The 72,089-nt window shown below is 40.4% G+C and overlaps 3 protein-coding genes across 5 annotated transcripts; 1 reads left to right on the forward strand and 2 right to left on the reverse strand.

The window, feature by feature from the left end:
- Positions 1-10,284: 10,284 nt before the first annotated feature.
- On the reverse strand, positions 10,285-14,718 carry lgals2a (lectin, galactoside-binding, soluble, 2a). Its single transcript, XM_018672300.2, has 4 exons — positions 14,555-14,718; positions 12,079-12,158; positions 11,346-11,517; positions 10,285-10,971 (listed from the first exon to the last, which is right to left on the reverse strand). Exons 1-4 carry the CDS (start codon positions 14,687-14,689, stop codon positions 10,825-10,827), a joined length of 534 nt encoding a protein of 177 aa, XP_018527816.2. The 5' UTR covers positions 14,690-14,718; the 3' UTR covers positions 10,285-10,824.
- Positions 14,719-17,813: 3,095 nt separating this feature from the next.
- gtpbp1 (GTP binding protein 1) lies at positions 17,814-25,487 on the forward strand. Of its 2 annotated transcripts, XM_018672276.2 has the most exons (14): positions 17,814-18,261; positions 19,855-19,966; positions 20,136-20,316; positions 20,705-20,888; positions 21,534-21,698; positions 21,787-21,910; positions 22,034-22,148; positions 22,252-22,396; positions 22,519-22,701; positions 22,856-22,991; positions 23,364-23,542; positions 23,668-23,829; positions 24,142-24,192; positions 24,376-25,487. In XM_018672276.2, exons 1-14 carry the CDS (start codon positions 18,067-18,069, stop codon positions 24,493-24,495), a joined length of 2,052 nt encoding a protein of 683 aa, XP_018527792.1. In that variant the 5' UTR covers positions 17,814-18,066; the 3' UTR covers positions 24,496-25,487. The 2 variants fall into 2 exon arrangements, with proteins under 2 accessions (XP_018527792.1, XP_018527802.1); XM_018672286.2 differs by lacking the exon at positions 24,142-24,192 and having other exon boundaries at positions 17,822-18,261.
- On the reverse strand, positions 25,144-38,677 carry sgsm3 (small G protein signaling modulator 3). Of its 2 annotated transcripts, none has more exons than XM_018672246.2 (21): positions 38,481-38,677; positions 34,064-34,153; positions 33,656-33,741; positions 33,214-33,277; positions 32,438-32,649; positions 32,133-32,240; positions 31,826-31,969; positions 31,507-31,702; positions 31,162-31,307; positions 30,621-30,854; positions 30,302-30,484; positions 29,936-30,091; positions 29,756-29,810; positions 29,598-29,647; positions 29,249-29,401; positions 29,087-29,157; positions 28,753-28,801; positions 28,408-28,493; positions 28,138-28,260; positions 27,939-27,999; positions 25,144-27,312 (listed from the first exon to the last, which is right to left on the reverse strand). In XM_018672246.2, exons 2-21 carry the CDS (start codon positions 34,068-34,070, stop codon positions 27,229-27,231), a joined length of 2,268 nt encoding a protein of 755 aa, XP_018527762.1. In that variant the 5' UTR covers positions 34,071-34,153; positions 38,481-38,677; the 3' UTR covers positions 25,144-27,228. The 2 variants fall into 2 exon arrangements, with proteins under 2 accessions (XP_018527762.1, XP_050929765.1); XM_051073808.1 differs by lacking the exon at positions 38,481-38,677 and adding an exon at positions 37,095-37,161.
- Positions 38,678-72,089: the final 33,412 nt, after the last annotated feature.

Below are 72,089 nucleotides of genomic sequence, written 5' to 3' on the forward strand. Positions count from 1 at the left end.
TCACCTAGCTGTCACATCACAGCCCGTCACATCGAGTCACTTCGTGTCACACTGCATGGCATCACAACAAAGCAACGCAATAACATAGCAGCACAAGTAACACAACAGTGCAACACCGTGAGTCATGTGGTGGTCTTTTTTTCAAATTTTTTATTCAGGACAATAACATTAGCGCCTGATTCTTACTACAACCTGCCAAAATCAACATCAGATGCTTTTTATATAAATAGCACTACTGAAGAACAATGTTTTTTTTCCCACAGTGTGCATATTTATATTACAAATATGGCACCCAGTTGGGCAGAAGACTGATGCAAAATGAAAACATTTACTCACCCAGTGCAAAATACTCCCACTACTCTCTTTTACTGAGAGATAGCGTCGACCTCTCTGGCTTTGTTTAAGGCATCTGTATACATCTGACAAGGTGTGCTGTATTCTGAGCATAACTGTGATAACAATTCTTTACCAGCCATTATCTATAACTGCTGAGTTTTAATATAAAATGTTTCAGACTGAAACACCTCCTGTAGCCCACTGGCTGCAAATCGAAAAAAGTCAGACTTCAGCTTCCAGTCCAGTGCTGATACAGTGCAGATGGTTTGCTTTATGGTAATATTAAAATGCTCTGTTTGATGCTGTTTTTAGAGTCTAGTAGAACAAACCAAACAGGCCTAAAAAGTCGTGTGAAACTTAGTTTAAATCAGGTATGTCAGTTTGGATGACCGCGTTGATAGAGGCTGGTTTCCACAGAGATGCCAGTTGTGCGGAGCCTGCGGGGGCTGCTGGGAAGAGATAGGCTACATCCCAAGGTGTGTGTGTTAGTGAGTTGTGTCAATGTGTGAGAGTGTGATGTGTTGTCACCCCTCTCTGGGTATAGATAAGGGGGAGTCCCGGAGCATGGAGGGATCTGGAGGAGAGTGATTAACGCCAGAGGCTCGAACCACACGCTCGCTATCTAAACTCTGTTAAAAACAACTGTCACCACGCTAACATGAGAACAATACACACAAGTGTGCACATGTTCAAGTAGCTTGTCGGCGTGTGTCTTATGTATGCACAGGCAGTCATGCACATACACACACAGACACACCTCCAGGAGTTGAGTTTAATGACTTCAGGTGTTGTTAGCATACAAAGTACATTCATTTCTGGTTCAACTGTGATGCTCCTCTTCTATGTAATATTGATGCACGCACACAAACTTTCTCTGTCTTGTACACACACACACACACACACACACACACATTTAAACCTTCCCAACTGAAACCTGAGCTGTGCCCCCCCCCGTGTTCTCATGAAACATTCAGAGTCCCAGATGACTGGACATGTGTTCACCTCTGAGTGGACAAGTTCCTGAATGTCTGTGTGTGCAGGTGTGTTTCACATCAGTCATGTCCGGACCATGCCGAGACATCCTCACAGAACTGTCATGTTAGGAAAGAAGGGTCAGAAGAGAAGGAGAGAGAGACAGAGAAGGTTTGAGAAGCTGAGGAATGACATGAGGAAGTTTAGAAAAGTCGAAATAAAGTCGAAGAAAAACTCACAGAAAAAGCCATTCCATTATTTTAAAATGTTCATATTTAACAGGCCGGGGTTGTCAAATCTAAACACTGGCACAACAAAAGCAATTCACACAACAACGCTGCTTCCATTAAACTCCAACTGTGATTTTTTTTTTTTGCCCAGTGGACTGGTGGATTGTTTGTTTAGCTGTGTGCTGTTAGTTTTGTGCATTGGCAGGAAGTGTTTTGTTTCAAACAAAACTCATACAAACTAAACAAGATTTATAAATAATAATTGTTAATAGTTTCCCATCAGGTTTCAGTTACAGTGAATATAACCTTATAATCTATAATCTAATATAATGTGTTGTTTAAACATTGACAGCAGCCACAATGGTAAGTGAAAATGAGAGTATATTGTGTTTTGTGTGTATTGTAATATTTAATTGCCATTTTATACTAGCATTGATTTATAAATATGTGTACCTGTCTTCATTGAACATACTGGTGAATTAACATTCCTGTCAATACTGTAATTAATTGTAATTCCCGGTCGTTTTACCGGAGATACCCCCTACAGCTTTGCAGATAGGTAATATTCTCAAACTAAAACACTCATTGGAAATGTTTGCATTCACAATAACGCATATTTATAGACATGTATAAACTCCTGCTGTCCCCAGCCACACTCATCACTTGCGGAAAAATCCATTTACCTGACATTGAGACAGCAGACTTGATTTCAAGTCTGTTTAAAGTACCCCCCCACCCCCCATGCACTAACGTGCACACGCGCACACACACAACTATGCTCATGGAGATTCGTGCACATACATCTCCGACTACAGTCTCATTTCACAGTCTGCTCTTTACCTACCCGGTACCCCCCTGGAGGGATTTAGTAAATAGAAAGCTAGTTTGTACTTTCCATTAGAGCCTAATTCTATTACGCAGCCGGCTCTTATCGATCCAAACATTCAGGGAGACATGCAAGAAAAGTAGCAAGTGGAGCCCAGCGGAGGCCACTGTGGTTTGAGGGTGGAGGCGGGAAAAGGTGGGAGGGTGGGTGTGTGTGTGAGTTTGATAGAGGGATGAGAGGAAGTAATAAAGGGATGAGGACAGAGGGGGGGATACAGAAATCCACTTGCACCCACTGGTAGGACATGAAGCAGTGTTACGCTCATGCTGATCAACATCTGCATAACAATATAAGAAATTTGCCTTGATGTACAACATCAAGGCTACGCTGCACATAAATGACTACCTGCACACTCACAGACATACACTATTATTTTATACAATATTATCATGTATGTTTCCCAGTAATACCACATGAGAAAAAAATGTGCGCATGTGTGTATTCTGATGGCCTGACATTTCTATTATACACACACTGACTGTGTGGGTGTGCAGAGGTCCAGAACACACTGATTCACATTGACAGCATGCATATCATTTGAACAGTGCAGAGGAAAATGCCTTATATGCACAAGCACACACACACACACACACACACACGCATGTGTACAGACACGGCCTGGACAGAGACCGGACTGCAGCGTGTGTGATGTGGGAGCAACAGCCCGACAGATATAAAAACCCATATCTGGCAGAGAAACCTGGGGAATGTGTGCTGTACGGTGTAGAGATTGGAGTTTGTTTGTGTGTGTGTGTCTGTCTGTGTGTGTGTGTGTGTGTGTGTGTATGTGATGTTTAACCCAGGCAGTTCTTGGAACCAGAGATGCGGTCACACCTGACTCACCCTGCCTGAGGGGGCGAGTGTGAGTAAACCTGAAGAAAAAAAAAGAAAAAGAAAAAGAAAGAGCGAGATTATGAGGGACATTTCTTCAGAGACGCCGGTATATGGAGGGCGAGGGGAGAGAAAGGTGGCGGCGAGCGGCAACGGAGCGGATAAAGGAAGAGATGAGTTCAGAGAGGGGTGTGAAGGACCCGAGGTGATGGTAGGGGATGGAGAGGAGGTGTGTGGGGGGGATAAGGTAAAGCAACAAGGAGAGAGAAGGGAGGTGAACAGAAAAGAATTTTGTCATACATACAAAAATACAACACAGACGTCACTGCTACCTGGGCCTAAAAAAAGATTATCAGTTACCTGTGTATGTCCACTCTGCCAGAAGTAAAACACAAAGACAGGTCCTGATCAAATATAGGCTCAGTGACCACAAGCTAACCATGGCAAGAGGAGGATAAAAAAAAGAAGGAGGACTGAATATGAGACTTTGAAGAATTGTCTTCATTCAGATGATCAGTCTTTGATGAAACAGTGAGAGTGAAACCTCGCTTACATGTGAAGAAAAAGTTAAAAGATCTCGTCACAGTGTGTTCCACGGGAACACGGGAGGCTGGTCACACTCGCAGAGCAGCGTATAACTCCCTCACTGAGCATGCAGGCGCTTCAATACACACATGCCACTGAATGTAGCTCGTTGTGATACGAGAGGATGGAAGTGACGTGTAAATAAAAGCAACTGGGAGACAGTGAGGGGGACCGTGTGTGCACAAGCTGCTAGACGAAGCTAGCCAACGTTGGACTGGACAGACAGATGGGGAAGAGGACGTCAAAGAGCATTACAAGTTCTTTTCCTGTGTTTACAGTCAACAGTAAGTAAACTAACAAGAGGGCACGTAGTGTAAAGCGCGTTGAGTGGTCGATAAGACTAGAAAAGCGCTGTATTGTATAAGTGCAGTCCATTTTCCTTTTACCATCTATGTGGATTAAGGCCACAGTAAAGCTAATAGCCCCCTATGCTTATATTAATCACTGACACACACCCACATTCACAATACAATTACAATGTGTTTCTTGTCAACTCCATCAGTGTAGTTTTGTCATTTAGAACAATGTTTTATCTGACAGCTCTGCTCTCATAAAGTGTGAAGACAAAAAAGTTTATGAAGCATCTTCTTTTATTCCCGAGTTGTTCGAACGAGAAGAACCAGTTTTTTTTCTGAGGGTGAGTGGTATATTGTTCTTATGGACATATTTCAAACATGAATCATAAAACTCCCACAAATGAGCCCAAAATTTACTTGATGTACATCTAAATCCCCCCCCACATGTTTGGAGCAGCGAGAAGTAGCACAAAATAAACACGCTGTACATGTTCAGCATTTCTGGTTGCCTGATGGATGCTGTAATAGATCAGAAGTTTAATTCACTGATGTCTAGAGGTGATCAGATTCAAAATATTGTAGTGTCATGATGCTGCTATCCAAGTTTATGGGGACATTAAATGCATGTGACTAATTACAAACTTTGCCAGAGGTAAATTTATGTTCCCACTAGACTTCACATAAACGAAGATCAATGCATTGTAATGAAGGCTTGACTAACAGAACCATTATTTGTATTCTGTGATCTCTGGCCCGAACTAAATTAAAAACTTGGGCATTCAGCAAACGCATTTATCCAAAATGACTTAGTGAAATAAGTGACTCTTCCTGAGGCATAAACAGGACAACTGGTAAATTTATGAAGAGAGGTTCATCATCAGTGGTGGAGGAAGAAAAGTATACAGGGCTTTAATTGTATTTACAGTATGGGCAGTGATTTGGCTGAGGAGCTGGGTCAGTGCTTGCTTCCTTCCCGGTTTGATGGATTGTGGGATTACAGTAAAGTGGTGGGCCTGTGTATACCATGTGAGAGCAACAGCAAACATTCACCTTCACTCTACAATGCTAAAAGACTTGGAAACGTTCAAATTCAACACTAGACCTTCCGAATCAGTTTTCAGCTATGACACTAGTGGTCAGTCGTGGTATCAGCACCATACCATTGGTCCATGATGTCTGTATGCTTTTAGACCGCTATCTAAAAGTCACATGGACTGTACATTTATTGCTTTACTTGAATCCCTCTGCAACAGGCTGCGACAGCTGGTTTGATAACACTAGCTTTCAGATATGACCTTGATATGTGCAGTGCAGTTAAGGACTGATACTTGATGTTTGAAAGGGCTTACTCCATTTAAAAGGTCACCTGTGCCGCTGTGCATACACATGTCTGCATACACACACACACACACACACACACACACACACACATGGATGCACACACACACATATACACTGTCACTGTAGGTCAGATCAATGACAGCGTACTCTCCAAGCTGTCAGGGCTATTCTGCGGTTTACCTGGGACAAAATGGAAAGTCCCCTTGGGTTTACACCATTGCAGATTGACGGGTACATGGAACAGTAATGCCTGACAAACAAAGAGACACAATGACAGACGATGACAGGAGCCAAGTAAACACACAAAAGCCATTTCTTGTTTGTCCACATTGGCACAAAACTTAAAGCTCATGACTCTAGTCCTCTATTTGTTTCCTGTGAAGCATACACTGAGTCCCTCTCAGTTTAATAGATATTTAGGGATGGATATTTTATATGGGATATTGAATGGATATTGAGAATGTGTCAGGGTCACAGCTCAGCTCTGGTTTTATCAGCCACAGGGCACAGACTAAGAATAACAATGTCAGTCATATCATTTTGAATATCAGATTGCGAAATTTCTTCTCCATGAGACACTCAGCGTTTTGATCCTCAACAGAAAATCAATGATCTTTGATAAGTCTTTTATCAGACGCTAATATTAATAAACAGATCATATGAACACAGTGGAAAAAAAGAGGCAGTTAAAAAGAAAGTTGAAAAAGCGATACATAAAAGAGTGATCACTCCCCTGAAGTACTGAACTTCACAGTATTCACATGAAAGAATAAAAAAAATATCTAACCATAAAAATCAGTACTATTTCTCGGGTCAACTCTAAAACAGATGAAAGTTAAACAGTGCAGACACAACATGATTTGAGGTCACCCAAAAAATGTCTTTGTTGAAACAGGTTTTTGTTGATGTGTCACTGCCTTATATCACTTTTCTCATGGTTGGTCTGCAGCCACGTTTCCAAATTCTCATCACTGAATTTCATGATTGCGGAAAAGAATTATCCACCTGACTACTCATTGTAGTCTTATAAACCAACATTTCCACAGACGAGTGTCTAGGGTGTTTTGAATCACCAGTATACTCTATCTTTCATCCTCAGTTGCATGCTGTCTACACACATACATGCACTCTTACTTAAACACCTGTTCATGTGTCTCTTATTGTTTGCTTGTTGTGTGTGTGTGTATCTGTGCTGTGTTTTTTCTGCTTGCATCTCTGTTTGAGACTTGTTTTTCAGCGCTCTTCGGGGACAACTCTTCTAAGCCCACCTGGGTTTCCGTCTTCTTTTATATTAGCTTTTATATTTTGTATCTTTGTTTTTATTTCATGGTTTCTATAGAGACAAATAAACTGTAATATATATCTAATCTCCCAAGGTAACTCTATCACGGTGCTGTAACCCAACAGGTTCTTTTGAGTTTATGTATTATCATGTTACTAAGATAAAAACCAAGCCTGAGGTGAGGCAGGCATACAGAATATGAATCCAGGACCGCAGTCAGCTCAGGGCGGGCCCACGCACATCTCAATGTGTGGCTGATAGCTTCGGTGCAGAAATCTGGAGTCATGCTGGCGCTAAATATAGACAAAGGTTTTATGTAAGCTGAGGTGAATCATCCCATTCCACACATTTCAGCACATTTACTCACACACACTGCATAAGTGACATGGCACAGGTGAAGGAAACACAGGGATGTGTTAAACATCCGCGATACTTATTACATGAGATGGATGCAGAGGACTGACAACACAGCATATGCCTGCTGTCTGCCTGCTGAAATCACACATGCTTACCTAAATGAATATGTATGTGTTTGTGCTCGTGTATGTGTGTGTGTTTCTTCAGGGCCTACAATGAGCAAGGTGATTTGAATGTGTTAATCAAAGCGCCAACATGATTGATTGGATGCGTGTGGAACGGCTGGAGAACGGTTGTCCTTCGCACACAGTGTTTTGTAAGAAAGGAGACAATGGATCAGTGTGGCTGAACAACACACAGCTCCTCTTTTGAAACACACTAGTCAATTGGGTTCACACACACACACACACACACACACACACACACACACACACACACACCACCTTATCTTATTAGGGTTTTTATTTGTAAAAGTGAACAAAAAGAGCCAGGGGTACGGGTCAGCCTCGATCCATGGTAAAATCATCTAACTGGATGCAGAACAAACACAAAAGCACAAACAAACTAACAACGTAGCCATGGATATTGATTTTGTCTGCCACAAAATAATGAAGAAGGGAAGTGTTAAAATGAGTTATTTCCAATTAAGAGTGTGGGAAGAGGGATGGGTTACAGCTGAGGAACGGCTGAGAGAGAGAGAGAGAGAGAGAGAGAGAGAGAGAGAGAGAGTGAAGAAGAGAGACGACTTGGCAGAGAAAAGAACAGAGAAAAAAGAATCAGAAAGGGGGATGGGGGGTGGATGAAAGATATGGGAAAGAGAGGTAATAGGGAGTGGGGAAAAAAGCAAGAGGGAGACAGAGAGAGTGGTGGTGGGGGGATTGAACTTCTCCCTTCTCCCCCTCTAGAGAGATTACCTTTGACACTGCCAGGTAGCTTCAGAGCAATCATTACCTCTCACACACACACACACACAGACACACACACACACACAGAGTACATACATGCATCTGTATGTCTCGGAGAAACCATGTCAGAGTGATCATATGCATTACATTGCGCTGCTGTTAATGAAGCCTGACAAACAAAAGAGAGGGAAGGTCATCCAACACGATCCCATCGGCTTTTGTTTTTGAAGGATCAGAGGATGGGAACCTGTTCACACACAGACACCCTCCTCCTCACTTCCTCTTCCTCTATCCTCTATCCTCCTCTATTCCTCCTCAAATCGTCCTCATACACATTGCCGTCTCTTACATCAGATTAGATTATAATAATACTCACGAGTCTCTCAAACACACACACACACACACACACACACACATATAAAAACTGCGTCTACTGCAACTACAGCACAGATTTCTGTCTTGTTCTGATTGTCACTTCCATCTCTGTGCCACTGCCTGTATGTAGAGCACAATATATTGGTCAGCAAGAGACCAACAGATTATATGATTGTTGTTTAAGACAATCACTTCAATATCTTCCTCACAGTCTTGAGGTGAACAACCTTGTGCACAATTCAAGTCTGGATTGTATAATCAAGTGGGAACAAATAAATTCACAAGAAAAATTCACAGAGATTATAATTTACTGATATAGAACTAACTACAGTCGTGAATATGTGACCTGAACTATTTCCCACCAGTTTCTGTTAATTACATTAATATAGCAATGGTGACATCTACTGGCTAACATGGCTAATTGTATATTTTCTATTTATTTTGGAAACTGAATTCACTGCTTGACGCTAGTTGCCATTTAGAAAATTACACTCACCAAAAACATTATTAGGAGCACCTGCTCATCCATGGAATTATCCACTCAGCCAATTATGTGGCCACAGTGCAATGCTGCTAAATGATTAGGTCAGGAGCATCAGGTAATGTTCTCATCAAACATCAGAATGGGGAAAAATGTGATCTCAGTGACTTTAGTACCAGATGGGCCAGTTTGAGTATTGTTTACTCATCTGAAGATGCTGTTGATTCAGTCCCTCTTGGATAACGAAGAGCAAAATGTCTGTGAAGATCCTCAGTCATCCAGGTCATGGTTATCCAAGAAGGGTCGAATTGAAGTCATCTAAGAGTTTATATAGAGCAGATCTGGACTGTACTCTTTACAATATAATTTAGAGAGACCATATCCCCTATATGAGCAACAGCGGTGAGGAAACACTCCCTTTAAATGGGAAGAAACCTTGAGCAGAGCCCCCTTGTGGGTGGCCATGTGCTTTGACTGGTTAGGTTGAGAGAAAAAGAGAGAGGGAGAGAGAGAGTGTTGGGACGGTGTGGGGGGAGACACTTTATGCATTGGACTGCACTATACTAAATTGCTTTTCTTGTGTTTGGGTGTGTGGCCTTTCGGACAGTTTCTGTCTAAAGACAGAAGACAGGAATGTAAACTTGAAGTACACTCCTTCAAGGACAACATTGAACATGTTTTGGATAGCAATGGAGATTGTGTTGTTGAGCCTGTGCATCACATTACATATCTAATGCTACTCAAATAATGATCATGTCAAAGCAAGTATCTCAAGTGGTTTGTGAGATGACGTCTGTGTACTTCAGTGCCCCACACCAGGATCCAACAGACACCTTTGGGGTGTGGTAGAACAGGGACCAGAATCTCAAAGGAATGTTTTCAACATCTTGTGGAATCTATGAAGCCATGAAGAAAGGACCTACCCAGTATTAGTATGTGCTCCTAACAAAGTGTGTGTTGAATTGGCTGCCCATGCAAAGATGTGGGATATGTGGCTTTAAATCAGTCATTATTAATGCTGATGTAGGACTAATTATTAATCCACAACATATTGAGTAACTGTCACATGTGTCAGCTCATAGCCTGTAGATGTGAATATTTTAAGACAGCGATCTGGTCTATACAGTGGACCAATGTCACAAAGTGGTCACAAGTATTTTAAATGGGCAAGAGCGGAGTTTTTTGACAGACAAGATGACTGCATAACTGAGCAGAGGGCACAGAATATGCATGTAAATACTTTATACTTATGTAAGTAAATGAGGAGAAGGCAGTGAGTCTGCTATTATGACAGAAATAATGAGAGGGTAAAAAGTATCATGCATCAGTTTGGGGAAATTGAATCAAAATAATTTCATACAGGAGAAAATTTGCACTTTGCTGTTTAAGGATTAACCCTACTCCATGTTTTTTCCTAGAAGGCCATGCTTTAATACACATTGTTACGGGCAAGCATAATACTCAGTTACAAATCTGGAATGTCTGGGAGGGAAAACAAAAAAAAAAGCATGCAGCATTTCAAGGCACCTTAATGAGCGACTGATCACATTTTATGTGGTATTTTTCAGCTAATCACTGCTAAATAAATAACAGTCAGATAACATGGGCCTGGACCCACTTCATGTTTGGCTTGCTTTGCAGTCAATAGCTGTCAAGCGTGCAGAAAAGGCATACAGTTACAATACTTATGGTACATATTTCTGTGTGTACATCTAGTATCATTACTCTGCATGTCTCTGTCTTAGCTATCCATCTTTAATTCTATGGTTATTTGGCTCCTGCACGTGTCAACAAGGTAAATTCTTGCATAATAAGATAAGATGTGATAAGCATGTAAGGCTGGTACCACATGTATTTGGGAATTTAAAAGCTGGGGTAATATGTAACCTGATGTCAGACAAAGAAAAACAGAATTTCAATACCAACAATTCCTGGGAGGGTGGAGGTTCACTTGAGCTCAAGGCTTGTGATGCGAGCTTCCCCGTCAAAGTTAATGAACGAGTATTTCTCTGCACCCATGCGGTTGGGGAAGTGGATTTGAGAACCGTCTGATAAAGTCACCACGAACTCCGTAGGGGTGAATTCAATGACAATCTGGACAGATGGGTGTGAGAGAAAGAGAGAAAAGGAAGAAGAACATGGAGATATTAGATATCAAGCTTATGCTCCTTTCTTTGTTTAAGTATTTGGTCATGGATATTTTAAACTTAACACCCAGCACCATAGCACCATATCATTATAAATACCTGAAAAATAAATCGGATATAGCTCTTACACATCTCTGTGAGTTAATAAATTAGTGCTCAGATGATTAGGGTCGAGTTATCAGAGGTACAGTGACACACATTTTCCAACAGAGGTCGCTAACAGAAAGGCAGAGGCATAGGAAAGATTGCATATGGCAGACACAGATGCAGGGCTAAAATATCAATATGTACACACACAAGCACATACACAGGACCGCTCACCTTGAACTCCTCTCCCTGTACGAAAGGAAAGCCTCCCTCACGGTGCTCCTCACACCAGCTGCCTCCCTGGTAAGAGTTGCAGACCACCGTGTTCTCATCCCCGTGGGCATTAAAACGAGGGTTGATATGCATCGTAATCTCCTGCTCACTGGGGCCAATGTTCACTGCAAAACTGTGGCACAAAGAGGCAAAGACATTTATATTACATTTTAATACAGCTCCTAACATTTACAATGGGTAAGAGGACACCAAGTGCACATAATATTGAGACAACCTCAGCAGCTGCATTGCTACATTTGCTAATCATCATCTCCATCACCCACACATTACTGAGGGGAGGTTAAATGGGAGTCAGTAACTGATTAGAGATTCTGTTTCCATCCCTGTGTTAATGTGTATAAAATAAATAGCCCCTGTGTTCAGCCACTTTTCACAGGGAAAATAACTAAACAGGGGAAACTAGACTGAAAAAAGTATATCAAACATTCTTTGTCCTACTCTTAATGAAACTGAGGGAAATAAAGCTTTGGCCTCATGATTTAACTCCTTATACAATCGTCACATTAGCTACCTTCTCATACCCTACATAGATGTCCACACAAAGTATCTGGTATTGATATCACTGTAATTTTATTTATAGAAGACACAGTAAGATAAAAACAAACAAAAAAACAGTTTTACAGTGATATATTTATTTCCAAATAATTACACAGTGTTTGACATTAGGACTTACTTTGAAGCATCAGGCTTGGTAACTCCAACAACAGTCAGGGTCTGCCCGACCTTGAAGGACATGTTCTTTACGATCATACCCTGTGTGGAAAAAGAAGGGTAGGATAGTGATACAGTGTGTTAATGCATGTTATAAATACTGGATTTTACTAGATCTACTCATTATTGCAGCTACAGGCATAAAACACCACCAGCAGCAGCCTCAGCCAACTCTCCAATCCTCACTCCATCCTCAGAAATTACAAAACACATGTTTTCAATTATACTCCTACTGACCGATTGCTCACAGATTCCACCTCTATTCTGTCCCCCTGTTACCACGGCCCCTTTCCACTACGCCAATTTTGGCAGAGGCTAGAAATGTGGAAAAACGACGAGGAACAACTGTTAAACAGAGTGATATTTTACTAAAGTGTAATTCTGGATGGCGAGTACAGAGGGAAGAAAAAAGGCTGAGCACAGCAGAAATTCTCCACTCAGTTGCTACTGTACATGTGGCAGGGGAATACTGAGCTGTGCCATGATTAGAAAATTGTACTTGAGCAATCTATTATTTGGTTGTGAAACATAGATCACCACTGTTTAACGGTTCACCACTTTCAAATTTTGTATCTGGGGAACAATGAACTGTCACAGAGGTAACAAGTACAAAAAAAGCTATGAGGATTTCCAATTTTTCATAATAATGTTAACTATGTGTGTTAAAGTGGTAGACTAATATGAGACATGAGAAAAATTAGACTCAGTAGAGAGAGTCGCAAATGTGAGCTCTGCAATCATTCATCCTCTGACCATAAATGCAGGGCCAAGTGAGCAGGAAATGATTTCAACATTTGTTCTTTGTAAATGATGCATTTGACAACTCGGATGTTCACTTGAGGAAACATTCCTTACGTGCTAAGAGCTTCAAATGTTGGCAGATGTGATTTTTACTTGATAGCAAATTCCATTTCATTGGTGCATTTCAGAGTTTGATCCTAGCCCGTTCTTTCAGGGGACAGAAACAAGAATTTTAATGACTTGTGTGAGATTTATGCACTGCAGCTGCTGGAAAAAATCTTTGTTAATGCTAGCAATGCTAGATACAGTCAATGAGAGACCAAACTTTCTCACGGAAAATGACTTTACAGGAAGTTTATTTAGTTGATAAGGTTCAGGGTCAGAATGGTTAATCTGACGAGAGAGACAAATTTGCAGAAGAACTGGAGTGACATGGCACCGTTACGCAATGAAAAGTAGTGATATTGTTCACCTGAAAACCTCTATTAAATAGCACTCCTTGGAGTAAAACTACAAAGTTGTATTTGAAATGTCGAATGAAAATGAAAATGAAGGGGAGTGTAAAGGGATAGGGTGGCAAGGGTATGACATTCTTTTCATGTTAGAGTCCAGCTGTAAAGTGCGTGTATAGCACATGGCACTGGGGCTGGGGCTGTGTAGGGCTGGGCCGAGGCTGGAACCAGCTGTCACCCTGACACTGCTGTCTTAAGGAAAATGCTTTCTGTATTGTGTAAGACTTGTCAGTTGATTACACTTCTCACTGACCAGTTGACTAGAACCCTCTAAGAATGTACATGTGAAACATGTCTATTCATCACACATAACATTCATGAATTATTTTACTCTGAAATTACAATTATCTTGCTGGAACCTCTGCACTATATAAATACAAAATAGACCATTTGAAACTCAATATACATTCACTGACAGTCTTGCATGAAATATAGTCTCAACAATCTACTCCTGCTGACTTGTTCACTCCAAGAGGTACACTTGAAAAATCACCTTAAAGTAGCATCTATTTTAATCTGCGGAGGATGACTTTATTTCATTTTATCCCTTAATGTGATTTAAACCTGCTGCCCCCACTCTCCTGCGCCCTTTCCAAACACATGTTTACTCCAGTAACCTAGCAAAAAGCCAGAATAATACAGGGCCTTTTTTGTAATCTACTCAGTTTATAAATCCACAGAGACCACAATGCATTGCTGCCTGTGTCCAGCTCTAGGCACTGAGACTAAGAGAAGGCATGGATGGAATGAAATGGACAAATGTTAACCAGTATGTCTGTTGCAGTGTTATTAAGTTACTGCAGGAAGAATGGAACATAAACAGCTGAAATACTTATTCATTTGTAATGGTTGATAAAACTTGCACATAATTCAGTTAAAAGGTGACCTACATGCAATGTTATGTGCTCTGTCATGAATATTTTGACCATAAAAGGAAATGAAAAAAATCCACAGGACCACAACTCTCAAAATCTAAATGAAAGTTAGATGCAATGAGATGAGTTGGTTAAAGCACAGTTCAGCCGGTTCAGTTACATCAGCATGACATACAGTGAACAGGCAAATGTTAATCTGCTGTCAATTACACTTTTAAAGTATGTCCCAACACTGCTTGTCCATCTGACTCATAAAATACTAAAGCTAAAAGACATGCAGGAGCAAATTTGTCATCAAAATGATACTCACGTTCATCATCTTTGCAGATGTAGTCTGGGAGTTCAGCCGAGGAGAAATGAGGGTGCTGCAGACAGGGCCTCGCCTTTCTGCAAACTGACTGGAGGATATATACAGAGTGGGAGGTTCCTTTGACCCGAGTGACATCTCAAGCAGCGAATACAATTGGGACACTGCTGAACTTCAACCAATGGAGTCAAAGTGAAGTTATAGACCATAAATAAATAATTTTGTGCTTAACAAGTGATTGCAGACCTCAGTGAAGTGAGGATAATTGGTGATAGATTATTTTTTCTGCATGATACTGCTACATTGTAACTTGGTGTTGTTGAGTCTGACTGTGAGAGGGAACAGAAACCAGAGTGGCAGCCAAAAATAGAAATGTATTTGTTGCCTGGGAGACGACTAAATATTTAGCACAGCCTGTAGCCTTAATGCCCGCTTACTGTACATGCCTTGCAACTTACAGCTGGGTCAAATGGCAGCGTTTGAGATCAGTCTGACTGCAGGGTAAGTAAACTTTATTTAGGAGAGAGGAAGGCCAAAGTGTAATTTCAAAACTGAATCAAATCCTCAAAATGGTTTGGATCTCTGACTCACAGTCAGCAATAAGCTTGACTTTCATCTGTTGACATAAAACTGAAACAGTTGCTAAGACTCAGACAGGAAACGAGCCGGACACTGTAATACAATCTAATGTAATTTAGATTAAAATCAAGAGGAGGAATGGTGGTGACCTGGTATATGGTTGTGTTAGATCTCCCTTGAGATGTACAGTAGTATAGGGCATGTGCATTCAAATAAATGGCTTTTTATTTTACTTTTGCCTAAAAATGTTTGGTAATTGGTGCAGACATGAAAAAAGTGTTAAACACAGATCTGGAGAGAAATTGCATCACACACATTAAGTTCTTTCCAAAGCTGTACAATCTCATCTATATCAACATCTTATGGAAGGTATGGTTCTCCATAAGTTCTGTCAAGTATGTACACATGATAACTGTCACTCTACATCAAACTATTTTTATTCTCAAAAGTAAATGTTTATTTGCATAAAATGGTCTATTAAAATACATGGGGCCAGTTAAGAGACTACTGAGGACTTGGTTGCCAGAGGTTAAGAAATCAGTGTTTATAATATGTTGTAATTTGCATGTTTATGAATATTTTAAATTGCACATGGTGATTTGAGTCATACCACTTTTTGTTGCTGCTTTAGATTCTTTCTAACAGTCTTATTATCATTATTATGATTAGATCTTTGTGTTTTTGCAAGTACTGTATAATCTTACATAAATTATGATGAACCCTTAAACAATTCTTTGAAGAAATGAGGACCAGCAACAAAATGTCCTCACAATGCAGAAATGCCCTCATAACAATGGTTTAAAACTGAAATTGGTCCTAACAAAGATAGTAAGCCTATCTTTGTAGATAGACACACAAAAAGATTTGAATTTATTTGGTTGTCTTTTGGTTTTCAGCATTACTTGTTATGTCGTGTTTTGAGAGAACTCTGATGGGAACAAAGTGTCTGCTGATTAACACAGTCATGACCTCTGTGTCTGCTGATTTCTAATGACACAACTGCTTTTACACCATGTTGACTGACAGAACAGCACACACTCACAATTACCATCACCATTACCAGTTTTCAAGTGCACATTGATGCAGTTTGGTTCAGCTGTTCTCTCTGAATGTTCCCTCACAAACACAGTGTCTGTTTTTATCTTGAACAGCTGGCATGTATCAGTGATCCAAGGTATTGACAGTGTTTGAGTTAAAGTTAATCTGTATTGAATTGCTCATTGACAAACAGAGATGTGCATTCCTCATCACGTAATTTCCTTTAAAGGTTTATCTCTCTCCATGATGTATCTGGAAAGACATATCAATGTGGCTTGTCACTGGGAAATGCAGTTCTTGCATCAGAAGTTCAATGGGGCACAGAGACGTGATATTGCCTCAAGAACCAGTCTCAAGACAGTCAGCAGATGCAATGATGCAGAGACCTTTCACATAAAAACTGCACACCCACACACACAAACACACACACACACACACACACACACACACACACACTTATTCATTGTCTTACTTTACTAATATCAATCTGTATTTATAACATACACTTTATTGTAAGACAATCTCTGAAATTCTGAATTCTCTGAAACATTTCACATTGAGAAATAACCCAGCAGCAAAGAGACATGCATATTTCTATCTCTATTTTTACCATTTCACTTTAAGAGCCTTCACTGGAATTAGTGGTGTGATACTGTATCTGCTTTGATACTGGGTGGAGTGCACAGCTGACCAGTGTGTCTGCTGGGAGCGTTAATGCATTAGAATTCAGTGTTCACTGCCCTCCAGTGGTCACTTTGAGTAACCGCAACACAACATTAACTTGACGGCTTAACTCTAAAAAAATTAAGATCTCATGTTATAGAGCAGTACAATCTGAACCCAAGGTGTAAAAAATGATTTACCCTCATTAATGTACAGTGAACAAAGTGACCTAGAAATATGCTGACAAAGACATTTTGAATTGAGTTGTTATCACACGGTGGCTTTTGTCAGTTTCACATAGATTCTTTCATAATTCATGGTCTAAAATTATTCTAAAGAGTGGCTAATTCAGCTTGGAGTTTGTTTTAAGAAACAATTCACTCATGAAATGTCTGTATTCAGATAAACAGGTCTGAATGTGTATAGAAATATCAGGCAGAAGAGTTTTGCTCAAATCCCAGTGGGGGACTAAGGAGTAGACTTTTCAAAACATTTTCCTTATAATCAGCATTGGGAATAACAGCCAAAAGAAAAATATAAACATTGACAATAGTATTAATTGTATTCTGTTTGTATAACCTTTCTAGCTGATCCCAACCAGTACAGGTCTCAAGGAACATCACCCACTTCCCAATTTTTGGACTCCAGACGGTCCTAGACTGGAAAGATAAAAATCATAATTTGTTTCTGTTTTGTTTTAATTATCAAACCGTCATTAGCTCAAAGGTGATTTGAACTTATATAACTATAGCATTACGTTATTTTTAGTAGCATCAACAGCAGTTACACGGTGATTTCACCATAAACATTGGCAGGCCTCTTGCCCTGTGAGGGACGGGGCCACCTTGTAATCATATGAACGACCCCCTTGCTGTCATTGGTCCTCTGCTCTCATATTAACTTTGACTGAAACACTATTGGTGAATTGAAAGTAAAAGAGGCGGGTAAACATGCGTATCCACACCTTCCTCATAATTATGAATGAGGCGGTGGCAAATTTTATTTTTAAATGGCCTGGATGCAAAGTGACAGGACATAAATAAGCAGCACGTTATTGTAACGTTATAGGTCATACTGTCTGATTCAGAGTTAACTAGTCTGAAAAGTAGCTAATTAACGTTAGCGCGTGGAGCTTGCAGTGTACTGGCTAGTGTGTGTGTGTGTGTTTGGTTGTCAACCGTCATCACAATAACAGGGACAGCTTTGAAATTTATTACTGCAAGGCTGGCATAGAAATGGCATCAATAGCAGCGGCGCACGAGCCAGGTATAAGCCCAGGCTCCGTACCGCTGGCTGATGCTTTAGTCCCCGCGAGTATATTTGCTCCGGACCGGGGAGGATGCGGGGACGACGCCGGGGACGAATGCTTCGAGGACGGGGACATGATCAATGGCGAGACCGAGGACCGTGGTGTTGACTTTACTAGCAAGGTAAAGCTAGGCCCTGAATATAGCAGCGCTGCGAAGCTAATGTTAGCGAGCTACTCCAGGGAATGAATGAATGAAACGAATTACGTGTTTCTTGCATGTAACTATGTAATTACTAAACATCATATGCTGTTCCACATTGTAACTACTGAGCACCTTGGTATCAAATATTATACATGACTGGTTTTGTGGACTCAGGAGATTGCTTTTGCTGACGTTAAGTAAAGTAGCTAGTTGTGGCTAACGCTAGTCTAACCTAACGCTTACATTAGTTGCCTTCATCAGGCAGAGCTCATTGCACCATATGCCACCGCAGCATGTCTCTAGCTAACCATTTCTGATGATGCTGTTACTGCTAAAAGCAAGGCAGAGCTACACGAACGTCTCTGTTGTCCAACTATCCAAAACACTGACTTGACATGGTGAGTTAACCCCTGTACAAAAACACACAAGCTGATGAAATACAGGGCAACAACATAATGAGGTGGGGTTTACCTGCTGAACCACTAGAGACACAAATACCTGTGAGCAGTAACAGCACTTGGTAGTAAACCCAGGTCTCTGTCTGCAAGGGTCAGATGAGACATTACTATAGTTTTACATGTCCCATGCACAGCTTGCACAGGGTTGCATCAGGGAGGTAGTTCCTTGTTCACCTTTGGCTCCAGTTTCAAGAGTTTATGTTTCAGCTAGAGTAGTAACTTGATCAATAAACCTATACTTTGGTTTACTTCTCAAGATAATATTCATGTGACACCACACTATATGCTTTATGATGTAATGATACAAAAATCATTATATGCTTCCATTGTGCCATCAGTTTACTTCCAAATGCACACATTGTCACATATACTGTTATACACTAATATTATTGTAACCAGGTTTTCCAGGGAGAGTACTGTTTATCTTAATGGTGAAACAAAAAGTATATTTTGGTCATGATTGTAACCATAATCTAATCTTGGCTGTTTAAAAAAAAACCTTAAACCACAACCCCAACAATTCCAAGGTACACTTGTTCCATTTGAAGGTAAAAGTACCAAAACTACTTTTCATTTTTGGTTAATTTCTAAAAAAACAAAACAAAAAAAAAAAAAACAAAAAACAAAAAACAAAACCACACCGTAAAATGCTTTCACAGTTATACTGAATTCAGTAGAGAGATAAATGCTTTTGGTCTCATTTTACTTGTATTACTAGATCAGTCTTAGTAAATGCCCTGAAACACTTTTTCTGTGGTACTAGTTGAAATAATCAAACTTGTCAGGCCTGTTATAGCAGGGATTATAGTGTTGGGTTCACATGCAACCTTGAGATGCTTTCATGGGAAGAGAGACAGCTGTGGTTGTGTGTGGAGAACAGCTTTTCGAACTTGCTAGTACCTGTAGGTTTACTCTGTAGTGAAACAAAAATGTCCTGAGTGATGCACACTCTAAAGTTCAGTTGTTGTCTGGACCACACCTGATGAAATAGCCACCAACTTTTGGACTCCAGAGATAAAGAATTGTCTTTCATTGATCCAGAGAGTCATAACAGCATCAGTGGTTAATGTTCTTTCTGTTTTTTCCTCTTCCCCTCCCCCTGGGAACCTAACAGCTGGCACTTGTTAGCCCAAATGGAGAGCAGTATGACTCGTTACTACGTCAGCTACGGGACAGGATGGAAGAGGGATGCGGAGAGACCATCTATGTGGTTGGAATGGGCTCAGGTGAGACGCACACTGACAATGCACATGATTTTAACAAAATAATCTCTATGACCTTTTTTTGAGAATATTAAACTTCCTTCCCAGTCACATAAAAACAAATCATAGGACCCTTGTGTTAAATTATGTACTTACGTCCTCTCCTCTTTCTGCCTCCATTACTCTGTTGTAGATGGTGGTGACTGGGGTCTGGATGAGAAAGATATGGAGGCCTCAGTGGCCACAGTGTGCTCTATGTGTGAGCAACTGGACGCTGATCTTATCCCACTACGAGAGCGCAATGAGACCGCCGGCTTGGTCCGCGACTTTCTGATCCGCAGGCGTGTGGGTGAGCTGGACTTCCTGGAAGTCAGGTGAGTGGCCAGAGATGAAGATAGAGAGGGTTCATGGTTACAGTCGAGTAGTAGACCACAGCTATGGTTATTGCTCCAGTTCATTTACCGGTTGAGGTGCTCTTCCTCTTAAAGTCTGTCCTCCAGTTTTTCAGCAGTGCCACCATCATGTCTTCCTTCTTGGTCCTGGAAGTCCAGATAAAAATACATGTAATTAATTTTAACAAACCCCACTGTTGTTAATAAAAAAAATAGAGATAAAGTTGTTAGAAGCAAACAGTAAATATTAGTTGTGGTCTATGTTGATGGATTGCCAACCTTTTTACAACACTGATTACATTTTCATGTGAAGAAGTTATGCTTTCCTAGTACAGTTAAAATGATATTTTGGTGCTCCTGTATCCCTCAGGGTTGCAGTGGTGGGTAACGTGGATGCTGGTAAGAGTACTCTGCTGGGAGTGTTAACGCATGGAGAGCTGGACAATGGCAGGGGCTTTGCTCGCCAGAAGCTCTTCAGGCACAAGCATGAGATGGAGAGTGGCAGGACCAGCAGTGTGGGCAACGATATCCTGGGGTTTGACCAGGAGGGACAGGTGAGGGGTAGGGAGGTGGCAGAGCAGAGAGGTCTACATGTTGGTTTGACTCTAAAAGAATCCTAATTGTAAAGGAATGAAAACAGTGGTTTAAATGATAGATTTTTGTGCTGTACAGTGAGTTGCTCAAACACTTCATTCATGCTTCAAGACTGCAAGAGGTGAAGGAGCAGAGGAAGTGTGAATATCCAGGAAGAGTCAAGTGTTTGCATAGTGATCCAGGGTGTAAAAGACTGGTGATTGTACTGCACCACCTACTGTATGTAGCATGCAATAGCAGCACTCTCTTTCATTTTTCTGTCACGCTTGTATTTAGTGTAACAAAATCTTTCAAAGGTGAAACAAAGATGGTGTCACAACATTTTAGTTATTATTGGACACTGTCCATCCTTGGAGCAGGCTGGCAGGCTTTATAAACTGGAGCTCATGTGCTCTTGCATAGGGGCTTTTCACCAGCACTGGGTATAGATACAACCTTTTTCTATTACTTGATGGCCTCCTGAACTCTATGAGCATACAAATATCATTCAATACATAGTGCTATATACATAGACGTAGAATTGACCTTATTTTGAAGTAGCACACAGAAGTGGAGACAGTATGAATGCTGTGAACACAATTTCACCTCTCTTTGTCTGTCCTTAGGTCGTCAACAAACCAGATAGTCATGGAGGAAGCCTCGACTGGACCAAAATCTGTGAGAAGTCCTCCAAGGTCATTACCTTCATAGACCTGGCCGGTCATGAGAAATACCTCAAGACCACCGTGTTTGGGATGACTGGACACCTGCCTGACTTCTGCATGCTGATGGTGAGAAAACAGGAGGAAAAGAATGTTATTTTCTTGGGCCTTTCATTAAAGTACAGAAATAAAATTCCCTCACTCCCTCCCTCTCCAGGTGGGCAGTAATGCAGGTATCGTAGGGATGACCAAAGAGCACCTGGGCCTGGCCTTAGCTTTGAACGTGCCTGTGTTTGTAGTGGTAACCAAGATAGACATGTGTCCAGCCAACATCCTACAAGGTCAGTCCCCTGGAGTTCCCTCTTTTGTTTGTAATTGGCAATATGCAGTTTGGCTGCATTCTCTAACAAAACCTTATCAGGCTTTGTGCTGTAATTCTTGTGGTTTTACTTTCCTCCTAACAGAGACACTAAAGCTGCTCCAGAGGTTACTGAAATCCCCGGGGTGTAGGAAGATCCCAGTCCTGGTACAGAACAAGGACGACGTCATAGTCACAGCTTCAAACTTCAGTTCAGAGAGGTATTAAGTGTCCCTGCTGGATTCAGAATGAGAATTAAAATACACCTTAGTAACCTCTGTGTGTGTGTGTGTGTGTGTGTGTGTTTTTCTTCTGTTCCCCCAGGATGTGTCCAATCTTCCAGATATCCAATGTAACCGGAGAGAATATGGACCTGCTCAAGATGTTTCTCAACCTGCTCTCCTCCAGGACCTCCTACCGTGACGACCAGCCTGCAGAGTTTCAGATAGACGACACCTACTCTGTACCGGTACTCTGACCGCTGATAAACTCTAAATACATTTTCCTGTGTGATATTATCATTGCCAAGGATTTGTCTACCAGATGCTTTCTAAGCCACAGGGTGTGTTGTTTATCTTGTTTATCTCTCAGGGAGTGGGAACAGTAGTATCAGGAACTACTTTACGTGGACTCATACGGCTCAATGATACCATGCTGCTGGGGCCGGACCCCCTGGGCAGTTTCATCCCTATTGCCGTCAAATCAATCCACCGCAAGAGAATGCCTGTGAAGGAGGTCAGAGGTGGCCAGACCGCCTCATTTGCTCTCAAAAAGGTAGGAGGGGAATCTCCCATGGTAGTGCTAGTGGGATACACAGGTATATCATGTTAGGCTGGTCACACTCAGCTATTGCGTCGTTTTGCAGGTTTTGTATCGACAGCATGGTCTTATCACGTGGCTTTTTCTTTTTTCTTTCTTTTTTTTACAGATCAAGCGTTCGTCCATCAGGAAAGGCATGGTGATGGTGTCTCCAAGGTTGAGCCCACAGGCAACTTGGGAGTTTGAGGCTGAGATCCTGGTACTGCACCATCCCACTACGATATCCCCCAGATACCAGGCCATGGGTGGGTAACAATGATGCAGAAAGGCATGTGTTGCATGTGCATACTCTGTGTGGTTCTACTACAGCTTTATGGTAATGACAGGACACTCGAGTTGCCATTCAAAATTTGTGGCCATTTTCTCCATTAACATTTAATATTACCAAAGTACTGCTTGGTTTAAATGATCAGATGTTCCTAAAATTTGCACTAAATAATAATTTCTTCACGAGTTGTACACTGATGAAAATGCAGAGCTGTTAAATGTCTCATCACTCAGAAATGGTGCTCTCACAGAAACACTTCATAAGAACATGTGCATATTTTAGTGACTCATTGTTGCCTCCTCTATATGCATAAACTCACTTTTCCTGTTGTCTCTGATCCACCACTCAGTCCACTGCGGCAGCATAAGGCAGACGGCCACCATCTTGTCCATGAATAGAGACTGCTTACGAACGGGGGACAAGGCTTCAGTCCACTTCCGCTTCATCAAGACCCCCGAGTACCTGCACTGTGACCAGAGGCTGGTGTTCCGAGAGGGACGCACCAAGGCTGTGGGAACCATCACTAAGGTAGCAAAAGCCTTGTGGGAGATGAAAGAAGTTTACACTGGGAAATGGTTAACATGAAGTGGCACATTATATTCAAAGATGTCATTTTATATTAAGTCTTACATATTGGCTCAAACTTTTTGCAGCTGTTGCAATCCACCAATAATTTGCCATCAAATTCCAAACCTCCGCAAATCAAAATGCAGTCCACAAAAAAAGCACCACTCCGAAAAGAGGATGGCACCACGGCAGCTGGTGATGATGTAGCAACGATAGCACCATCAGCAGGACCAAACACAACACAACCAGTGAGTCACAAATAAAAACATTGCAGATATTATACTGTAAAAATACTGTGTGAGGTGCTGTTTATGCTACTACTCTTCCAATGTTTCTCTATGGATGTCCTTCCTCCTACTGTGTTACTTGCCCTATCATTGTTTTCTTATCTAACTAATCACCTCTGTGTCCTCCTCCCTTCCCCTCTTTTTCTCTTATCCACCGCCCACTACATCCCTGCTTGATTTGGTCTCTCTTCATCCCAATCTCTAATTTTGTAATGCCATATTGCTCCTTTATACCCTCTCCCTCTCCTTTGCTTGCGTGGCTGGCTTCCTAAGGGAGAGGGAGATGAAGACCCTCAGATAAAGGAGGGCAACAAAGAGAACAAGGTAAAAACAGGTTAATTCAAAATGAATGAGAGCAGTGAAGAACCTGAATAGTGGAGATTGTGTTTTACAAAGCGAGATGGTGGAGTTCATAGCCTGACAGTTACTGCTTTAAGTATTAGTTAAAAACTTCTAGTCTACATGCGAGTTTGGGCTCTTCAAATGTTTTTGTTCTCTCTTTTGTAGCCAAAGTCTGGAGGAGGTGGGAGGAGAAGGGGTGGCCAGAGGCACAAAGGAAAAGGCCAGAACAGCACCACCAACTCCACAGCAGCTCCCTCCTCATCAGGGATAGGAGGAGGCTGCTGAACTTCCCTCTTGTCCCTTGCGAACCTCCCTCCCTGTCTGCGATCACTCCACTAAGTGTCTTCATTTCACAAACCATAAAGGATACAGATGTTTGGAGAGAGACACTCTCCTCAGTCTTATTACTACTTGCCTTTTTTACACCAGGTCCTGTTGTTTTTTTTTTTTTTTAATTTTTTTAAAGGGAACACAAAGGGGTATGTCTCAAACAAAAAGGCGTACACCCTTAGTGCATTTTAATGTCAGCTGCCTTTACTATTTTGAAGGGTTTGGGTAATAGAAAGCAGTGTGGTTTCTGAGGTTAGCCTCAGGATGATTTATTTAATTTTATCTATATTTAATGTGTGTCCAGGAAGTCTACAGTTCAGTCCTCTGGCTCAGTGTCAGTGGTGGGGAGGGAGGCTAAATCCCAAACAAGGGTCCAGTACCAATATGAGCAGCTATAAGTAAAACTCCCCCATGCATTCCCTGTGTATTTGCAATGAAAAACAGTTCATGTACTATTTATACTGCATATGTAAATTAGCTGTTAGTCGTGCTCCAATTGGAAAGATGCCATTGTACAATATGTATGCAAATCACAAATGAATGTAGCAGAGGGCACATAGTGATTTCAAATTCTAGATATATGGAAAATATAAGCTGTTAACATTTTTATAATTGTCAGTTATTTATTTGGCATACATGCAGAACGTCGACTTTTGGATGGTCTTTTATCTTTCCACCTACTCTCATCCGCGCTCTTAGATTCAGTAGTATCTTATCATGCTTCCACTGTCAGTCGTCCATGTACACACCTTATACCAATAGTGTTAGTACAAACAAATACAGCACATAATCTTGTCACTCCAACAGCTGCTCATGCAGTACTTGCAGTGCTACTTGTAACTCTAGTACCCCATGCGTTAAGGCCTGTTGCTGTTAACATGTTGTGACATTTTAAACACACTTTGCCGCTAAAAAAACTGACCATTAATAAACAGGCTTTTACTGAACTTTTCAACAGTGCTTCTTTTTCTATGTGTACATCATCTCAAATTTCCTCAGTCTCCATTAAAAATATTAATGTTGTGTAAAAATAATTTAACTTCAATTCGACAGGAGAAGGGATGGGTTTCCAATGTCGTGTTTTTCTCCTCAAACATACTGTAATTCATGTTATGTACAATAAGGCTAGGAGTGCCTTGTCTGCCTCATCAGGTCTACATGTTACAGCAGGAGAGTGGGAACTGATGGCTGGAGTTTCTCTGAGCAGACACCAGGGAGCAGAATATTCCTCTGTATTTCAGTTACTGATCAGTATATTGTGATTTACACAGGCTACAGTAGCTACAATCATGTAAATCAACTAAATTGATTGTGCTTACTGCACATGGGAAAGATACAGAAAATGATAGTAGTAAAAAAAAAAAATCTTCACTGAAATTACACAACAGTTTCAAGCTTTACATCTGCAAGATCTGATTAACTTGCCAAGAATAACAACCAATACTACACATTTGTTGCTACTGTATGCAGTAAGTATCCAAAATCTGACAAGCTGAAATGTAACAAGTGAACATAAACTTTAGTTTCCTGTGCATTGCAAAATAATCAAAATTAATTCAGTTTTGTTGATATGTCAACCCTCTAAAGTCCTCACTTACAGTCCAACATTATCAGGACTGGTCCACAGTTAGAATGAGTAACAGGGGGCCCACCCTGTTTTCTGATGCATGTGCAGTTTTAAGTCTGAGCTGAGGTCAGTTTGGAAACTGAAAAAAAAAAATGATAAAGTCGTATGCTGAGTTGCTTTAGCTTGCAAGGTTACGTTTAGTTACAAACAGACGTGTTTACTTTTTACACAAAAACATTACAAATTATAGATGATATACATATTTATATATATATGTAACATTTATTTAGTGTAGATTGTAACACAAAAAGTATTTATCTCCTTCATTTACATTGTGCAATACAAGTGCAGACTGCACACTACCACTGTTAAGGTAGCACACATACCCATAGTCTTGTATCACAATTTGAAAAGGCTTTACTTGGCGTGTGCAACATTAGTATTTCATGAAATATTTTGGGGAAGTCATGATATTGAGGTAAGTAGTATTCCTCTCAAAAATAGTTTGTAACTGTACAGCTCCATGTTTAGGAATGTTTGGTTTTGGTCTTAATTTTGGGGGAATTTACAGGGTAATGTGGAATTTAAGACCGAGGTAAAAGGCCCAGCGTTCGTGATCAGCTGGTGCTGCATTTAACTTCGACATACAACCAGTCAAAGAGCATGGACTGAATGTCTCCTGCACAAATCAGCTATAAAAGGCTGTGTAGTCAGTACTTAAGAAATACTTGAGTGTTCCAGTCCAGTGAGTACAGACTATTCTGTACGACAGGAGTGTTTGACTTTTATAACTTTATATCATTTTAAATATTAGGTGAAATCTCCTATACTGGGTCTGAATAAAAATAAAGTATGCACCTTAATGCACACATTTCAGCACATACAAACCAGTTGACCTTCATGGTGACCTGAGAGTTTCAGAGTCATCATTATTAGGTTGTCACCATTGTTTAATGCTGAGGGGTGATGTGACAGATAGGGTCTGTGAAGTAGCCACTTACTGTAGCAGACAATGGTGTCTAATTTATGTTTGACAGTCTGTAAGAAACAAGTGAGAAGACATCAAATATACACAGACGCACAGGACGGGGGTAGGATTCGGCTGTTTCTTTGCCGTCTGTCTAGCCATCAATGTCCCAGCTGAAGAGGTGATGTTTCACCAACATGTCCTGCACTCCCTCTTTCAATGGTCTCTGCTCCTTCTCCTGGAAAAGAGAGATGCAATAAGTTTTTAGCTGAAGACAAAATAAACATGACACCACAGAGGGCAACTCCATTACAGTATATTGGACCTCTTAACCAAACAGCAATCAGCAATTTTAAAGGAAGCATTTTGTCTCTGACAGCTAATGCAAAAGCCTTGCTGACATCATTGACTGGAGTCTGGCCAGAGGTGAGTTGAATATTCAACACAGAATGCACTTATGTTTTTTGCTCTACAATGACTATTGACACTAGTGCATCTACTGTATCACTTAGGTGAATTTAAGTTACAATCACTTAAATAACACTTACTCATTACGAGAAGAGAGGAGATGATTTATTTGATAAGGTATCTCGAATCAGCAGGTTAATAAACTAGTGTAACTACCAACTATGCTATAGCATCTACATACAAGTCTCATACATGTCATGTTACCTAGAGATCCCAACTAAAGAGGTGATGCTGAACCAGCACATCCACAACTTCTGCTTTCAGAATAGCAGATTTCTGAAACAGCATAAAGTCATCAAGTTTTTCTTCCCTGAATAATAATAACTTGTCCTTTAACGGTGAGATGTGCTTAGTACTGCTCTATATGAAGATGCTGTTACTATCTGCTTTGCTCACCTCTTTCTTTTCAGGTAGCTCACAATCTTGGGAGAGGCTGAAGGCAAACTTTGATAGAACCCTGAGGAGACAACAACAGTGGACTTGTTAAAGTTTCCACATTCAACTGCTTTGAATGATCTTGCTGAGATTTTGTTCTCCAAATCTGAGACAGCTAGAATCAAAAGAGACTGCAGCTTGATAGTTATATGTTTCTTACCTGAGCTCACACTTGATCTGTACCCATCCAGGACTGCGAAGGAATGACCAGGGATGATACCATTTCTCTACAGCAGCCATGCTGGAACACAACACCTCCAGCCATAAGTGCAGCACCTGCTCACTGGAGGGAACAGACACGTGTTATGAACCAGACAGCCCAAGTGTGCGTGTGCATGTTACTCTATGTTAGGCCTGTATTATCTGATACCATGTAAAGAATGACAGTGATGATTTCAGCTCTGTGTGTGTGTGTGTCTGGAAAACTCACTTGAGGCCGACGCAGACAAGAGACCTGAACTTGACGTCCATCTGAGCATGTGCCGAGTCGTGGCTCATGTTGACTGACTGCACCGCCTGCAAGATCCGACAGAGGGCGCTCATGCACTTCCTACCAACTTCCACTTTTACAGGCTGTGTTTACAGTCATGGCTAGGCCTCACTAAGCAGATAGCACTTTAAAAACATACTTACTGTGATAATGGATACTGGGATAATTTTTTCATGTTCATAAAATAAAATTGGTTAATTAAAAATATTTGACTTTAATACTCACATTAAATTCAGCTAGGTAAAAGTAACTTGTAGTTTTTCTTTACACATATTGATTACTTACTCTGTATAGCAGCTCCTCTGGCGTTAGTACTTTTCCATCTTCATCTAACCTGGTAAATGCCAAAGACAAAAAATTGTTACTTTATAATGCTGGACTGCTGCAAGCAGTTTCCCATTTACGTTCTTAAAAGAAAGTATCTAATTTTATTTGTCTCCCATTCTGTTGCAAATAAAAGTGCATCCTTGATCATGCTTGGATCAACGTCTTCAAAAAATTATTTTTTTTAAATGTGTTTCTGTTTTGACAGATTACAATCCCCCCACACTTTTATCAAATGTTCGGATTCATAGAGATTTTGATACAATTAATGACACAGTGAGTGTCTGTGTTCTACCTGTAGGTTTTACATAGCACCAGTCTCGAGTAGACAGAGTTGAAGTCCCTCTCTACCTCTCTACTGGCCGCCTGAGAGAAAAACAGAATGATAAAATTGAACCTCATATAACAACAGTGTGCAATACTGTTTCGCGTGGAATTAAAAAAGAAGCTCTCCTACCTCCTCTATGAATAACCAAGGGTGACAGGGCCCTCCCAATATAGACGGTTTCTTGAGACCATGCTGAAAGATGGCCTTAAGGGCAGGACACAGTGTGCCTCTGGCCAGGTCTGTCACTGCCTCTGTCACAGAGTCATCACCTGCTAATGAGTACTGGGGACAGAAGAGAACACAGTCAATGTTTCAGAGAGATTATGAATTGATATTCAGGCTACTGGAAGGGCAATATAAATAAACAAAGATAATAACCGACAAATATCACATGGACTGAACACAAGAAATATCTGCTGGGCATAGCAAGTATAGAAACACTTTGTCTTATTAAGCTGAAAATTAACTGCTTGCTTACCTCTTTGCTTCTTTCATCTAGGATCTCCACAAACTTTGCTGGAAACCAGCCTGTTACAAAGAGCCACAGAAAATTTATGTCAAATGAGCTGCGAGACAGTACAGGAAAATATCCAGATGGAAATAGTGGGTGTTGATACACAAGGGAAATGCACAAACCTCTGAGGCCATTAAGTTCTCCTACCCAACAGTGTTCATCCTTCTGTGAGATGATCTGAGGGAGAGAGGTAAGAATACAAAGGGATAAGAATTGGAGGTAAGGTGTTACGTATGGTGTAGGTGACTGAAAACGAGTAGTGTTTCATCTGTGTGAGTCTCTGTGTGTTAGTCCTGACTCACAGTGATGATGTCATTCTTTCTGAAGCCCAGTTCGTCGTCGTCGTGACGCTCAAAGTCCAGCAAAGCTTTTGCTCGTCTCCGCCGATTGCGGGACACAACAAGGAAGTTTTCATGATCTCGCTGGTGGCTCTCCATGGAGTAGTCAGGAGTCAAGTCCTAGAGAGATAAGGTGGGAGAACTCAGGTCAAAATTTAAATAAAAAAAATTTCTAAAAATGATGATTCAATAATTGGACTAAACCATTTAGCCTGACATGTCAGAAAATGAAGGTACAGCCTCTCTTAATGCTCTTCTTGTTTTGGTTGATTCACAGTCCACAATAGGACATAAAGCACACTGTTCTCATGCTGCAGCGTGTTAACTCACAGTACTGGAGTGACGTGGGTCTAAACAGTGGAAGTGCTCTGCAGTGCGGGCTATGGCCTCTCGCAGTGCAGCCACCAGCTCTGTCTGCTTAATGTTCTTGGACTTTAAGGCCTCTGCCTCATCCTCCCCAAACAGCAGGGAGCTCAGTGTGGACTTCCTGCGCAGGGACTGTCTCCTCACAACCTGCTCAGACACAAACACAAAATAAATGATTTGACTATTTTTTCAGCACAGCTAGAACAAAAGTTTGACAGTACTTGTTCAGTCTCTGACAAAATAATTGACATTTCAGCACAATTTAACAAAGACTATGACTGACCTTGTTGAGATTTGTGTTGAGTGTTGTATTGTTTCCATTGTTGAGCTGTGCCTGTTCATTTAGGATATAGGCTAGGTGCTTGTGCCGGTGGGCTTCCAGAGTCTCCTGGGACAGTGTCCCTGCTAGCCTCATAGCTTCCCCAAGTACTGCAGGCCCATCTCTCAGCTGGCTTGGCAAGTCAGACAGAGTATTGAAAATGGAAGCAGAGTTCTCTGATGATACAAGCTCCTCCTCCTGTGGTCGGGGAGTAAATTTCACAAGGATTAATACTCAACACATACAGTTTTTGCCAATAACAGGAACAGCTGCTGAATAGTTGGTGTGGGATGGTTTCTAGCTATAGTAGTGTAAAAACTGTCTTGGTATTAACTGCTGTACTGTGACATTTGGACAAATAGAGACTATCATCATTATTGTCCATTCAAGAAAATCAAAGAAGTTACTGAATGACTGAAAGGATAAAATAACTCTGTAGCATCTCAGCACAAAAAAATGCATCAGGGAGTTAAGACTGTAAAAATAGGCGGTGTGGTGCAAATACCTTGATCTTGAGCATGCCCAGTGTGACCTGGAAGAGCACCAATGAGCCTTGGTAGAAGAGGAGATCCCAGATCCTAAGGAGCAGACGGATGTCCACCACACTGGCAAATGATGTCAGGAACCAATGGAGTGTGATCAGCGACAGCTCTAGGAAGTGTAAGGAGGAGGGGGTTACATACTGTGTGCTATAGTCTCGGTCTACAAAACAATTAGTCAGTCCTAGTTTAGCATTGTCGACCCAAATTAGCTTTTTTTTAATTAATGCAAAACTGAAAGGTAGTGGGTAATCTAACATTCACTGAATGTGCTCCACACTTTCATCATTTTTCCTTAATACCATCTTTACCTATGTCGTGCTCCTGCAGAAGGCGGTCGAGGGCTGGCAGGTACTGAACAATGAGCTGGCGGAGAACCCTCTGGTCCGTTTGGACGCCCAGGAGAGTGGAGGAGAAGTAGGATGGAGGAAGGAGGTCTTCGATCAGGGCACACATCATCCATAGCACATCCTCCTCCTCAAGAAAAAGCAGCAGACAAGAAACCACCTGGGTACAAGACACAGGTGTGGGAGAGAGGCAGCGAAAAGATGGAGAGACAATAAGTAAATAAAAGAAAACATAGTTTTTTGTGATGACATTAGGTTCTGTTTGCACAGTAGGTGTTCTCACCATGCCGGTACCCTGACAGTACCCAATGTCTGGGTATAGCCAGGCTAGGCCTCTTAGTACCCGTCTCAGCCTTGGCACTCCAACACTGGTCAGACTACTGAAACACGCATTGGTTGGCATGGTCCGTAACAGATCCTTCTCTATCTGAGGGACAGAAGTTAACAAGAAACAAACAATTACATAATTACAAAAACCATTATGAAAGGTGGGGACAGTTGTGAATGAACGTACTTTGCTTCAGTGATGGGTAGGATAACCACAATGGGGGTGTGTTTGTTGTCGACGTACATGTAGGTAGGGATTTTACCTGTTTTGCTGTGGAGGAGTCGTCATTGGAGCTGTTCTTAATGATTTCTCTGTAAGAGATCTCAGAGGTCCTCTTCTTCTGCAGTGCTCCAGAGAGACGCATCCAAAGCTAGCAGACACAACATCTTTAAAGCACTACAGCTAATGCACTCCAAGGCAGCTATAGCTCTCTAGTGACAATACATTTAATTTTTATTTATTCATTTATTTTTCTACATTAAAAAGGGCAGTATTAGTGGCCTACTGTGAAACATTTCTACTCAAGTGTCACAAACAGTTCAACCACTGCTGCGCAAGTCTGCTTACCTGTGGTCTCATGCTGTGAGGTATGCCCCCCAGCACCAAGGAACGCAGACGCTCAGAGCGTGGTAGGACAGGATCAATGAGCTCCCAGGTCAGGTCGCCCACCGTGTGGTTGTGGGTAAACTCCAGGTGGGCTTGCCAGCGCAATCGCTGTTGGGGGTCTTCACGCTGGGGTGAGCCTTCACTGCCCAGCCAGGATCTGGGCTCCACACCATCTGAGTGAGAAAAGAAATACATCATGATTTGGAATGCGTGGAGTAGGTCTTCTTTGTAAATCTATTGTTAACACAGCTAAGCACCATATGACCTTTGGATTTGAAGAGACTGGAAATACTGGAAAATGATAACAAGTAGAGCTGTAGTGTAACCAACCATGATAGAGATAGGAGAGGAAACAGGAAAAAAAAAAACAACACATACAAGAACAGAAAGTCAGTAGGTGACTGAAAGTGTCTGGGTAAGAAACAAGTGGTTAAGCCAAATGCACTGTTCTCAGTTATTATGTGTATGTATTAAGTTGCATTTAATATTTCAACATTAAGCTGAAATCAGAGAATATACTGCTGTAGGACAAAATATTGGATGGGCAGATTAAAAAAAACATAAAAGAGAAACCAAGTTAGCTTCAGTCAGAACTCTGAGATCACACACACTCAATTTGTGTACATAATGCTGCCACGGTACCCAGATATTAACATTTCCATTTATGTTTCTTGACTGGGATTCAGAAATTGTATTAATGTGGAAAAAGTGTGTGTACATGTGAGTGAACACAATACCTTCAGTGTCCATTCTGAAGCCAAATTCGTCATACTGGAGTTCAGGCTGTTCTGAGGAATCTTTCTGTAGAGATAAGCAAATAGCATGAATTCGATTAGTCTGCATCTAGTAGAAGTGACTGTGAAAGACCCTGCTGAAGTTTTTCTAAGCTTCTTTAATGCCAGTTAGTGCAAATAACCAGATATCACAGCTGTCACATGACAAAACTCCTGAGGCGTTTTTGTTTGTCTTTACATTCTCTTGTGCTATGCAGATGGGTCCCTGCTCGTCATTTTATTTTCAGCTGTTTCTGTTATCTAGAGTCCACATATTTAATGTGTGAATCACTTCTTGGTCCAAAATAGTCACGCTCCACATTCTTTCTCTGTTTATTGTCATCAAAACAAAAGAAATACCTAATTAAGGTTTGCACATAAACAACATATGAAGTCACATCCTCACTTGATGGTACTTGGCCAAGATGTCCTGGGGCCACATGCTTGGGGTGAGAGCAGAAAACGGCCCACCGGGGGCTGGTGTGTAGGTACCTAAAACAGAGACAGATTCATGTGTTAGCAAAACTCTTACTGAAACAGAAAATACGATACATATAATAAAAACATTTTTTAAGCAACAAAGCTAGTTAAAACCAAAAATGACATATTAAAGTAAAAGTAATGCATTTGTGCCTGTGATAACATTTAATACAATGAATCAAATATTAACTATTCGTGTTATTTCTGCACTCCAAGGTCAGTGTGCATCTGTGGACATGAGTAAGTCTTGCTGATAAGCAAAAACAAATTTACAGAGCCCTCTCTTCAAATTAAGAGCTTTTATGCTTTCGTTGAAAACCAAATTCATACAAACCTGACATTTTGTTGGTAGTAGAGTGAATGGCTTCTATGTGCAGAGACCGCAGTCACTCTGGAGAAAAGAGGTCAGCAGATAGTACGTGCTCTGTAGGGAGGACAAGCAGAGGAAGAGAAATAGTTTAATTCCTGGCTCATTCCAACAAGTGAAGTCTCTCTCTTGAGTAAAACCCCAAGAGCCCCAGGTGAGGGTGCTCCGTGTGTTTGTGTACGACTGCCAGATGAGCCAACGTAACTCTGAGTAAATAAAGCTATTACAGTGAAGCTTCTCTAAACCTGCCTGTCCAACCCTTAAAACCATTGCTGTTGTTAAAAAATACACACGATACAAGTACCTTAACAGTGGAGAAACAGAGTCCAGTCTTAAATCCAATCAATCCTGCAACAAAGCAATGTTCACTTTTTCATAAGTGAAGGGAGAGACTCAGAGGTATTACACACTTACAGTAAGGGAGAGAGGAAGAGATACTGAGAGAGACAGAAAAAGGGACATTCCTGTGTCTCTTCCCATGGCCATATGACTGCTTTTCTTACCCGAGGCTGATTACCCTCCTAACTTTGTGTGTGTGTGTGTATGTGTGTCTGTTCATACTCTAATTTTGCCCCAGGACTTTCACTGTGTAAAAATAAATAGGCTGTGAGATTAAGGACTCTTAACTAGAAATTCATAAGAAAGAGTATACACATAGCTTTTCATCTTATTTTTTCATTGGGAAGCACATACACATCACACCTGCAATAATTTTTTTTTTTTTTTAGAAATTCTCCCTTTTGTCAAACTCCTGTATATGATTTTAAAACACAGAGACCCTGACAGCAACTATTCTTGTGCATTAAATCTATGTAGGCTGTATACTGTAGGTGGCCACCAGACAATAGATGCACATTGTCCTATTGGCTGGTTCATAATTAGATAATCAAAGTTAGTTATTTATATTTGCAGGGTGAGTAATGCACACACACAACTTCCATCTCATAGCTTTCATTTATTCTATCACAGCTCCTTTTAAAAGTAGTTTTAATGTAAGACAACACCCAATGGCAAAATGTCTCTTAACAATTCTGATGACTCAGTTAAGAAAATACCATGTAATTCATTAGAACAGTAGTGAACTACACAATGAGGTGGTCTAATCTTTAAAACCTAATCTTCAACACCAGTGTTTAGGCAAATACCATCATCTCTTCTCACTGTGGCAAGAAATGTTTAGCTACTGTACAGCCAACCAGAGCCCTCAAACGTTTAGCTAATAGTTATACCTCATAATATAATAAATTTAACTTGTCTCATGTCAGTCAGCCAAAACTTGAAAAATAAATGACTCTAAAATGAAATACACCAACATGTTTATACTCCGTTCTGTCAGTCTGCTTCAGTTGGCATGACACCCACAGAGCTTTTCAACCTAATAGTAAATTGAATCCAGTTTTTTCTCCTACTCAGCCTATTGGCTTACAGGATACTCTACACACTTGGATGACTACAGAACAACATGTGGTGTATCAACATGTATCAAATCTGGAAGCTAGAACCAAAGAAAGCAGATCCAAAAAACCCACAACAAACAAACATGTTGCTGCCCAAGTCGAATTTTGAGCACACAGAATAATTACAAATCTCTTATTTAATAGTCACAAATATCAGAGCCAATGAAACATTTCTACAGGTGACATGGAAATAACATCTCAGCAGATTCCCACAAAATCTCTCAGTTCCTCCCAATCTCATCAATCTCAAACACCAAGGCATTACTATGAAAACACATGTGAAACAGATGAGGGGGCACTTTGTAAAGGAAAATTCACAGTGAGAGGGGACAGTATTTGGAATGTAAGCTGATAATCCACACACGCAAACATACACAGGCAGACACAACAGTATAACAGCCATAACCTGCAAAAAGAGGCTCACTAGCATGCAAACACTCTGCCAAAATGATTCATTCCAGCAGCAGGCTTGCGGCATCTGAAGAGGGATTTAGGACTTAAGAGAGATGAGAAATCAATTTGGGGTTTGGAGGATGGCCAAGTACTTTCAGGCTAGGTCTGTGTGAAGCTCAGGGGAGACTTGGGATTTGGGAGCTACTCCCTTACAAGAACACTAACAGTTTAATCACCTGCCAAGAAAACCAACATGACAGAACTGCTCCTGCAAACTGTTGCACGCACTGACAAGCTAACTGCAGAGAGGCACCAAGTTAGACCTGAAATGATTTGAGATTCATCAATGAATTTCAATTAGTTTAAGCCATTTTTAAAACACAACTGCCAAACACTTCCTCAAATATGAGGATGTGCTGCTTTTTTGTCTCATGTGATACTGTAGTAAGCTGAGTATTTTGGGGTTTTAGGCTATTGTTCTGAACTGTGATCTGTGAAGTTGTAATGGGCATTTTTTCCAGAGTCAAACTAAAATATGTTCCTTACTACAAAGAATTACAGTAAATCTGACCATTTTAAATAACTCAATATTATGTTGAGAATAGGGCCAACAAATATCTGCTATCACAGACATGTCACATTAAGAATATTCTGGCAGATATAGGAAAATAAACTTCAGCACATTAACGTTTTTGTGCTATTCATCTTGTACATTATACAGTATCTTATATCATTTACAATTCCAAATTTGTACTAATATTGTTCAGTTGTAAAATCAATTACCACAGTACATCTTATGTCACAAGTTTTTTTTATAATTACAGAACGATGATGCTTTTTCAAAATACCAAACTCCAATAGAGGCATTGGCCTCAAAAGTGTATCAGCTCTAATCAAGAACAATAAATTATTCAATATACTATCAAAGTGTTTCCTGATACATACACATATGAAAAAATACACTATCAAGGCCTTTGCAATTTAAATGCCTATATACAGTATACATACATATATACATACATATAAAACCTACTAGCAAACTTAGCTCCATTCATTTCAGTTCCTGCTACCAGTTTCATTAAATCGCAATATCTGATAATATTATCATAACCATGTATAAGGGATCACAGTGAGTCTTTCCATCTTACTCTGAACAACGAGAAGATCTTTTCCATTGTTGAGGTGCGGCTGTGTTCACCTATGTTTGCACACACTGGTTAACACCCTGCAGCAAGAAAAGCAAAGAGTAACATCCTGCTCTCAAGCTCTCAACGCCCTCAGTCCCATAGACCCTGTACAGACAAAAAGTGTGTATAAAGTGTGCGTGTGTGTAAAGTGTGCGTGTGTCCACAGAAAAACCTTCCTTTTGTATGAATACATTCTTATTATTCAATAATTGATAATTGAGTTTGTGTTGCCCAACTGACACCTCCCTCCTCCTTCCCAAACACCTCCTCCAGTTGTTCCTCACAGTAACCACAACAACTGTGAGTCATGTTCCCCTCTCATTAAAAACACGCCCACATACTGTCAGAGAATGACTGCCTCGTGCCCCGTCAAGTTAGCTTTGGCTGAATAATGACAGACAGTCCCCAGTTCTCTTTGGCAGACTGTCTATTCCCATCTCTCTCTCTTTAACACACACACAGCCACGTGTCACATCTATCCATTCACAGCCTCAGCTGCACACAGAGACGTGTGCCAGTGTAGTGAGCAGGAATGTCACTTCCTCAAGAGCAAGCAGGGAAATAAGAAGATACTGGGAAAGCCCCTTCAAATCCTCCATTTTCTGGGGAGTTGAGAGATGGAAACACCAGTCTGCAGGGGAAAGGAGCTTTGAAACAACTTACAGCTCTTGATCATTCTGGTTTAAAGCTGAGCTGTCTAAGACATAAGATTACATACAGCAACAAGTGACTCAGCTGGATTTGGTGGTAATGGGGAGAGGACACAGCACAGCAGTACATGTTGGGGTGTAATGTAATACATAATGGTATCTTTTTTTATGCAAACTGCAGCATTCATCTGCTTTGCTGTCGTCACTGTTGAACCAGTCAGTGGTCCCAGATAGTACATTGAAACGCTGACGAAATGCACGGTTGCCCATTAGACCCACACGTGATGAAACTAAATATCACTTGGGGTGCTATAAGAGTATTCTGCTGGCTTGTATTTAAGTGTGTACACGTCATGTCACTGTGATCCTGTGGGAAGCATAATGTTCAATAGCAGCTAAATTAACGTTTCGTCAAACCCCTGCTGACGTCAGATGCTGTCCACAGACTGCACAATGAGCAATACCTACTTTTAACATTTGCCCAAATGCATCTACATTTTATACAATTATTAATACATATAATGTGCAGCATAATGATAAGCTATGTCGACGAATTTATACAACTCGTAACATCCGTCTCAGAGATCAATGTAAGATATTCACTCTGAGTTGTCAGCTGTTAGCCTTACATGCTACCTCTAGCTTTTAGCTAACACTTACATACAACGGTGTACAATGGCCTGCTCGCATGACTTACCGTGACATTATTCTAGCGAAAGCACAGGGTTATGATTTGTGGCAGACGTGTCTTCCGTCACTTGAAACGGGAAACCACCATATGCTATACCATCGTTCCACCCGTATTTGTGATTTCCTTGCGCTGTGCACCTGCTAGCGACGTGTAGCTCCGTCGTATCCTTACGCCCCTTCAATGTTTTCCCTTTCCATCCTGAGAAATAGTTCCACATCCCGGAACTACACTTCTCGGTGAAAATATCCTTCCGCCGGGTGGGGGGGGGGGGGATTGGATGACGTAGGCACACGACGTGTATTTGTTCCACTCATTCATTTTTCCTGTAGCTTACCTCATTCAGCCCAGCACAGACACTAACCAGTCACGATTCACGGCCATACTAGTCACAATGTGAGATGAAATCAGCAACACCTGATCATGGAAGTGCATGGAGCCCATGCGCATGTTTGTTGCTTGTGTTTGTAGTATGTTTAACCTTTTGAGTCATGCCTTTTTAAGAGGGTCTGTCTCTAATAAACTGATAATAAGCTGTAGGCTATGTGACAAAAGTGGTGTATATCATTTTTGTTTTATGAGCTTTAACATTTCATTTAAAGTTTGTATTTGAAAGATGCATGTTCTAAATAGGTTAAAACGCACATTATTTTATGTTGGTGGGCTATTAATAAAGTATTAGCTAATGATGCTGACATACTTTCTTTTCTTAAGTTTGAGCATGGGGTAAACTACACATACTAAATAAAATTACTAATCAAAAAGGAAAGTTTTTGAATATAAGAGTAATCCATAATGGCAAAAACAGAAGAATGATATTGTTTCAACATTAAATCTTCAGTCATTTGATATTATAAGACAAACCTTGAGCTGTTTCACTTCACAATTTGATGTAATGCTTTTACACTCCTGCACCACAAGATGTCTCTAGTGTAGTGATGCTTCTTGGCACACTCATTAAATCTCAGCCATTGAAAGAAAGACCTTAGAGCACACTGTATGTTTCCTTTATTACAGCCCCCACAAGTCTCCATCCTCCATCTCCACACACCAACCTTCACAGTCACAGTCACACACACTCACGAATGCAAACACACACCTAAGATAAGGTAGTATATTTACAAGCGCATGTTCATGTGTTTGTGTTCATGTTTAAACAGGCCATGGGGGAAGGTACCCTGTGTTATCTTTTGTTAGTTAGTAGAAGTCAGGTTAAATGGGCAATAGAACCAAATAATCTGCTATTCTCCTATCTCAGAGAAGATTCATGCGTGACAGGATGTGGCGCTTTGATGATGAAGCTGAAAATTGTGTCACAGTGAGAGGCTACATTTTAATTTATTTTTCTTAAAAAAAAAAGAAAGATTGTGTGTGTGTGCGTGTGTGTGTGTGTGTGTGTGTGTGTGTGTGTGTGCATGTATATGAAAGCACACGTTGCATAGCCTCATGACTGAGGAGCCAATAATCCTTTAAAATGCTAATCACCTTCTCTCATTCCTCTCCATCCCTCAGTTCCTATATTCCTCCTTCATTTTTCCTGCTTTCTTCTGTTGCCACATATATAAAGTAAAAACTTAGTATGTCCTTTTCACAAAAAAAATCTCCTTCACTTCACATACCCTTCCCTTAGTCTCTCTCTCTTCCTCTAACCCCCTTCCCTTCTGCCTCTGCCCTCTGACACATCTGTATGACGCTACTCTGTTTCCAACCCTCTTGCATGCTCACTTTGCTGCACCATGCCAGAGTGAGTCACATCATTAAAAATGCTGCAGCCTAAAGCCGACCTTGCCCACAGCTCGCCGGCCAGATAGCCTCAATACTGCATCCTCCCCACAAGTCACAGTGATGTGGGTGTGGCTCAGTCCCTCTCTGCCACCCCCCACCCCCCCAAACACACACACACACACACACACACACACACACACACACACACACACACACATTCTCCCAACCCACTCCGCCTCCTCTACTGCTCATCTGTCTGGCTGTCTCCGTCTTTTTTGACAGAATGATGTGCACTGTCAAGCAAGCCCCGGATCGTACACTGCGGTTGCTATGACGTCAGACAGAGGCAGAGAGAGGTGGAGGGGTGGGGGGTGGGGTGTCAGGGGAGAAATGAGGAGACAGACAGAGATCGAGAAACACAGAGGGTGGGAGGATACATGGGAGAGGGAGGGGGGAGAAACAAAGCTGCGATAAGGGGAAGTGTGAGTGAAAAAAAAACGTATAGGAGGATGAGCAAGAGATTCAAGGAGTTGTGTGGTGTGTGTGGCTGAAGCACAAGAAAAGGGAATGATTAAGGGCATGGTTAAGGTTAGGAACAAAAAGAAAGCAGTGGAAAGCAGAGAAAGTAGAGGTAGGAGAGAGGATGTGGGCTGAAAGAGGCATTTTCTGCTATATTGTTCATATGAAGCAACAGAAACCTCAGGCTCACAGCCTTGTTTTATGTGGGTGGATTTTTTTAGTCAGCTCAAAAGCTTGCACGCACACGCATACGCACAAACAAGTGTTACTGACATGTTCATTGGATCAGGTGAAAGAGTTTATTGATCCAGTTGAATCAGCAAGTTATACCATCAGGTAGATGAGAGAGGAAACAAAACAGCCAGAACCACTTGTTCACACTGGATCAATCTGCTGCAGTCTTGCAGTTTTCCTTCAGGACAGAAGATAGCGCTGTTGCATTACACCAGGCGGTATACAATTAACCATGTATGTGGGCCATATTCAAGTGGATTAATGTAAATGTAATGTGCGTGCTTGGCTACATGTGCGCATGTGTGCAAGCGCTGCAGTGATGCATATGAAAATGGTTTTGTGTGCGCATATGTATCAGTGCAGTTCATGCGTATTCTTCATGTGTGTACATGCATACTCTGTGTATTTGTCTTCACTAAGTCATATGTATATGTGTTTTTCCAGCCTGCAGGATAAAATCACAGTGGTCCATGAGTGTGAGGGTGCACACAGGTTTATGTAACCTGCATGATGTGGCCTCTGCCTTTGGGATAATTTGCAACATTTATGTATATAAGGCCAGGATAGACTAGGACCAGACTGGGTCTCAAGGGCTGGATCATGGGGCTTTCACGCAGCTGTTCACCCAGTCTCAGTGGACCTCTCCTGAGATGAGGAGGACTGAAGGTAAAGGGCAGGGGCTTTGAGGCTACCTATTGCAATGGCAAGTGATTTCTCTTGGGTGTTGTGATGGGAGTGCCTGCTCTTTGTATTTATGACTCTTTTTTAAAAATCTATATTGTACATGTGGTGGAGCACTTGAGGCAAAGAAAAGCGAGAGGAAACATGATCTGACAGAAAAAAAAGATGGCAGGAAGGGAGGATATATTCAAAAATCATGTTTCTTGTTTTCTAGGTCATGAGAGTGGTAAGGGGGAAAGGAAGAGTGAAGGAACGACAGGAGTCTCTTGTGTATCATGACATCTTTAATGCACTTACAAACCTTACATTATCCCTTCTCTCTCTAAGCTTATTTGATAATTTATGGAAGCTAGGTCATTTGGGAAATGATGCACTGAGCTGCCACATACACATACACATACACATATGCCAACCCGTCCACACACACTGGGAGCTGACATGACGCAAAAGGAGGTGAGTGTGATGATGGACACAGGGGTCGAGAGGTGCCAACATAGTGAATGTTGGATTGAAGGAGAGGGAGACATAGGAGTTAGATTTACAGCATGAGATATAAAATACAGAGGGAGAGAGGGAGATTGTAATCATAAAGCCACAGCAGAATTTGTAGATGTTACTTTCACCGCAGCGAATAAAAGGCATGCATTAATGTATCACTGCAATAAAATCTTTATATTTCTACCTTAATAAAGTGCCACAAGAAACCTTAGCCACTGTGTTATCACCATGAAAGGAACAACAGAACTGCAATGTGGTATCTGATGTATTACAGCAATCACTCGGATGTTATTTGTAAAACTCAGCTACTGTAAATATCTTTTGTACATTTATAACAGTTGTATATAATGGATTTATGCTCCCTTGAAACATTCCCTCACTGGATAGTGTATTTATTTGTCATTATGTGCTGTTTGTTTAACAATTAAGTCACTTCATTCTGTCCATCTGCTGTAGCCATTTGTTGGGTGGGAGGCCAGTCATTATTTGTCTTTGTGATAGACACAGATGAATGGATGTTGTAGCTACATAAATCCCTCTAACCTCTTCCCTCCCTTCTTGTATTTATGACCATGAGTGTAATGCTTGTTAACCCCTGAACCCCTTGCTCTGTGTGTTACAGTGTGTGTGTGTGTGTGCATGTGTGTGTCTGTGGTTGTTCAGATTAACTCACAGCTGACAGAGATGTCTAAAAATAGTGGAGATTGCAATCCATTATTAACTAGCAGATTAGTATATGCATTTAAAAAAAAAAAAAATCTATCTCATTCTACAGTCAATACAACAGTCATGTAGTACACAACTGAGAACTAAGTGTAGCTGGGAATATCAAGGCTTAAAATATTTTAAACTTGCATTATATTTTCACTCATTTATTGTGTGAAATTGTTTGCCGCTAACTCTGACCTTGGGAATCATTGTTTCTCAATAATTGTGAATTACTTCTTGTCATGGCTCAGCTTATTTTTTTCTGCTGGTGTGTGGCACTTGCATTATGATGCTTTCATGCTGCTGTTTTATGTAGTGGTGAAATAAGACTGTAATAAGAACTCGTGTTTGAATATTAGGATTGTTATGGGCTAAACCGGTTTTGTGACACCTTGCAGGGGGTTTCTAACGGAGGATAATGTTGTATATTGGCTTTGGGGATTTCTCTTGCACACAGCCCATTCACGTGATTATTCCCCTGTAATGTTGCCATTATGGTAAACTCAACATGGCTTTTGCCTTATAGAATAGGTCGACACATTTGCATTTTTTCCCGCAACCTTCCCATTCAGCTAAGCATTAGAGAAATATTGCAACTGAAAGCAGCGGGTTTATGAGACAGCGTGCTTTATTATTGTTCATTTCATAAACTGCTGAGCTCTGGCTCTGTGGTTTACGCTGCTGCTACGCTCAGCCACAATTATTGCCACCATGCAGCTTATACTCATGTACAGATGGTCAGCTGCTGCGTCAGAAATAACATTTCATGAAAAAAGAATGTTTACTCTAATTCAAAGAATTTCTGTCTGTTGAAAAACTTTGATCCAACTGAGACAACAAAAAGCTGTGGTTCTTATCAGCAGAAAAAGATGTGTATGCTAATTGCATTTATTGAGATGGATTGAGATGGTCTTCACTGGAGCTTGTCATTGTCTCTCCCATTAGTCTCTGTTAAGGAAGAAAAAAAAGGGAAGGGTGAGAAATAGACTCAGGGGACTACAAAGATCTCAGAGAAAAAATAAGGGCGGAATATAGAGCCTGACTTATGTCTATGCATCTGTCTGTGCATATGCATGTGTGTGTGTGTGTGTGTGTGTGTGTGTGTGTGTGTGTGTGTGTGTGTGTGGCATGTATGTGGTTTACATCTGTCACCACTGTAAGTGCTGGCTAAGAGGATGAAAAAGCAGCATGTCCTTGAGCCGTATGCTGACTTATATCATAGTTATAATAATAATGGGTACACACAGACTCTTCTGCACTGACAATAATGGCTATAATCATAGATTCAGTTTATAAAGAGAGCTTGATACGAGGTTCTAATGGGTAAAAAGCCAGGCGATTATGAAATATGTAAGTGAAAGACTATCAGTCAATAAAGTTGTTAGAAGTTAAATTGCTAAATGCATCTCTCTCTCTCTTTCTCTGTGTGTGTGTGTGGTAATGCAGCTTGGAACAACAGATGGTCTTTTGTCACATTGCTCTTGACTGCTGCTGGTGTCTCAACAGAAATCATTTACATGCAGTTTTTTTTGGTTGGTGTCAGTTATAAATATTATACACTGTAAAATTTATAAAAGAGAATACCATATTATCCTTCTTTGTAACCTACTGCACTCACAACACCTAGCCTTCTTTTTCATGGTATTTTCCTATTTGTTGCTCGAACTTCTTTATCACACACTGTCAGTGGGATAATCAGTGTGTCAGTCTGCCTAATCTGCCTGGCCCCCTCTGAGATGGCTCTGTCTGATGTTGCCAGTATTGTTGCAGCAATATCAGACAAAAACAAAATTTAATGCCTTGAGACAAGCAACAGCCTAATTTTAACATTCATGCATAAAAACCAAGGCAATCCCATGTCTTCCTTTCTATTGATTGATTTACATGCATGAAATATCATGATGTGACTGCAGGGAGCATTTCACCAGAAAGCATGAGAATGAATCTCTTCCTTATCCAGTCGTGGTCCTGTGTTATCAGTCAAAACTTGCTTCTTCCTTAAGCAATGGGCCCCATACTCCCTGGGCCCACACATGCTCAGTATCCACACTCCTCCTAGTGCTTGAGCCTGATTTACTTTATGAATAGGAATGTACTTTAAATGTGAAATAATCCAAATACTAATATAATGTGCACAGCTAAATCTATTTTTAGGCAAGTTTTCACAGAGACGATAATTTCCCATTTCAGTAACATCATTACCCACCCAATCCACCTCATCCTCGCAACTATGAATTAACAGACAATGATAAATGACGGAAATATGAATGTTCCTACCTTTCAGCAGTAGTTAGTGTGGTGTCTGATAGAGATCTTTTGGCCTGCTGGTGCGGATAAAAATCAGGAGCAGGAGGAGCACTCAGTGGTGGTAATCACTGATAATGGGAATGAATGGTGTCCCTGTGGCCCTGATACACATCGGCTGATAGAGACAGTGCTGTTTACTTTCTGTCAACACTCCGGCTGCTGATAAATGCTGTTGAGTCTTTGTGTGTGTTTGTGCATGTATATTCTAAAGGAACAAAGAGTTAGAGTGCAGTAGAGAAGATATGTGCATGGAAACATCACTAACACATGTTCCTGTATACGGTTATGTAACTGGATAAGCGGTCACGTCATGTTTATGTGTTAGTGGGAGTGTAAAAACAAAACAAGGTTAGAAGCCTCCTGTAAAAAAGGACACAGGCCTTTGTCCTCTCTGATTGACCCATGATGAACTCTTTTTCTTGGGTGAGAGATTGCAGCAAAAGCCCTCAACAACCTCTGTTTTACTACAAAGCACAAACAACAGCTCATAGATCACAGCCATGTGTTGCAGAAATGAAAAATTAACAGCATAAAGACCAACACTGACATGATCAAAAATAAACAAAAAGACTAAAATTGTATTACCTAATATTCTGTTAAAATGCTGGCTGCGACTTGGATGCAACTACCGTCTGAAATGTTACCACTGAGACTTCATTAAAAACCTGTTTTGAGAAAACACACCCGGTGGGTATCTGAATCAAACCACTAACACTTGCTGCCTCCAAGTTTTCAATAACTCCATCTGTAGGTATGAAACACTCAATCTTTCTCTATGCACATAAACACAGATAAACAGACACGAGTCAATATGTAGATTCATGTGCAAACTCGTGCTTGAGGGCATGTTCGTGAATCAGACAATGTCCAAACATGCACGATTTCAGAATTTAGCAAACACTGAATAATTCATTTCTATGTAAATGTTATGCCACGATGATGTAAGTGCGTTGCAGAGTATGTGCTAAGCAGCTCTGAAAGGAGACTTTACCTATGCCAGGACCTGTTTTAATTAAGGACAAGGAGGAAAAAAATTGTCTACTGTGCAAATTTATTGAGAGGGGAAGTAAAATTTCTGCTTAAACAATAATTTAACTTCCTGAGTTGACAGTTTGTTTTGGCACATTTGAGAATGATGTAGCCTCCAGTCTTGTTGGATTCTTGTTTGTCTGTAACAGCCGGGCTTATCTGTAATGTCGTATCCAGATACGTACAGTGCCATTAATTCTTGGTAGACCTTTTCAGGTCTTTGAGCAGGAGGTGGAAGAGGACAGTTATATAAGAAAAAAACCCACAAAGAGTAACATGAAGAACATCAACCTTGAGCAAAAGAACTTTTCAAACTCCATTTTTGGTGGCATCAACAGCTCTGTGGTAGGCTGCAACATCTTCTTCTTCTTAATTCTTTCTCAGCTTCTTACACAACCATCCTTGCTCATCAGTGCCTGTGTGTGTGCGTCTATTTGTATTTTTGCATGTGTGTGAGAGAGACATGACAATGAGCTTTGAGCAAATGGTTTATTTATAGCTGGGAAATGGCCCTAAAAGCCTTGCAACCCCCCATGACTGTCTGACTGGGTGAGTACAAACTGAAATATGAACACAAATTCCAGACACCACAAACAAGCCCTCATTCAAAAGGTAAATATGTTTTTACAGCAGGTGTCTTAATGTTAATATACATGGCAACATGTATGCATATGTTCATGCAGTGCCATAACATGATGGATGCAATGGCTTTATGGGTGGCATAGAATAGGTGAGGTTCTTTCCATTGGTGCACCCTCAGTGATATGCATTCAGAGGAGCTGCGGTGGGAGGTGATCACCCGCAGCATTCAAATCACTGACACACGAAACCAAAAACATTGATTGTCTTGTTCTGCTGGGAAATCTTCGGTCCCCCATCCCTGGGATAATACTCCCTGCCACATTGCAAGAACTGCTCAGAAATGGTTTGAGGAACACGACGGCGAGCCCAAGGTGTTGACCTGGCCAACCCACAGGACCCATAGGATCAGCTGCTGCCCATTCCAGACACTCGCAGGACACCCACAGAGGTCCTGTGTCCATGCACTGATGGGTCAGGGCTGTTGTGGTAGCATGAGGGGGACCTACACAATATTAGGCAGGTGGTTTTAATGCTGTGGCTGATCAGTGTTTACTCAGGCTGATTTGAAGCCAAGAATTAAATTGTGTGCACAGTGTTTTACTGCTATCTATTGTTAAGAGTTGCAGTTGTGTTGCCCTTGTAACAACACCTATCAGTGATGCCACGGGGTACAGAATACACCTCTACATCACTGCAGCAAGGAGAGAAGTGCTTTTCCAAACAAAGACTTCAGTTGGTTTGTGCATGCTACATGCCAACTAATGAATGCTGAAGAGGTTTATTAATGTATTCTCCAGATGCACCGTGCCTCTTATGAAAATAATTGAGTGCATATTGCAGCGCACGTTTGTTAGGCATATTATATGTACCGCTGGTTAGACGATATGCTGGATCATCGGCTTAATAATAAAAGTGTGTATGCACTATATTTATTTCTAAAAATTCCATCCAATATGTTTTTTCAGCAATATTTGTTATGAGTTTTATTATAAGCATAGGGTTTATTTTACTTTCACTGCTGGTTGTTGACCTCTCCACTCTCAAGTGCTTTGCACATCAAATCACCTAGACTGCGTAAAATAGCTTTCCATAACCAGCATTGTATGGTGTCAGGATAATTAGTTTACCAGCTCAAGAGCTTACAGTGGTCGGCTATGCTCATGGTCGCACTGCTTTTACTCTTGAGACAATGCTAAATGCCTCTGCATTTGACTGTGAATTCAGTTTAAAGCCTTGCAGGGTGCTAATATGACTTTATGACTTTATGATAATTCAAGGTGTTGAGTAAATTGTGAAAAAGAAACACTGTTGCTGAAATATGGACATAAACAACCAACTCTCTGAATCTGCTAGAATCTGAATCTGAAAAAAGTTAAATTCCCTTTATCTCGCTAAAACTTGGCCCCAGAATAAGGCTTAATGTTTTGATTTACCTGCGAGTGATACATACCTTTTCATGGTGGTATGTGTTACCTGGGCTTGATCAAATATTTAAGATATTTCTTTTCACCTCACTCATCCTTGAAGCTTCACCACAGGAAATCAAATATTGAAGTTCCGTGTTTTAATAAGTAAGTTGAGCATGCTGCACGCACGTACAGTTACAAACAGTGACGCTTGTGTGCACATGTGCAGCCCTGCATGCAAAACTACATATTCACATTTAAATGCACAGAGATGTATCTAACAGACAAAAATACACACTCACAATGTAATGCTTTTGATACACAGTTCTCTCAGTAGATATAATATCCTATGGACAATTCTTTAACCACAGAGAATGTGTTCAACAAGAGGTCAGCCTCAAGTATTACATGGCCCTGATTATATTTGTGACCCTGCATCCTGCCTTGTTATCCCCCTTCCCTGTAAGCACTTTATAAGCAGGGAGCCCACAGGGATTAGAACATCAGGAGGACTCAAATACTCCTCTTCTTCCGTTTGATATGTGCCGACATTTGTGTGTGTTCGTGGACACTGTATGTGTGTAAGTGTGTGCGGAAAAGATTGGATGTACCATATACATGCTGTGGCAGCACTGGGATGACACATACATTCTAGGCACTGATGTACATCGGAGGCACATGTGACATGACTGCAACTGACTGTTTTTGGGCACTGGACAGCAGGGATGGGACAAACAGGCTAATCAGTTTCATCGGTAAAGGACAGTGATATGATTGCTGTTTTTCTTTCCAACATTTCAGCCTTTTGCCTTTTGCCAGCTCAGGGCTGTTGGACATGTGAATAACTTGTCCTCTACACAAACCTCCCTGGAAATCTCATGACATTATTTACAGTTAAAGGGACCTTTTGTGAGACATATGTGACATTTGTGCTTGATATTTTTGTTCACTGTATCCCTGCAAATCCCTGCAGCACAATATTCATGTATATGTACATTTTCAGTATTATCAATACTCAGTGTATTATTGAACGTCATACTTTTTGGTGACATTTGTTTTATTATTTTTTGTATTTGTATATATAAGTATGGAATTTACATGTTTGCCCATGTGTGTACCAAATAATATTTCAGGTGGCTAATAACTTGCAGTTCTTACTTACTTATTTTATTCCAACTATGCTACTAAATTACAGTTCGTATTGTTGTATATTGTATATACTTACGTTACTGTAATTTTTGTGGCGTTTTGTTGTATTTAGTTACTTGTTTATTTATTTTATGTTAGCCTTTATTTTATTAGATTTATTCCTATATATTCCTTATAATAGCTTTATTCCTACTCTCTCTTCACACTGTATTAGTTTCCCACCTCTGTATTGCAACTGGTGTACAGCAATTTCCCTTGGGATAAATAAAACTTCTCGAATCTTGAATCTGACACTAAGATCTCCTGTAATTCATAGCTTTTTCGTTCATCCTCCTCAAATTGCCTTTGCATAGTGACTCCTAGAGACTGTCCGACCTTAAAAGACAACTCCATGGGTCATCTGTGCGAGCAGCTGTCTATGACCCATCGATACATTTTGTCATTAAACAACTTCTAGTGGTTGCAGTAATTATGACCGGGGGAAAAGTTAGGTGATGTAGCCACAAAGACCACATTAGCAGGAGGTTGGGGTTGATGGATGGGTCGACAAAACACAGGACTGTTCACTTCCTGTGTGAAACCCATAGTCAATGTTAACCACGTGTTAAGTATTATAATCATGATGACAAAGTCCTATAATCTGAATGAAGGACTTATTTTGACCCAAACCACGACCTTTTCTTAAATCTAATCACATACTGTAGTTTTAGTGCCTAAACCTAACCATACTTTGACTGCATGTTTATCATGACAATGAAGGTTGGGTACTCCTCTGGCTGGTACATTCCCATGGGTAATATTCTAGGGAAGGGACAAGCCACCTATGAGGTCATATAGGTTGGAGAACTTGTTGGTCTCTCAGCACAGATTCAAGTATCACTCTGTCTGCCCTTTTTTTCTCTCTCTCTCTCTCCCAGTCATTTGTCAGAGCCTGCTGCCCTCCAACCTTTCTCTTTCTGTCTCTCCATTCATCCGTGCCCTTTGCCCATATTTTTCTCAATCTGTGCTCATCCCTCCATTCACCTCTCTCCCTCCACTCGCCAGCCTGTCTGCCCACTTTCTGTCCTCATCTTCTCCACCTGATAACAAGGAGGGGAATGCAATGCTATGCTTCGCTGGCTCTCCTCCCTGCTGCACACAAAGAATGTGAATGGTGTACAAAGAGAAACAGGAGGTGTGTGCACACACACACTCACACACTTACATGACTGGAAAATGTTTGATTTATCCTTTTTCACTATGAGTCATCAACATGGTGAGAGGCTAGCACTGGCTATGAAGTAATGAAATTTAAAGCTGTCTTTCACCAGCTAGCTTCACTTTCAATAGGAGTGGTGCTGAAGCAGCAAGACATGGATATGAATAATGCCATAATTCATGCCCAGAACATTAATTTTTTGAGCTTGCCAGCTCTAGATCCCTGTGAAACATTTTGCATAGATCACGTCTTCTTTGTTGCCCTGAGGAAATATACTTTTAAAGATACAAGGGAAGTTTGGGGTGTTTCGACATGTGGTAGAAGCAAGTCTATCTGTTTAATGAGGATTAAACAGATAGTTTTCTTAATATAATGGCTCTGGGGAGAAAACAGCCAGAATAAGATCTAATCAGTTTGACTAATATCTGAGCAGAGGTTGGCTGAAAAATATGTTTTTATTCTCCTATAAAGAATTAATCTTCCAAGTTATATAATACAATGTAAAAATGTAAAACAAGCAAGATGTAGGAGGTGGAGTAAATAAGAGAAATGCTGCAGGCTTCTGGCAGCTTTGTGAAGTGCAATGTACAATTCCTTCCAAAGCTAAACTTAAACAGCATGAAGGAAAACAAAGAATACTAGCCAATATATAATTCGCTGCTGGTGGTGTCACTTCCAGGATGATTACACTCTGCACAGTTCCTGGTGCCACAAAAACAGATTGTTGGCCAGCAGGGGCAGCTAAGGCTGAATATTAGTTGGCAGTGCATCTTGTCTTCACAGTCTCACCTGTCTGAAAATATCTGAAACTATGGACTAAAGGCGAAAGAAAGTTATCATGGGGAGAGAGAAAGACAAAAAAAACGCTGACCCTTGTCACACAGGTGGTCAGGAAGTAGCAGTGAGGATTTTGAATAGGATTTTGAGAGTGCTAGAGAAGGTTATAAAACAAGAATAAACATAAAGAAACAAAAGAGCATGTAAACACAAGCTCATGTCAGTAAAACACAGTCTGGGAATATATTTTGGCTCTTACGGGGGAAAAAAGAGAAAACTAACAATAGTCTGATTAGAAGACTATTGTTAGGATTAGCAGGAGTCTTGACACCTGAATTCATCAGGTACCAAAATAGTCCAAACACACCACTCATGCTGTTGCTGTTGAAGTAGAGAGAAGAACAAAAAGCACTGCATATGACTAATTAAAACCATATTAATCATAGGTTTGGCTTAATTTATGAGTAATTATTCTGCTGTCTTCAAAAGGAAACACAGCGATGAAAACCAGAGGAGAATATGTGGATAGAAAATGACATTTGACAAATGCAGCCGTATCAAGCGATCAAAATCAACAGCCAGGTATTATTTGTTTGCGACCGCATGTGAGCAGTTTCACACTTGTTTGGGCATGGGGTTACCTGGTGTGGGTTTGCACCTTAAAAATGTTCTGCTGTATTGCTGTAATAATGAACACAGTTATGACTGTGTCAGCGTGGGCCAATCGCATTGGGCTGCTGAGCTTGCCTGGGGCTGCTTCGACGGCCATGCAGTTTTTAAAAAATCAGCTCAACCACAACCACATCATTCTGACTATAAATCCACTTGAGTGAATCACAATCACAAGATGCCTTTGGCAGGACGGTGGTGTGGAAAGGGCAGGCTTTCAACTGCCCAGCCAGTTAATGGCCACATGACAGCAAACATCCGCTCTGTAAGTGTTATTGAGCTGACTCTGAACTTTGACCTCCCTGTGGAAGAGGAGCAACGGAGAAGATTTCCCTACAGGGATCAAACCAATGTCACTGGGCAATAAAACAAACAAACAACAACAAAGAAAAAAAAACAAATCAGAAAAAACTGAAGCAGATCTTATGAGTGCACAACTGACAGGAAAAGATGGTTTGGTCTCACATTTTTAACCATACTCGCTCCAGGGTAGGCACCATCTACCACCTTGGTCCATCTTTATACGAGACATGAAACTCTGACAGCATACCAGTTTTCTATATTTTGCAATAAACATTTTCCTCAATGAATGCTGGGTTAGGGACAAGGACGAATGGAGCGAGTGAGTGAGAAGAATAAGGTGATCATGACTACAGGCGGAAAGTGAAAGCTATGAGAAATCTAACAACCGTAAGGTTTAGTGATAGGTCAAGAGATGGAGACTAAAAGCGAGGCAAGAAAATTTATGTAAGTGCACAGGCAGAGGAGGCAGAGAGTGGAGAAGAACAAAGCAAAGAGAATGAGGGAGAAGCAGTGATAAGAGGATGAAGAGAGAAAAGGAGGAGGCTCCTCTGGGGTGTAATTAAGGCTCTGTATCCTGTTCGCCACTGACCGCTAGAACTTGTGAGAGACGAGGGGAGAGATGTATAAGAGAGGAGAGTGAACACAGGGGGAGGAGTCCCTTAGCGAGAGACAAAGTTATGAAAAAAAAGGTAAACAAAGAAAAAAGGGAGCATGCTGAAGGGGAGGAAGAACAAGTAAGGACAGCAGAATAAAAGAAAATGTGGGGAAAAAAAATTAATGTGGGTATGTGTTTAAAAAATAAAAGCATAGAAAATCACAAAGAGAGCATTAAAAGATGAGGAGATATGAGATCTGAATGATAACCAAGAGTAAAAAGTTTTTTTTCCTCTACTGTGCTCCTTTATCCTTACAGTTACATATTTTTACTTTGAGTAAAAGTAGAAAAATACATTTACAGTAAAAGTCTTGACCCTTGTCCTGCAGCTTTAACTTGGGAAATCAAATGCACCATCGACGTAGGCATCACACGAAATGCTACAAGTGATACTGTACCACTGCACTGTGACACTTTTGTCTGACAGAGCAATTTATTAGAGAGAAGCTTGACTTTTGGCCGACCGGTATTTTTGGTAGTGAAGGACAGCCCTGGTTGAAAGAGTGAAAGACAAAAAGAGGAAGAGTGACAGGTGCTGTTCTTCCACCGGCACGGGGGCTGTCATGGCGCTCTGTGACAGCTGAGACGTACTGTCTCATTTTCATCACCGCTCAACTCTTTCCATCTCCAGTCTATAAACTGGCTCTGCAGAACATCGAGGCGAGGACGAGCCGTGGTGCTGCAGAGGAGGGGAAAGGCTGAGAGGAAGAAGGTTTTTAAACGTTTGTGTCAGCATTTGAAGAGACAGAGGCGCAGAGGGGAAGAGCCCTCTGTAATATGTTCATCGGTTGAGATTGGCTCTGATAAATATTTGACTGTTTTTAGTTTTTTTTTTGATTGGTAAGTCTTTCATGTGGTGGTGATAAAGCAGGACTTTGTACTTTACCACTTGAGGAATGACTTACTTTCATGTATCCACAGGGATTAAGAGACTGATTTGGATCTATTATCTGAACAGGATGTAACTCAGGTTGAGGAAAAAGGGTTGAATTATTTAAATACTGGCTCTATAATACTTCATTCAAGTTAACCATACCATATTTGATAATTAGGCTTAGATCCAATACATGAAAGTCTTGATTGACTCAGCTGTTACAAGAGAAAAATAGATGCTTGACTTTTCATTTGAACCAAGTACACAAACATGGACATAATGTAATTATTTAAAATTATTTTATAATGTTTTAGTTCATATGGCTCACAGAGATTTGTTTCCACTATATCTAACTTGTGATGCAGAAACCCTAGCACTGTTTAAAACTTTTACACCAGCTGGTTTCAAACTTAAGTCAATACGTATAATGTCACTGTGGAAGTGGGGAATGGTCTGCGTAGCACAATGTAACACAGAGATTTGCAAAATGACATGGCTTTGAAACTGGCATGCCCTTGAAAGAACTCCTCTTGGGATTTGCTGGCTCCCACAGGATACAGAAGTAAGGCCTACAGAACATCTCTGCTCTAACATGCAAAACTGATCCTATTACATCTGACATGTATGACATGTTCAGCTGATTGGATAGGCCCGACAAACATAGGTAATTGTTTTACCAGGTATTTGGTCATAGAGGGATGGCCACTATTTAACGATTATTAACTCAATAATCTGACTTTTATTCAGTGTCATCAAAGAAACGCTGAACCTGATATTATGTCTGATTGTGGAGCACTTTCACTCAAACCCCTGAGACCATAACTGACGATGACAATTCAGCTCCCGTTCAGCAAGATGAATTGAAGCATGAAGATGATTTGAAAAAGTCACCGTAATTGACGCTGACAGTCGTAGGATGAGTGTGCGTTGGGTGCTGTTTCCTTTCCGAAAGGAGGTTTGGTGCTGGGAGCGGTCGGCTGCATGGGCTCGCCGCTGATTCCCCACCCCCCAACCCCCACCGGGTGCTGTGATGAGTCAGGTTCCCTGTCGCAATGCATTCACTACAACACAGACATGCTCTAGGGAGTCCATGACTGATCCCTTTGCCCTGCAGTGCACGGTTTGTGTGTGTGTGTGTGTGTGTGTGTGTGTGTGTGTGTGTGACTGTGGGTCTTAGGGTGGCTGAGAGTGTCCACATGGCATCTGTCCTGTAAAACTACAAACTACAAAACAGACTTTAGAGCTCTTTAGTAGGCACATGAAAAACACTCATCCTGAGTGCAAGATTTACATAATGTGTGTCTTTGGACAAACAGTATGAATGTGGCAGTTTGCTTTTGCTTCCACCTTTCAAAGCTGCAGTACAGTATGTTAAATGCTGATTCTCTGTGTGTACACATTGAGTTGTACTACAATCTACTATTGTACTACAAAGTACTATTTGTTGCATGTGGGATAATAATACAGCTCACAGGCTGGTGTTTGTAGGTTTGCTATGTTTTGTGTGTGTGTGTGTGTGTGTGTATGTGTGTGTGTGTGTGCGTGTGTGTGTGTGTGTGTGTGTGCACTGTATCTGCTAATATACATAATGGGGTTGCCACATCAATGATAAGGATGTCCATTTGCAAATCACTTGTCTAGTGCAACTCTACAATACAATTCAGAAAGGCCAGAGATTAGCAAATTAGCTAAGTAATCCATTATATTACTGGTATATCAGTATAACCTCTGCTGTTTTGGAAACAGCACCTCAAAGTGATAGTATATACTGCATATCTGTTTGGAAAGTAGCACCACAGACTGATTGAAGTTGTTAGGACTGAATGTATTAGCAGGGCGTCCCCACAAATATACAGAAGTGTGTGATTCTGGACACACAATTTTTTTGGTTTGACATGATGTAATACCCATATAACATGATATATGATATCTGAAGAGCACAGTCTGGCATCTGTGCTAACCACACACTCTTCATATATCTCCCAGCACTTTCTCTGCCCTCTACCCAACCACAGAGGTTAAATTAAAACCAACTCTCCACGCAGAGCAGCCGCCTTGTGCCTTCTCACCCATGGCTCCTTTAATTTACAGCCCTCAATCTATTCCCATTTCATTTCCTCTTCATTTTTCCCTCCCTTCATATGGTCCTGACTGACTCCTGTCCAATGACTGGTTTCTGAAAATGATCTTACGAATTCTTACACAGTGGACACTCCCTATGCGTTGAAGTGGTGCAGTGATACTAAATGTAACATCTGTATTTGCACTGATACCACAACACCCAGGAACCCATAATTGTACACATACTTGTGCTAATGCAAAGTACAAGCACTTTCCAGAAAATATATACACTTTTAATATCTTTACTTACATGATCTTTGGGTAAATGTAAATATTTTTCATTTTCAATTATTTTTAGTTTTAATAAAAATGGAGGAAAAAACTAATAGGTAAAGCCTGATTTTTCCCCTTGCACATTGATTTTTGTCAAATCTTATTTTATTACTCAGTATAGTCAGGGCAGTCTCTCGTGCTGCTATTCTTACACTGTGTATTGATCAGTTATATAAGTACTTGGATCACTACATTGTACATTAAGTGCATTGTTCCACTTAATGAAGTACTCGCTCCTCTGATACAGACTTGTTTTGAAAACTGACATCAGCGCACCGCTGAGTGAATGCGTTGCTGCCTGACAGGAGTTAATTAATTTTACATGACAGACATACATCGTTGGACTGCAGATGCAGTTGTTAGATTTATCCTACAGCATTTCCCATGATGTGTAGCTGAGCCTCAGTGAATGTTGTTTTAACTCATCAGCACTGTTCTAGCCTTGAAAATAGTCGCTCAGAACATCATTGTTCTACATTCTGCATTGTTCGAGTCTGATTTAGCTCATTTCAGCTCCTACTGTCTTTTATGCAGTTGGCTCATTCCTGACACTTGGATGAACAGGGTGATATGCACTGCATGAGTTAAAATCACCCTGTTTCATCCTTGAATGTTGTTTTCATGCTTACTATTATACACTACAACATTACATACGGCTACTTTTTTCCTTCTTAGGCCACTCTTACATCCTTATATTAGTTCTATTCTAGCTTGTACCTGTCATATTGCTGACAGTTTGTGTCCCAGGAGCCTGTTGTCAGCTCCTCCTGTCATATGTAATATAACACTATAGCAACAAGCATCTGGACTGGCCAAGCAGTCAGGAATACTGCAATATATTAATTTGAAAATCAAACCTGACGTTGCACTGGCATCTTATAGCTTCAAGATGGCAGCAGTGAAAACATGCTCTGTCCCCATGCCACTGCCTGACTTTTTCTCTCCAGTCAACTCCATCTAATACTCAACGTTAAAACCAGGTGGATGAGTTTCATGTGTGAAAATAAGACATTTACATCAGTGAGTGAGCACTGCTGTGACTAACCTGCCATTTTAGTCATTAGTTCAGAATGAATTACAATTATACTGTGTTGTCAAATGTACCAATTTTCCCCATCAAAATCTGTCGTTGGATTATAGTAGCATACATTCCTTTTGATAACCTTGTTTTAGCACTTTCAGATGAGGGGTGTTTAACGATATGCAACTCTATATACATGGCCATGAGGAGAGAATAAGACACAAGTATTTTCATATAATCCTTTCATGCTCTCCAACCTCTGCCCTCTTCTTATGCCTGTAGAAAAACCACTTAAGTGGTAAATTGTCTTTCAAGGAATGCTTATCTTAAGATAGGTGAAGGGAATGTAGAGGTGGGCGAGATAAGACGGAGGAAGGAATTACACAGAGGAGTTAACTTTCAACAGTCAGGTAACCTCCATGTCCCTTTAATGTGCCATCCATCTCCTCAAATCCTGGCTTACATTTCCTATTCTTTATCTTGATGCTCCATCCCTCCTACTTAATCCTATTTATTGATCCAAGCAGATACGTTCATAGGGGCAGTACTTGGGACTGTACTGGGAAAAAGGAAGAACAAATACTACACATTCTTTTTGTTTGGTGGACTGCCATTGGCTATGTTTGTTTATTGTTGCTAATCCTTGAGAATAAACCTGCATGTAGACCTGATCAATTTTACAGGCAGGGGATGCGGTGACATTATTATTATTATTATTATTATTATTATTATTATTATTACCACCAGAGCATATTAGTGATTTTAAACCAAAATGTTCACGTCAGCGCTTTTTGTGAACTGCATGTTCCTGTGCCAGAGAGGATTTGTGTCATCTTTAACCTCCCTGGGAATGCATGGTAAAAATTACCTCAGGTTATAACAGCCCTGTGCAAATTAAAACCCACAGAGCTTCTACTTTGTGCTTTGTTGACCTAATTACTATCCTGCCTTGACATAAAGTGGGCATATAATGAGGTGCATATGATGTCAGAAATGTTTAAAAAAAAAAACAAAACAAAACATTGTTTTCAGAGTGGTTTCATTTGTTTCATCTGTGGATCTTAAGCAGTCTACAGTTTATCCTACACATGATGATATGATGTTTGTGACCACATGTATATATGAAAAGTAGAACTACTAATATCTAATCACAGTTGGTCAACACACTTTACAGGCAGAAACTGCAGCCTATGGAGTAGTAAAGTTATGTTATTAAGAAAATGATTTCCTCATCAAATGAAATAACAGGTTACAACCATGAAATATTAGCCTGGTTCAGTCATTTATTAACAATCATCTTATTTTAAACAGATGTTATCAAACTATTACCTTAGGCTGATGACTCCTATCTACTGGGACACTGCTGTGCATGTTAATGTACTTGACTGCCTTACTTTATGTTGTATATTGCTCTGTAAATTTCCCCATTGTGGGACTAATAAAGGATTATCTTATCTTATCTTATGTAGGTGATGGAGACAGAGGAAAATATACTGATTCATAAAGACTTGATTTGATTTGTGCGTCATCACCCTCAGTCATCTCATGTGGTGATTATGTGCATGTATGAGCAGGTGACCAGGATGACATATGAACTCTGCTGCCGAGCACTTTCAGCTCACTCCTACTCATAGCTGTACTGTCTCAAGGACAATACTTGGCTAGAATCACTTGATTGTAAAAGCGATTCAGTATTAGTATTATACAGTGTGCTGAGTGTGACAGAATGGGTTACTCGACCCAAACTGAACTGCTTTTTACATGGCAGCTATTGGGTGTCCTTCGCCTACTTACTACAGCTTGTGTCTTTCTGAAGTCAGCAGCAGTTTTTGATCTAACTTGTATGAAACATGGAGACAGCGAGAGAAAGACATAGCCTTACAATTTTTTTGTGTGGGTGCACACATGCTTCCATCTAATTACAGTGCAAGGGAGCTGAAACCTTTACAATGCCCCTTCAACAGTGTAAATTATCATAATCATGTTTTTCTGAGTAGTCTGACTTTTTTCTCCCCTCCATTCTGCCCTCTCTCTCATCCCCTTGCTCACTCCCCTTTCCTCTCTTGCTCTATTGGTGTTTTTGCAGCAGAGAGGTAATTACAGTCTGCGCACACATGCTCACACACACACTGGAGGCCTCGCATGGAGAAATAGAGCACATTAAATATTTATGTGGGCACTCTGAGAGGTTATTCCTCCCTGAAATTTTAATGTCTCCTCCCTGGTAGAACCTCGAGAACATATATACATACAGCCTGGGGCCAGAAATGGGTGAAAGGTGCTTTATTAATGTGGCACATTTTGTCACCTAATCTGCCACTGGGCATCCGTAGTTCCACAAGTTTGTCACCATAACTACGGTTTGCAGTGACAAGTGTTGCGACAATAGTGTGAAACACTGCCACTGAAGGTCTCACAGCCAAATTGGCCAAGTATGACATAATCAGATATCAAACTTGAATCAATTCTTTTTAGCTAATATATTTTTAATGTTTTAAAAACATTAAATAGAAGTCATTTGTTTGTCTTTAAGAATAGGAGGAATTGTTATATTTTTTGAAACCCCCAGGAACTCATTTATGGAACCCACTGTGATTATTCTTGTTGAGAATCTCAATGAAATGTGAAGAAAATGTAATAGTGTGAATGCAATTCTACCTTGGTTGGCTCTTTTCTGATTCATTGTTTCTGTTCATAGAAAAACTGTAGGTTAAGAATGAAAATGTCAAACAAACAAACAAACAAATAAACAAACAAACAAACAAAAACTCAGAAAGAGTCGACACAAACACTGCAAATGCTGTTTGGGTTATTTTTCATGATTCTGAATGAGCACAGCAGAAGACATGCCTATTTAACAAACACCTTCATGTCCCACTAAGAGGACAACAAGGTCTGCGGCCACAACAGTTTGTCAGCTGGGGTCCATAGCGTGATGGGCTCCAAGTGGAGCATGACAGGCCTGGCGGTGGGCTGATGGAGCACAGCCTTCTGGGAAGGTCAGTTCTCTAGGCAGGGGGAGAGAGGTAAAGGTTAGTCACGATGCAACATGGGAGCAGTAGGGATTAGCACAAAGAGGTTTAAGCAGCTCATGTGATGTGAATGTAGAGAGGCTGAATAAAAAAAATAAATTATTTGATTTTTGGTTACTGTTGCAGCTAAAGACAAAGCAATGTTTTTTTCCCCCAGTATAGCAGGCAATCATTGTTACTGTACTACACATTTAACTGAAAAAGGTTGAGGATTAATATCCACAGACAAGCAGGTCAATTTTAAAAAAAAAGTCACAATTATGACTTCAAAAGCTAGTGAGTTGTAGATTTGTTGATTTCTTTTGAACTGGTTTTTGTGTGTACAGACCTCATTTGCATTAATATTCAAATCCATGTGTGATGTTACACAGAAACACATAGCTAGCTATCAGGTAAGCTGATTTATTGTTGTGCACTATGGGTTTATTGCTCACAAATGGTCATATTGACTTTCCACCAACTTAATTTCCAATTTCTGTCACAGGAGTTATTCCAGTTTTTCAACAATGTGGCAATGGCTGCTTTGCTTTATGTGTGTGTGAGCATTTTTGGGTCACTGAACTTAATCTGGGGTTTTGCAAAATGTGATACAACCTATGTTCTACGCACACTATGGGGTTGGGAGAACTTCCAGCAGAGTTATTGTTTTCAAATTTATCTGTGTTAATGAGGACATAGCCTGTTACAGCAGACGGGTGATAGTGATTTTGACACACATATACACATACACACCATGGGGAAAGACACAAGAAACTGGCTGAACAAAATAAAATTATCCATCCATACACACGATATTCACACTAGCTTCAAAGCTGTTAAACCTTCAATTTTTCAGTACAGCCACCATATACTGTAGTTATACAGATCCTTGGTCTGTTATATGCATTTATATTCTACAGCAGCATAAAATGACTTGAGTAGCTTAAGGAAATCAACATTCCACAGCCAATTTCTCCCTGCACATCATATGTCCATTATCAGATTCAGTGATTCTGGTGGGATCAGGATCCCAATTTGTGCCTTGTGGCTAAATAAAATAAACAGTGGATATCTCACGCATCCATATACATGAAACATTGCTGATGCACAGTGCACATACTTTTCATTTCATATCACAGTTACTGTGCATATACCCCTTATTATAGCCTGCACATATACATATGCCAATAAACACGCATTCACTGCGAGGATTCAAGCGAGCACAAACAAGCTCCTGCACTCACTCACACACACATACACACACACAAACACATATACACACACTGTCAATGAGGCTCCTAGTTCAGTCTCCACAGAATGATAACCCATGTGGGATTAATGGTATCAGATAGACAACACAGCACCAAATGAGCTCAGAGGATGTGGCAGCAGTAGTGACTATATTAGTTGACTGTATTGCACATTTTGAAAAAAAAAAAAAAAAAATCCATGAGAAAAAAAAAAGGATGAAAATAAACTGATACTGCAGCCCACATAGCTTGTTCTTACAGGCCTAATCAAAAGAATAATAATTACTACACTCCTCATTAAACATTGCAGATCAGTTATGGTTGATCCACCTACGTCTATATTTCATATCATTGCATGACTTTATGATGTTATAGTTTTTACTCCTCAGATGACAATAGAAGCCTTCCATAACTGAGCATTGGAGAAAGCTTGTCTTCTACTCCAGCACACCTGCCATAAGCTGCTGCTGCAGCGCTGGACAAACATGCTTTCTTTGACCTGTCATGACCCTGTCTCCCGTGTGGCTATTATTCCTAATTTTATTTTCTAACTCACTTTCTTCCTGTGTCGCTTGTGATTTTTACTTCCTGTTTTATTTTGTAAATCACTGTCCTCCTGCATCGCTTGAGGTTTTGCTTCCTGTCTTTTTCCTGTGCCACCTGTGTCTCGTTTAGTTGATTAGTCCTTGTATATATATATATTGCCCTGAATTTCTCCCCCTCTGTTTGCTTGAGTTTTGAGTTGAGCTGTCCTGCACTGCCTTGGGGACTGCGTTGTTTCGAGTTTCCCAGTGTTTGCATACTGTTTGGAGTTTCATGGAGTTCTGCCTTTTAGGGATTTTTTTTTTATTCTTTGCCTCCAGTGTGAGTAAGTCTTTTGTTTCTTTTTGGGTCAAGACTCATTCAAGTGTCTGCATTGGGGCCATCTCCTGTGTTCCTAGCCTCCTCCACCGTGACAGGAGCAAATTTTCAAAGGTATGGATTCATTTGAGCACCACTCCTTTATAGTGTATTTTACTGCTACACAGTTTTTCCAATAAGTGAACTTTAACAGTTACTTTACTCTTTAATCAAACAAGCAAGAAAAATTGTTGTTTCCTGTACTGTATCCTGTAGGCATCCAGTATAATATATATATATACACATAATTTATTTCTCTTTACCTCTGGGATGTCCATTTGTTACTCTCTGGTTTAGTCTTGTTTTCTTTCACTTTATCTACATTTATGTACCAGTAGAAACCAGGATTCATAAAACTAATTACATTGTGGGCTGTATTATTAAGTGTTGTCTAAATTGCTTTGGTCTTTGGTTTATTTGTACCTACTCTGAGATGTTTCTGGTTTCCACAGTATTATTGTTGCTGTTTAGCACTGAGTCAATATAGGGTCAGAGGTCAAGTGTGTTTCAACAGTGTTGGAAAATTTACTGTCTTTAGAGAATAAAATCACTTAGTGATGATAATTTTTATTTTTAACCTTGGCAGTCTGATGGTAGATTCAGGAGGTAGATCATGGCCCTGTGTTCTATATTATTCTATTTCGCTTCTCGTCGTTGTTTTTTGTTTGTGTCTTGACATGTTTGAACAAAAAAATGCTCAAAGGATCAAACGTGTTTGAGATGAACTCAAGAACGTTGCTGTATTGTCAAAAGATATGTATGTTCGTGTCACTACTCGATGCACACTGTAAAAAGTCCAACTTGTGCTGTCTTTTAAAAAAGCAATCAACCATGCTAATAGGTTCAGTAGTATTGACTTTTGTCCCTCACACTTACAGATACACACTCAAAAGACACAAAAAACACTTGTCAACCAATGCGAACCATTTTGGTTTTATCTGCTTGTTTTTGTCTATTACTGTAGCTGTCAGCAGTTTTTCTGGGAGCTATTTCTTGGGTAGAAAGTAGATATAATTAAATGTGTTTACAGTGTTCAGGGATAGATGTCCAAATAATCTGTCCTCTCTGTAACTTTGCACGTGTACATTTTGTTGTTATCAGTGCAAGCCTGGATGTACGTAGACAGTAGCTCCAATTTCTGTGTGCTGTTTGTCCTGTTATAAATTTGATATTTTTGCTTCAATTGTTACGCTTGAGTCAGGAATAAGCCACTCTATTTATCAAAAGAAATAACACTATGTGGGCTCACAATAACATGGCATACAATAATATTTGCTTTTATTTTAAATGTGACCTACATGAATCATCTCATGGCTGAGTATAATAATGACTGGTACATTTCTGTTGTATTGAAGCAGCTGTTTATGTATCTATATTGTATATTGTGAATGTTACTAGATCAAATACAGTATGGCAAGAATTACAATTTAGACAAATATGTATTACCAGTTAGCAGAAAACAAAGTATTGCAAAATGCTGATAAAGTGATGCAAAAACCATCGTAAATAAAACCATACCACTATTTCTAAGCAAAGGTTAGGTTTCATGCGCTATAAAACTGCTTGTAGCTCCCTGGTGATATAAGGACTAATACCCAAGTCATTACTTTCTGCTCATGGTTGAAATTGCTTTTAATGTGTATGATATTACTGTGGTATGACAACTCGCCCAAGGGTCTGACATGAAAAGCTCTTAACAGATAACAGTGGCTGTGATGAGAGGTTGGAGTTTCTCTGTGCATCAAAAAGTTTGTCATATGGAGTGGTGCCAGCACATACTGTACATGTGTTGAACTATGTAGCATTGATCAAGTGTTTTCCTAGGCTGGAGAGTCAATGTTGAGATTCCACTGTTTTATTTAAGGGTCTCACAGGTGTAATTATGTGCTTGCCTTTGCTAATGGCCTCCGTGTGCATAGCTGTGACAGGAACAGCTGAACAGCTGCTACTGGCTAAACATACACAAGGTTTCAAGCAAAGCTCCTGGGTATGTGAATGCCTGTTGGTGATTACTTAGGGCCTGGTGCTCATAAGCCTGGGTTGCTTAGAGGCTGAGCTGAGGTCTGACATCGCTACGCTTGACTTAACAGCTTGGAGTCCCTGATATATGTTTGTGTATGTGTGTCTTTATGTGCTTGCTGATATTCTGTGGCTCTAATACAGCGAGTGTGGCATTGACAGACTGCGACTGCAGTTATTTGGCCTCTGTATCTGATGGATCACTGGAGGACAATAATGTCACTGAAGCAGGGGGTGAACAGGTCTCCCACCACACACAAACACCCACACATAGCTTGCTGAATCATACGCCTGATCCTCATCCTCTTTCACATATATAAACAGACACACAAAACATCCTCCAGGGAGTTTACCAAATGTTATTTTGGTGTGATGCTGTGGACTTCTCTCAAAACATACATGAAAGTGCTCATAGTGGTGGTTTTTATATTTAGAAAATACCTTAACTACGTTTTTTCAGCACAAACATGCTAAAACTGACAGAGAATGATGCCTGGAGGTACACTATGCACTGTGCATGTCATGTAGATGGGAGTCACAGGCTTATTCTCTACTGCTGTTCTACTGTTTCCTCTATTCCCCACATGGGACCTTTTGCTCTGTTTTCATAACAGTGTTGGCAGACCAGTCCTAGAGTATCATAAGACTATATTCTTGTTGACATATCACCTTTTATTGTGCCAACATTTTTTAAATTCTCATTTTCTACAGTATCTGCACATGCAACTATGGTATCATAAAGGCCAAAAAATATTATGGCAAGCAAACAATGATAGTGGTACAATTTTGGTTAAAGGCAACTAAAACATTTGGTCTAGGGCAGGGAAGGATTATGACTGTGGTTTGGAAAATCTGCTATCATGAATTACAGATCTTGTATGGACACAAACCAGACCTCCATACCCTTACTTTCTCAGTCACTACACAGAAGCCTATATCATGCATTGGCCTTGAACAGTAGTATTGGATGCAGTTTATGAGGTATGTTCAGTATGAACAGAACTATCAGAACCAAGCTGGGGAATGCAGCTGCTGTGGATTGTTAGTCTGCCCTTGATTGCCAACATAAATATAGATACTCAGAATCACAATGAAAGCAGCAGTATTGAAAGAAAACTAGTAGATTTGTTTGCTTTTGAGAGTTTTCTCCTGTTGAACCATTTGGAAAGTTTCAGGATAACCATAAGAAAGCAGAGGAAGTAATTATGTGACACTGACATTGATTATCAGAACTGACTGTGAAGAGAGTGAGGCTTGGAGTAATGTCAAAGGAAATTGTAATAAAGTCTTACTCCTAGATGAATTACTACCAGTGGCAGCACTAGAGCTAACACCAGTACAGTGGTTCACAATTTGAAAAGCGGCCAACTCTAGTGGAAATCTGACACAGAAACGCATGCAGGCGCACACAGACATAGTATATTAACTTCTCCTTGCCGTAGTACATTCTCTCTATGCCATCTTATCTCTGATCCTTTCTTGCACAACAGTCTTGAGCACACGTGCATACACACTGACTGAATCTAGCAAAGAACACACACACATTTCACTACTGCATATTCAATGGGCCTATGAACAAATATGTCTGAAACACATTCAAAATTCATCACATGCCATTTATATTTAAGCACAATGAATAAAACATCTGGCAGAATCCTGAATGCTCACTCTGCATTAAAAATGCAGAGGACCCTTCCAACAGGTTTTTAATGAACCTGATTGGTTGGAGGAGCCGTGTGAGTGAGCGTCGGTTCATTTGTTTCATGTTGTCAGGGACACCTCAGCTCTATTTCATGACATATTTGTATTCAAGCACCGACTCTGCTTCACAGTTAATATCTTTGTTGCACTGCTGTCAACAGCAGCAGGACTCCACTGTGATTATCAGAGGTAATTACAATAAAAATGCATGACAATTATCTTCAAGAAGGTGTAGGACTGTATAATTGAAGCTGCTATTCTTGCTTATTGTAATAAGAATGAATGAAGTAACACAGCTGTATAGAGCAATGATTGTTGCCAGGGAATTGGATAATTGAGTTTCATTGTTCAATACTTCACCAGGTTCTGTGGTGGTACATTTTATTTAAATATATTTTTAGAATTCTATATCTGTCTTTGTGGATCCAAAATACAAAATCTGCAATTATTATAGCAAAGTAACACACAGAAGGGTTACCTGAAGCAGCTCTCATGTACTAGGTGTTCACACATTTACACATTAGAGGGTAAAACTACTTTGATGGTTATTTACTGAGAAGTGTGTACACATGTAATTGCTGGCATTGAAATACAAGGGTATATGTTTAGTACTCACAGTACATTAGGCAATGGCTGCTTGCTAATTCCCTGTGGGGATTCCACAGGAAACAAAGATATTGTGATGATATGTCACATAAGGGAGAGAGGGTGAGAAAGGTCAAGTAACAATAAAAATAAATCTGTGTCAACGCTGGTCAGATTGAAACTTTAAATCTACAGCCATACTATAGCTGCTTAGTTAAACATGTTAGCATGCTGAAACTTTCTAATTGGCACTAAACAAACCAGATGAGGTTGGCGTCAAATTAAAATTTTGACTCAATAATGGTTCGAAATCAAACCACAAATATGAACCTCATAGTGACACTGACCTATTGATGGATCACGTGACAAAAGTCATAAGGATTCGCCCTATGAGGACCATGAATATCAGTATGAACTCGTATGGTAATGCAATGTAAGAGATTTCAGTCTCTACCAAACTAGCAAATTGACACTGCCTTCCCTGGAGCCATGAATTTATTTTGTGGCATCATCCACAACAGGATGAACCCCAAGAAAACGAGATGGTATGCCAAACAAGAAGTATAGAACATTTCCAGTGGACAGGGCTCAAGAGTAGTGTGGTTGCTGAAAATGTTCTATAGTGTTAAATGATGAAAACAGGCAAACTGTCTGATGGCATGGATTTCCCATTAGCTACACTTTTCACAGCAGAACGTACGAGAGGAGACTGTGCAGGGAGTGATGAACTAAAGAAAGATAAGAAAGGATTAAGAGTTGGGGGGAGGTTTGAAAAAGCGAAAGAGGGTGGAAAGGAAGGATGACGAGACATTCAAATGAGAGTTAATAGTTTTATAACTGCACAGGGTGATTCCTGACAAGCTTTTAATGCAGGAGCTAGGGTGACACATAATATTCAGAGTAATTACATGGTGCCATGGAAGGCTTTTAAATCCTTACCAGCAGTAACTGACTGTGCTGTTCTTGTGTGGTTAGACAGAAAGAACATCACAGCCAGATACTGCTAAGTAGGAGTAGCAAGATTTTAAGAGACTGTTTGTGTGTAGTTTCATTATTTCATTATTTAAACTGGCCGAGGCCAGCATTAATGAAGATATTTTATATATATCCTGTTTTACACTTCTTCTCCCATGCAAAAAAAAAGTAAGTATTTCAGAGATATTATAGGCCTGCATATTTGGTTATGGGTAACAGACACAATGTTTGAAAAGTCAAACAGCAGTCTTCTGTGTCAAGGTCTTGTGTTAGGTCAAATCAATCCATTGACCCTCCTCCCTCTGTGGACTTTCTTGCTCTACAACATCTCCTGACTTCCTCCTTTGGTCCCATCATAATCTCCAAAAGAAAATAGAACAAGAGTGTGCCCCTCTTCCTGCCTCACCCTTCTGCCCTCAGTGTACACCTTGCTTGTTCTCACCTTGCTGTATAAACTCCAAATCAAGTGTCACTTGATAACCATGACTATGGCTTGGCTGTTTGGGTCACAGCAACAGACCGTATGTTTGTTCCATGTAAACAGAGACTAATGGAGCCCCTGTGGTTATTTACGATTGAGCGGCATGTTTAATTTTGTACTGCAATTCACTACTTTTACCGTCAGGCTGTGTGTTTCCCTTTTCGGGTCAATATACAGTATGTAGCAACCAACCACAGCATCATAAATTGTGATGTTGGGTGTCAATAGTGGCTCACTGTGATTTAGGAGCATGATGCAATCTATTCTGTCAGAACAAAGATGACTTGATTGGTGAATGCAGCTACTGATCCTACATCATCAAAGGGTTGGAATTATTTTTAGCTCCCCTTTCCCATGCTACCTTTGTATTCTTTTGAAACTCTCTGTGATCTGAGAGATATAATAATGAAATAATCCACAGGATTCAATTCTCAGCAATAAAATAACAGTCATATTCATCGGGGAAATATTTTCTGTACATGATCTTACAGGCTGATTCTGTGTCATCCTGCTCAGAAGATGCTATCAGTAGTCTAATTAGTTTTTCATACACAGTAACTTTAGCAGCAGCTTGAATATATATGTATATCAAACATTTACAGCCAAATCTGGGTCACAGCCTTAATAGGAGTTACCCTTGACCTCCTTACACTCAGTAGCTTCTGAAGTTGCTCGGTTGAAACTTCCTCCTCTTCTATTTGTACATGCCTCTGGCATTTGATGGATGTGCGAGCAACAGAAAAAGTGGTAGAAATATTCTGAATCTTCAGTGTGAGTTCATGTAGTTCTGTGAGAGCACCCCTCATGCTTCCAGGGATGCTGACATAGGCAGTTAAGTTTGGGCAGCAAGGACCTTGTGCATGTTTGGTGTCTGAGGTGTCACCTCAGAGACTGAGCTGCGTCTCAAAGTGGCAGCTCAAGGCAGTGAAAACTTTCCACACAAGTGGAGGATTTCTCATCGGCACAAATTCTACCTCAAGAACTCGTCTTAAAGCAACACTGTTATTTTTGTTGAGCAGCCAAAAGCAAGGATTACGGGACACTGGTGCATTAAATTCTGTTGGGCTCCATGTCCGAGTGGTTACAGTAACGAGAACAGCTCATACTGTGGAGAACAAAGCCTATCATTCACACAGGCAACAAGTTCAAGATTGTTTGAGGGGGTTGATGAATTAAATGATTACCTGGCTAGTTCTTTGTGTGAGACACAAGTGTTAGCCACTCTTCACAAGCGTTACATGCCTCTTGTAGGCGATTGTACCCCCTCAACCCAAGTTATATAGTGCAAAAACGGGTTGGGGATATGGAGTGGGAATAAAAGAGGAGCATTTTCCCTGTTGCAAGTCAGAGGACCGTCAAAATTGTTGTGAAGCTATAATTTAAAGGTAAGACAGTTGCTTAACGAAAAGCAATTAAACTTAAACCACTAATGTAGAATATATACTGTATGTACTGTGTGTAATTGTAAGGACACACTGCCCCATTTGAAGGCCACTTAACTCTAAGCCAGTATTGTTGCTTCATTTTTACTTGGAGCCAAGAAATAATTCCCATGCACAACCCATTTCTGTTATCAAGTTTGAGGCCATGCACTGAAAAAAATCAGCATTTTACAAACATAAAAGCACCAGAAAAGACAAAGCAATGTTCCCTTTTTCCTTTGAGAGGAGTCTTTGTTGCAAATTACACAACCAATTTAACTTTGGCATTCTGTAAAAAAAAAAAAAAAAAAAAAAAAACACAGAAAGGAAATAGCTGTTACCCCTCTGCATTTAATGGGTCATCCTCTCACTTTGAAGTCACCACTGAGAGCAAAATTTGAATGTTGCAAAGTTGCAGTTTTTTCTTACTCTCTTTCTTCAAACCTTCAACTCCCCAAAATTTGGAAGCAACCATTTAAAGCTCAAAATACAGAAAGGTTTCCAGTGAAAGAGCAATTGAGATGCTGAATTATTAATGACTTTTTTTTTAAGATGTTTTTTTTTTTTCTCCTTCTGGCTTTTTTCGCTTATTTTTTGTGAATCCTGTACACCTCATGCCTTGTTGACATGTGCAATGCATAAAACTTTCAAAGGCAGGGCGGTATGTGCGGAGGAGTTTTAAGATGGGAGAGCAGGTTTTGGCTCTTAGCGTGGCCATAGCTTGGGCTGCCATCTTCCTATGTTGTGTCTTCAACTGAAAACCGAGCCTGATTCTCACAAGGATTCACAAATGTGACCCAAATAACCAACTCTAGGTAACTCCCCCTCTGGACTCGAGCAGTGAAATCTGACTCCTACACAGCTCTGAATATCTCAGTACTGGAGAGAGTTGTATGAGCACAAGTCAGTAATGTAACAACCCTATTCAATCTAGATATTTTGAGAAACATACTTGTTTCTGTGCTTTGGTGAAATGTGAACAGTCTCTTAAAATTCTTATATATATATCTATATATATATAGATATATATATATATTTCTGTGGAGTAAAGTACAACCTTGTGTATGCACTGCAGTTAATTTAATCATTTGTTTCACTGAACCATTTGGTTGTTAAGAACTTATTTCACTGCACTTAATTGCTTAATTGACAATTAGTTTTTCACAACGTTTAGATGCTGTTAAAGCTCTGCAGGTTTGAATAGCCTAATTGAAACAAAACGTGAAAATAGTTAAACAGTTTAAAACAAGCCTCAGGTTACTTCAAAGGTTGAGGAAGCGTCTAGAATCTCACTGCCAAATACTCCCACAAAATCATGCACATACTAACATACAAACTTCTGTTTACCTTTGTCACTTCTGATTCATGACATTCAGTGTTCCTGGTGCTCCTATTCTAGTGGACAGTGTCCTGCATCAAGGGGGCTACTGCCTTTTTCTCCCAGAAGTAAGTGTGTGTGTGTGTGTGTGTGAGAGAGAGAGAGAGAGAGACAGATATATGTGAGGTCAGAGGGAGATTACAGTAAGTCTCAGATTCTCTGTTCAGTAAAAGCTGTAGAGTTCCCACAAAAATTTGGAGGTCATCTGTGTTCTCTCGTTTTTTTTTTTTTTTTTTGTCTGCACGGTGCTTTGATTATTTTCTCTTTCACATCTTTTATTTGCTTTGTGTCCATCTCTTTTTTTAAATGCACACAAACAAAGACAATACCAGAACACAATGAGAAATACAGGCGTGAAAGGGCACACACAGATAGCAGGCAGGATTAACCGTTAGTTTAAAATGCAGAATGGATAGTCAAGGGTTAATCCAACTCCCTAATCCTCTGGCGATAAAGAGCTTAACATGGATGGTTCGGAGTTATGGATATTTAGAAATGTGGGATATTTCTATAGCTGCCGAGTTTGGCTTACACAATTCTCAGCTGGGAGGTTGTGGCAACAATGAAAAAGAGGAGGAGGTTGGTGGGGAGGGGAAGAATGGGGTCTGAGAGACGGAGGGGAAGTGAGAGAATGATTTAAAAAAAAAAAGACAGGGAGGACAGATGTGATGAGGATGAGAGATGAAAGAGAGGGAAATTGTTTTATTTGACAATTCAGAGCAAAACCGTGAGAGAGAGAAGACGAGGGTGAGGAAAAGGTGCCAAATGATGTCATGCAGTCAGAAACAGCAAGCCACAGAGCCCAGGCATATTTTACATTCTTCAGCTGCAAGATGTCCGTGTCTGAAGACATATTTGCATTTTGTGCAGTGTCAGTATCATCAGTCAGTACGTTACTGGGCCTACAATACCACATTTACATCAAAAATGTATTGCCACTTGTATTTACTGTATCACCAAACACACTTCTGCCACAAATGAGTGTTAATGGTTTTCTGTGATTTTTTTTTAAACAACTTTTATTACAGGCACTTCTTACCTTTTTAGTCACACATTTAATATTTCACATAAAATGGATGAAAAACTTTGATAGAAACCCAGCTGTCATGATGGTACATTAATTTTTAATGCTCTCACTTCCTTCAGGTTACGAAAGTGGGGCAGACAG

The sequence above is a fragment of the Lates calcarifer genome, linkage group LG11 (genome assembly GCF_001640805.2).
Source record: "Lates calcarifer isolate ASB-BC8 linkage group LG11, TLL_Latcal_v3, whole genome shotgun sequence".
Classification (NCBI taxonomy): domain Eukaryota; kingdom Metazoa; phylum Chordata; class Actinopteri; family Centropomidae; genus Lates; species Lates calcarifer.

Excerpts from the sequence above, each read along its gene's own strand:
- lgals2a (XM_018672300.2), bottom strand. The coding sequence starts at position 14,689 with ATGTCACTCGGGTCAAAGGAACCTCCCACTCTGTATATATCCTCCAGT. Across the intron at positions 12,159-14,554 it reads CATCTGCAAAGATGATGAAC|GGTATGATCGTAAAGAACAT; the intron begins GTGAGTATCATT and ends TTTTCCACACAG. Across the intron at positions 10,972-11,345 it reads TACAGGGAGAGGAGTTCAAG|ATTGTCATTGAATTCACCCC; the intron begins GTGAGCGGTCCT and ends CCATCTGTCCAG.
- gtpbp1 (XM_018672276.2), top strand. The coding sequence starts at position 18,067 with ATGGCATCAATAGCAGCGGCGCACGAGCCAGGTATAAGCCCAGGCTCC. Across the intron at positions 20,317-20,704 it reads CTGGACTTCCTGGAAGTCAG|GGTTGCAGTGGTGGGTAACG; the intron begins GTGAGTGGCCAG and ends TGTATCCCTCAG. Across the intron at positions 23,543-23,667 it reads CTGTGGGAACCATCACTAAG|CTGTTGCAATCCACCAATAA; the intron begins GTAGCAAAAGCC and ends AACTTTTTGCAG.
- sgsm3 (XM_018672246.2), bottom strand. Across the intron at positions 31,308-31,506 it reads TCTGCAGGAGCACGACATAG|AGCTGTCGCTGATCACACTC; the intron begins GTAAAGATGGTA and ends TACACTTCCTAG. Across the intron at positions 30,485-30,620 it reads TCAACACAAATCTCAACAAG|GTTGTGAGGAGACAGTCCCT; the intron begins GTCAGTCATAGT and ends GTGTCTGAGCAG.